This window comes from Pleuronectes platessa, chromosome 9 (assembly GCF_947347685.1).
Source record: "Pleuronectes platessa chromosome 9, fPlePla1.1, whole genome shotgun sequence".
Lineage (NCBI taxonomy): Eukaryota > Metazoa > Chordata > Actinopteri > Pleuronectiformes > Pleuronectidae > Pleuronectes > Pleuronectes platessa.
In genome coordinates, this window is record NC_070634.1 from 2,526,823 (window position 1) to 2,598,911 (window position 72,089).

A 72,089-nucleotide genomic window follows, 5' to 3' on the forward strand; every position below is an offset into this window, starting at 1 on the left:
CGGCTCCTCGGAGAGCTTTTCGTGCAGCTCTCATTTTTCTATCTACACGTCGAAATGGCGGAGAGCCCACGGATAGCACTTGGCTGTGATTGGTCCACTAAAAACATCATTTCCGCCCAACGTCATTTCCGGACCTCTAACTTCCTGTTTCATTCCCTAAATCACAATAAACCTAAATCACAACTACGACTCTATGATTAATGTGACAAGTGTGTTAAGCCAGCGGCGTTGTCCGGCTGACGGTGGCTGGTTAGAGCACTTACAGCATGTGTGTACGGTCACATATGGTTATAACGAACTTTGATAACGGGGATAGCGGGCTAGCCACCATGCTAACTGCGGTGGGAACAGCGCAAAAACCCGCTGACTTTAATCCCACGGCTCTCATGACACTGTTTCTCAAACACCGTCAGGTTAGAAGCAAACACTTGGTAGTAGTTAGTATCGGGTGTCCGTGCTGACTGTGTGTGGAAGCTGGGGGGGAGCTAGCTGCCTCCGTGTAGCTTCAAGCTGTTGCAGCTGTTGAATTAGCAACGCAGTTTGGAAACAAGACCGGGGAACCGCTGCGTTAAGACACGATAACATAAGCATTATGACTCGCTGGGTGTCACTTTATTTCAGCAAAACTGTCGCGTCATCAACATCCTTTTTCTGTTGTCATCGTTCACTGTGTGTGAGGAGCCGGGAGGACGTAAATAAACCAGCGTGGACTTCTTCTATATACCTCATGAGGTAGGCTTCTCTAAGCTCGACTTCCGTTGCGCCAACTACTGTTCTGGCGGTGAATTGTTTTCGGAACAAAAAGGCTCGTAGAACTATAAATCAAAAAGTGTCCGTCCGATCCGTCCGTCCTTCCGCAACGGACTCGGAGAAGCATACAGAGGCCTTAACTCACATCTGTTCTTAACTCCGTTCACCAACACATCATCCGCTCGCGGGCATTCAGGATGTACGTCAGGTCAATGTTAAAAAAAGGCACCTTCAAAATAAAAGAAATGTTGTTGTATTCTTTGCATGATGTTCACTTATTTATGTGTGATTCCTAATATTCCGTTGACCTCACGCGGGCCGGTCACAGACAGCCAAAGGGCCGGATGCGGCCCGGGGGCCGTACAATGCCCAGGTCTGGTCTAAGACTAAGGTTCACGCCAGCCACTGTGAGAGCTTAATCTTACTGAATTACACATGTACAATAATCATCATATCCAGGGAGTGTTCTAATTGTGCAACTGAGCTGAGAGCAGAGACGAATGAAGAGTTTCAGATCTCGTTGATTGTTCGTTCAGAGGGCCGGTACTCCTCCCCTCCTCGAGGAGAGGACAAGTAGAAGGATTGGGTCTTGCGTTTTAAGCGAGCCCTCTTGGTGGCAAGAGACTGTGCTTGCTGGAGGCAATTATGTCAGAGATAAACTTTTTGCAGTCCACACACACCTCCATGGTGGCCCAGTACTCTGTCAGCTCCGATGGAAGTTCAAGTTCTTTGTGAGACTTTAGAGAGCCGTGCTTTGAAAACCTGAAGGGAACAGAAACAGGGGAGAGAGAACACACTGTATTTATACATTTTGAATTCTCACCACCGTTTATTTTGCCTCAGTGTTCAAGTATTAAGCAAACAATAACAAATAACAATTAACTTACTCATGAACGAAATAAAAACGAGCATATTTTCACACTAAAATGTAGTGATCTGCAGAGGTACCACTACTGTACACTATATACCACTGTAGTGTGTTTGTTTTTGTGATTTTTCCATCTAAGTACAAAAGATGGAACTTCTTTTGTTGGACTCACTACATTGTGAAATGATAAAAAAATCAATATCAAATATCTGTCCTGAAAAAAATGTCCTTTTTACCCTGGACAAGCCACAGGCCTCAGCTTTCACTACTATCTCCAATTCATGCAGCTCTTTATTTAAATCAAATTCACTCCCATTATCTTGGGTGGTGGCATATTTCTCAACAAGACAAATATGTCAATACCTAAACAACTGATATCTAAAAGTGCTGGAGTGAGCCATTGATTTAATTAATATATCAGGATTATGACACTGCAAGAATTCCAGTATGGCAAGACATGACTTGAAAAGACAAATATGAGGTGGCACATAGGGAAAAAACAAAAAACTCTATATCAATATTAGGTCAAATGTGCTCCAAGAAAGGAGGGAGCTAAAGCAGTTATTCTGTTATTAGTAAAAACTGAATTATATTTAACCGGTTAACTCTTATTTTGCTCTAACATACAGAGTTACATAATTTTGTTCATACATTTACAACTTTCTTGTTGATATCATAATGAAATGACCACGGCTAAAATATCTGTGGGTGCTATCATATTCTTTATTGGTGAATAAAAGTGTAACTTTCTAGTCTGGTATTTTAACATTTCATCCACTAGATGTCAGTGACAATGTGCTGTAATCTGAGGGTACAAATTGGATGAGGAGACAGTGGACAGTTTGTACACAAAGTCCTGATTGAAAGCCCTAATCTCTTTAATATTCTTTGGTAGTTTCTGCTAATTTTTGTATATGAATTAAAAAGATTGTGAAGATTTTGAGTATTTTTCACTCTTGAGATTCATCTACAAACCTACTGTAGCAGTCAGAGTAATGAGAACAGCAACTTTTTATCCAGATCAGAATATGAATTCCTCTGTTGTGAGTCTGAGTGAGTAAATATCTGTGTTCATGGCTTTTACTTGGACATGGTCTTCTGGATGCTGTGGCGCTGGGGGCTATTGGAGGATCTCTCCGATTTTGCAGCAGCTGCTGCTCCGGCAGGTTTTGCAGCTCCTTTAGGTGATCCTATCGTGGTCGAGCCAATGGAGTAGATGGGCAAACTGGAATAAGGTTTGGATGGTAGCCGCATCTGTCAGAGGAGGAAGGCATGAATGTAACAAATGAGAAACAATACTGAGGAAAATCATCCTTTGTTATGAAACCTCATGTTCTCACGTTACAACTCAGAGAGAGTTATTCTGTAAGATTTACCTTTTTACAACACTGTGAGCAGACAGGCCTGAAAAAGAGAAAGAATAGGAAGTGGTGAATAAAATGATTTATCCTTTCTTAGATTACCTACATACAATTTTGAAAACAGTTGAGATAAAGATTTCAAATGTTTTACTTTTTGCAAAACTGGCAGATGTAAGACCAGGTGAAAAGGGAAAACCTTTTGGTTTGACAACAGAAGCAGAGCTATAAGAAAAAATATTAGAACAAAAATAAATAAATGCAGACATTCAATAATGTGAGTACATAAATTTGTTGACACTAGAAATCACATTCTTCGTATCTCAGAGGGAAAATATATTTGCTCTTTCACCTTTGGCTGAGTCCAATTCAATCAAATCAGTGTTACCATAAGTGAGTTAGCCATGTAGACTTGTTTTATACTTTAAAGTGTGTTGTACAAGTTACCTTTCCTTTCTTCATAGCGGTGTCGATTTCTGATGTGCATTACCTCCTCCACCGTTAGAGACAGACACTCCAAAGGGAAACAGAACTCCTGCTGCAACAACAGCACACGCACACACACACACACACACACACACACACACACACACACACACACAGGACTCGTGGTTATCATTCAGTCCACAAGCAGGGTTTCTGTACTGTTACTCTATGGAGCTAAATCTATGCCGTAACAAAACATGATTCACAAATTCCCCACCATTCACTTGCAAACAGAGTGTTATTTGCAAATACAAAACACCATTACAATTTTTTTCGATTGCATAAACACTAAAATCAAAATGTATTACACAATTAGAAGCTAACATTGTGCTTATGGTGGTGCAGATCTTGGCCCATGTTTTCCTCCTTGAGTGTCAGGTTTTGATAATTGTGTAATACTTTTGATTGTAGTGTTTATGCAATCGAAAGAATTGGTAAGTCATATGAAACGTATGGTATAACAACATACGGTTTTGATAAATGAGTGTATAGTTTTTACAAGAGTGTTTAATTTTTCAACGGATCTGAGGTGTTTTGCTAATTGGGTGTGTGGTTTGAAAAACCGGGCCCTGTTTTAAAAATCGTACTTAAGCAATCGCGAAAAACTGTAACAAAATAATGCATTTTGTTTTGTAAACACAAAAAACATCCGAAAAACAAATACACTACTTGTTTCTAATAAATTATGCTTCAGAAACAAATAGTATAAAGTACAAAAAAATAAATCCCATAAGCATAAGAAAAATGTGTCCTACATGTACAAAAATAAATCTTACATGCTCATGGAACATTGCACTTCAGAGGAGAGTGAAATACTGGATCTACTTTCATACAGAAGCAGAACTTCCAACGAATGACTATCGCTCTATTCCTGTTGGATGTTTAGATAAGCAACTGTCTGCTCATTTGCCAACATAACCTAATCGCTGAGTTATAGTAAGGGTTTTGTGTACAGCTTGTTCTACTGCCCTCAAGTGGTACAACAATAAAATGTATTCAATTAAAAGTTAATAAAGATTTTTTCTAATGAGGCTGCTCATAAAATGGAAAATCCACTGACTTTATGCCAGGGGCCGATTTAGGGGCGAGGCTAGTGGGGCCCCTGAAGTGCCCCCCAAACCTGTCAGTTGTCTTAAATATATTTAATGATGTGTGGCTTAACTAAAAAATGTTGTAAAAAAAAAAGAATGGTTTAAATGTGCTTCTTACTCAGTCAAGAATTGTGCATGGATGTTGGACAATTGTCCCCCTTTGTTTAAATTCTGGCCCATTTATGGCCCCTGATTCAGAACACTCCGAGATCTGCCAATGATTTTACACCTTACTGTTGTTTTAATAATCAGGTCAATCAATCAATCAAGTAATAATCAGCCTATGTGTGCTTTGTAAATCTGAGAATATAACTGTGATAATGTCATCATTATCGTATTAGTACACATCATGAGTTACTGATAGATGTACTTCGATCCCTAGAAGTGGATTCTCCCTACCCTGTCTAGTGCCCCTGAGCAAGGCACCTTACTCCCCCAACATCTGCTCCCTGTGCGCCGTACATGGCTGCTCACTGCTCTGTGTGTCCTTCACCAGATGGGTTAAAAGCAGAGATTAAATTTCCCTACCTGCATGAGTGTGCCTGTGTATGTCTGTGAATGTGTTTGGGACAAATAAATGTATCTTAATCTTTCACCTTCAACCACCAAAATCGAATTATTCCATCTCACTTTTGACCACCAATCCCCCCATCTGTAAGTTAAAATGAATGTTTGTACAAAATCAAGGTATTCTTGAGATATCATATGTTGTTTAAGTTGAGGAGGTGACTGAGCTGTAACAGGGAAGTATTTCCTCACTCACTTTTTATCCCCAGCACCGACTCCGGCGATGTATCATCCATCACAGATGTGGCCATACTGGAGCTGCTGGCTGATATGTGCCCAAAAATCTCGTCCTGAATATGTGGAATACACAAGCAGCTCACTCATTACCTACTCTGCACACACAGGATGCGATGTTTCCAAAAAATCCCCCACACACACAATCCAAGCACACAGACGCATAAACTCATAACACTGACATCAGAGTCTGAGTTGGTAAGCTCGGAGAGGCTGGGAGCATTCAGGAGCCTTTTCCTCTGAGGTGCAGAGTGACATCCGGAGGGCTCTGGTCTGGGGGAAGCTGTTCCATTGCTCAGAGACAGAGAGCTGGACGTCCTTCTGCCCATGTACGGACTAAACTCATCTGTTCAGGGCCACACAAGAGACAGTTATTTAGATATAGACAGAGAAAAACACTTGAGATGAATCTCAACTCTTCACACGATTCCTTGCATCTTTAGACGGTTTTTCTTAAAAATCAACAATGAATGTTGCGTCCTCCCACATCGATTTTTTTCAGTTAATGTATGATAAGATGCAATGAATCCTGTTGGAGAAGACTGATATCCATCCCAAGTGAAAAGAGGTCAGGAATGGTGAGTTAAGTTGGTCTGAGGGGAGGCAAAGGAGCAGGCTGATGTTACACACGGAGCATGGAGGCGTCTTTAATGAAATGTATTTTGGACTCTAAACTCCCTAAACAGGATTCTTCCTGCAGACAACCAAAGATAAACTCTTGAAATCAATTCACTAACAGGGTCACTGAGCCCTGAATCAATTCAAGGTAACGAACCACTAGCCTCCCAGTAGCCTTGCGCAGCAGTCCCAGCTGCAGTCAGTGCAGAGAGGAGACCCACGCTCCGCGTCCTCCAGACTGCAAATGAATCGCGCTGATCTGGCTTACAGAGCGGGATGTAAGTGTCAATGTATCTTCACTGTCACTGGAAAACATGAGTCATTGAGTTCAGTCTCTTCATCGATGCAGAGTCGTGATGCATCTAAGAATCGAGACATTTCCAGATGGAACGTGGTGAAACTGAACCCTTTCAGGACCCTGAAAAAAAACAAAAACTTATAGAGTTAGAGCTAGCAATGCCGCCCCACTTAACAGTGGATCGATTAAATTTGATATTCTAACATTTAACAATACAGGACATAATGGATTTATGAGAAGTGATGGTCTATTTCAATGGCAAGATAAAAAAAATAAAACAATAATCAACAGAAGAATACGGATATAACACAATAATATTTATCAGTTAGGCGTTTAACAAATAGTTTATAACGCTTTAGATGCAACAGGGACGTCCGAGTGCAAATTAACCAAGTTTGACAAAGCTAATAAATGTTAAATATTTCAAAAGCCATTTTCACAAAATCTGTTTAGTTTGATCTGAACATAAGACTGGGAATCCTCTTCACACAGAGTGAAGACAAACGCAACCCTCTGCCCACAGCGGCAGCACAACCCGGCAATGATCCAAGTGGATTTAAATAAGCTGAGCCTGTGGATAAGACATTAAACGAACCGATGATGAGACACCATCATGTGTTCCACCTCCTCCTGTCTCCTCCTCAAATGCTTTCCTAAATAACAAACTCTCTGTTCTGTAGAGCAGTGATTTTCAACCTTTTTTGAGCCACGGCACATTTTTTTTATTTGACTAAATCCCGGGGCAAACCACCAACCAAAATGACACAAAATGACACTCTATGGCCTAACACAGTACATATAATACATATAGTTAGTAATATAGTTTCTAAATGTATTGACACCCACTCAGTGTGAAACCTGGGCCAAAACTGATATCCTGGCAGGAACGGAAGAAAGACACACACAAAGCTCTTCCTCAACAGCTCTCAGTGTCTCACTGTTTTTAGTTTTTATCTGTAAAGTCTTGTCCTTTCCAGCAACTGATGCTGAGCTGTATGGGTCCCTAACCCAGTCATGGCATTCTGTGAAGGCTCAAGAGAAATAAAATGACAACTTCTCCTCAAGAGTTTTCAAATGTGTGCTTATCACCTCGCACATTAAAGCAGTGTTGACATCATGCCTTTTCTCAGTCAGTGGGAACATCTTAATGTTGCCACGCTGCACATGTTGTTGCCAGAGCTGCACCTTTAAACGGAATCCATTTATTTGATCAGTGCCTACAAGCAGGTTTTAATTTCGGCCTTGCATCCGTGTGTTCAGTTCACTCAGATGATGAAATATATCAGCCAGGTATGCCAGCTTTGCACACCGCTCATTAGTTGCAAGCAGCTTTGAGTAATCGGACCTCTCAATTGTCCGAAATATTTTCCACCCACTGGAATAGAAGAGTATTACATTATCTGCCACACTTTATTACAGCACAGACCAGGGGTGCCCAAACTTTATAGGCCTGTGAGCTACTGTGAGCTACCGCTGGTGGGACTGGCTCACCTGTGTGTGTGTGCATCGGGATGGAACTCCGCCGTGCGCGATACAGAAAGCGGAGGAGAAATCTAAACGCGCAACCATGTGGCGGGGGGGGGGGGGGTGGCGGCTGCAAAAAAAAAAAAAAGGGGCGTTCCATGTGGCAGAGCGTAACTGCGTCTTGTCAGGTCGTGCGATCGACCCACACTGGTCGTGAAGTCGTCTGATCAGTCCAACTCACGATCCGTCAACTCCCTCAAGCTTATGTGCGCACATCTCCTGCAGAGCACAGAGCGGAGCACATCCTGCGCCGCAGGAGATGTGCGCAGTAGGACATGTGCGCCGCAGGAGGTGCGCCGGCATTAAATCAAATTAATCAAAAAATTGCGCAGGCACATCCTGCGGCGCACATCCTGCGTCGCACAACCTGCGGTGCACATAAATAAAACATTTATTTACAAAAAAAAAAAAATTAAATCAAATTAATAAAAAAACTGTGCGTACACATCCTGCGGCACTTATCTCCTGTGGCGCACATCTCCTGCGGCGCAGATGTGCGCACATCCTGCGGCCCACATCTCCTGCGAAGCACATCCTGCATCGCACATACTGCGGCGCAGATAAATAAAAATTATATTTTAAATTCAAATAAATATTTAAATCAAATTAATGAAAAAACTGCGCTGCACACCTCCTGCTGCGCACATCCTGCGGGGCACATCTCCTGCGGCCCCCATCTTCTGCGGCACACATCCTGCATCACACATACTGCGGCGCACTTAAATAAAAAAAAAATTTAAAATAAAAAAAAAAAATTTAAATCAAATTAATAAAAAAACTGCGCGTGCACATCCTGCTGCGCGCATCTCCTGCTGCGCACATCTCCTGCGGCCCACACCCTGCGGTGCACATAAATAACACATTTATTTACAAAAACAATAATAATTAAATCAAATTAATAAAAAACTGTGCACACACATCCTGCGGCGCACACCTTCTGCGGCGCACAACTTTATACAACTTTACATACCATCAGATATCTTACATGGTGGAGCTTATCATCCAAACACACTCAACTCTAACGCTTTCCCCCGCAGGGTGGACCGGTTCATGTCGGTTCATGTCGGGTCAATTACTCCGTACGGTCCCGTTAGCATCTGCAGGCTAGCGGAGCTAAACTAACAAGCCATGTACAGGTACCTGCTCATCACTACTAACACATAAATACAATAGTAAACTTGACTTACCACGGAAACGGGAGCACAGACGTCTTTAGCTTCTCTGTCAGGAGAACAAACCGAAGATCAAACCGTGTAATTCATCCGATATGTGAGTGAAACCTCTCCACAGACTCAGGTCGTGTTAGCCTGTTAGCCTGTTAGCTCAGGTGGAGACGAGCAGGCAACAGGCTCGGAGCTGGAGTCGCGTTTCGCATCATTCGAGTCCAGTTGCTAGGCAGATTTCGTGGGGCACATCTGAAAGTGCCCCCCCACCCAATGTTAACTTCGGCCTGTGTGGTTCACGCTCATTGGTGTTTCCATGGCAACAGTCTTAAGCTTGGGCCGTTGCCCCAGAGCAGAGACGGACGGTAAGAGAGAAGCTCAGTTCACAGAGCAAGCACACAAATCAAATGACTCCAAAACAAGACTATAATGCTTGTGAGTCAAGTTTATTCACACACACATTCACGCTATTTTGCATATAAAATGAAATCAAATATATTTTGCCACAAAGTGCAGATGTATTGAGCTTTCTGCACAACAGCGCCATCTTGATCTGGTGGGGCAGTGCCCCACGTGCCCCTAATGTAGAAACGCCACTGATATTGAAGGATAACAGTGGTTAAACTGGGGATTCTTGTGCAAATTGGTTCTCTAAGATGAGGTCGTGTCTCTTCAGCAGCAGTCAAGTTTGTTAGCAGTAATTGTAACAAACAATAGTAATAGCAATTGTATTTGATTCCTGCGTTTACTGACAGAGATCCTGACACATTTTTTTCTATGCTTGATCTTGTTGCAGGTGAGGGGCCAGCTGGATCAGAGCGGACTTCGTTGCTCCAGTGCCTATTAACCGGTAAGGTACAATATTCTTCAGTATTGTCATGTTTATATTGCACTAACTAGATCTACTGGTCTTTGTTACATTAAGCCTATAACATAAACACTACACACCTGAGGGGTTATGTGTGACGTGTTACGGACCTATAAGAAATGGCTCGTGAGGCCCGGAACACATCAAATAAACGAATCAGAAACAACTGTTGCCACTAAATAATAACAAATGTTTATTGGTTGAAACAAACAAATATTTAGAAAGGCAACAAACCAAAAGGGTTGGAGGTTCCCGGCCAAAACAAACAAAAGAGAGGGGAACACTGAGCCAGCCATCGGCCGTCGAAGTCAGTGTTCACCCCCCGAACTAAGTCTGCCTAAATAACCCACTACCTAAATGAAAGAAAAAGGTTATCCGAAAACAGGACTACCGGGAACCCCCGAACCAACTACCAACATAACAAAAACTCAAAAGGACTTCTGGCATGGGGGAAACCGGAGCCTCGGTCTCCTCACCCGTTCACCGGCATGGAAGAATAGAGAGCGAGAAAGAAATTCACAGCCTCCTTAAGTCAGCTCCAGCTGACGAGGTGATGAGTCTCACCTGAGGACTGGCTGCGTGGAGAGAGAGAGAAAGGTGGAGAGAGGCACAAACACACATTCTCACACAGAGCCCCACCTCCTGGCCACACGTAACACCCCCACCCAGAGCTTGTGAATAGCCGGGGGCAAACGTGAAGACCAGGGAGGAAGGAAAAAAAAAACAACACATTCACAAGACCTAACACCGTGACAACGTGTCGGCCAGGACGTTGTCCCGCCCCTTTCTGCAAGCGTGCACGTTTTTCTGGATTAACTCTGTAGGCATGTTGTTTAATCGGAAACGAATCTCCTACTTCAACATCATGTTGCAGCACCTGGGTCTGAGAGGGCACATCAGAGAACAGTGACATATGTGAACCAATCAAACGGACCACATCCTCACCCTGAGACGGAGGCAGATGCGAAACACAACCATCAAGCTCCCGAGACTGCCCAGGATGAGAGCGTGAGAGAGATGAACTTGGAGCACTAGGAGACTGACTCAATGAGCTTTCGGTTTTTAACAAATTAACAGCTTTAGGAGGCTTGTCCCTTTTGTTCAAAGCAAAACAGTAATTAACTGTATGGCCACGCTTCTTGCAAAACGAACAAACCCTGTCACTCTCCTTACCCCCTCCACTCTCCTTCTGCGTCACAGGGGGCCTGGGCGCAGAGAAGCTGCGACCCAGGGAGGACTGTGGCTTATCATAACTGTCCCTATGAGTCAAAACGTATTCATCAGCAAGTACCGCAGCCCTAGAAATTTCTAGCACGTTACGGTCATTAATGTGTGTCACAATTCGTTCAGGCAAACAATTCTTAAAGTCTTCCAGCAACATCAACTCACGCAAGCCAGCGAAATCAGAAACCTTCATAGAGCGACACCAACGATCAAATAACACTCTCTTCTCATGACCAAACTCCACGTATGTCTTCTCATACGACTTCCTGAGACGACGGTACCTCTGGCGATATGCCTCGGGCACTAACTCGTAGGCCCTCAGCACCGCCTCTTTGACATGATCATAATTCAGGCTCATACCAGACTCCAAAGACGCGTAGGCATCCTGGGCCTTTCCCGTGAACACACATTGTAAAAGCAACGGCCAAAACTGCCTAGGCCACTCCAGGGTCTCAGCTACACGTTCAAACAGGGTGAAATATTTGTCAACATCTTTATCATTAAAAGACGGAACGAAACGGATGCATCTACCTATATCAAAACCACTGGCGGCAGGAGGGGGAGGAGAAGGAGGTGCATGCTGTAACTCCAGCTCCTTCAGACGCACCTGCCTCTTTGTCTCTTCCTCCAGCTTCCGCACCTCCAGTTCACCCAACAGCTCCTTCTCCCTCAGATCCAGACGGCGCAACTCAATCTGCAGCTCCAATCCCCTGAGACGAGCCGCTTCATCCACATCTGACCGTGACTCCACCCCCTTCATGACCGCTTCACTCAAAAGACCCTCTTTATACAACACAGACAGCAGCTCAGTTTTTATAGCCTGCTTCTTCATCTGCTTAGTCACCGTAACTTTAAGAAAACTGGCCAGAGAAATTAACTGCTCTTTAGTGCAAGAACAGAACTGCTCCATCGTCGGATGAGCAACAAACTCCTCAGCACTAAACGCCATGACGAGACTGGCCACACTGATCAGACCAGGGCGAGAGGAAAAAAAACAAAAAAAAACAGACCGCTCACCAACCTACTCCCTCAAAAATACCACCCAAGAGGGCAAAACACAGCAGCACCAAAAAGAAAACCATGGTGCACAAACGTGCCGGCTGAAAAAAAACACTGGCAACCACACTAGGAAGTCCAAGCCAACAAACTCTGTCAGTGACGACCAAGTCACACCACAAAATCAACTAGACACGGCCTATCACAATAGACACGGCACTCACAGTTGGAATCAACAGAAACACTGAAGACCCAACATGTGATCCCGGATGAGCCCCCAAATATGTTACGGACCTATAAGAAATGGCTCGTGAGGCCCGGAACACATCAAATAAATGAATCAGAAACAACTGTTGCCACTAAATAATAACAAATGTTTATTGGTTGAAACAAACAAATATTTAGAAAGGCAACAAACCAAAAGGGTTGGAGGTTCCCGGCCAAAACAAACAAAAGAGAGGGGAACACTGAGCCAGCCATCGGCCGTCGAAGTCAGTGTTCACCCCCCGAACTAAGTCTGCCTAAATAACCCACTACCTAAATGAAAGAAAAAGGTTATCCGAAAACAGGACTACCGGGAACCCCCGAACCAACTACCAACATAACAAAAACTCAAAAGGACTTCTGGCATGGGGGAAACCGGAGCCTCGGTCTCCTCACCCGTTCACCGGCATGGAAGAATAGAGAGCGAGAAAGAAATTCACAGCCTCCTTAAGTCAGCTCCAGCTGACGAGGTGATGAGTCTCACCTGAGGACTGGCTGCGTGGAGAGAGAGAGAAAGGTGGAGAGAGGCACAAACACACATTCTCACACAGAGCCCCACCTCCTGGCCACACGTAACAGACGTCCTGTCATTTTAGTTTGGTAATTTCTGTCTCCTTGTGTGTTCTGTTTCCTGTTTTATTTTGCAGTCTCGCCTTCCTTGTGCGTTGTTTCCAGCGTCTCGGGTGTGTCACTTCCTGTCTTGGTGATTGTCTTTCCCAGTCCTCATGTGTTGCACCTGTGGCTAGTTACTTCAGCCTTCCCTGTGTCTCTATTTAAGCCTATATGTGTTCCCCAAGCCCTTTGTCGGTTCGTTTGTTGTTCTACTCGCTTCTACACGTCGCGAGATATGGTTTGTCTTGTCCTGCTGTCTCAACCAGCTTTACCGTCCGGAGCTTCCTTGTTCTCCGTGCGCCTTGTCGCCAGTGTTACTTGTTAGTGTTCCTGTTTTGTTTTTGTCTTGTTTAACCCTGTAAGACCCAAACCCTAACCCTAACCCTAACCCTAACCCAAATAAAAAACGGTATTTAATATAAAAAGACTCTTTTTATATTAAATACCGTTTTTATTTGTAACATCTGTATCCTGGGTGCATCTCCTTCCTCAAACCGTGACATTATGTCCAATTTCCCGCAGAATAAGTTGCTGTGTCCCCTCCTGTTAGATGTTTGTTTGCTCTCTCTCTTTTCCTTTTTTTTCCCTCCAGGAAGCAGTATCTGGGGTGTTGGCAGTACAGACTAGGTATTCTTATTTTACTGAAGTGGGGTAAAATTAACTGATGCTCCTCGTTACTTCTGTTTTATATCCGAATAGCAGATATGTCCTTTTTTTTAAAGGAGGGGACGACCTCTGCCAAGCTTCCTATCATCCTGCTTCTGTCTGTCTCCTTTTCAGCTGCATTCCCACCCTCATAATAGTTTAATATTTGTAGTGCTTTTCAAGAGACTTGTCATAGGCAACATTTTTGAGCAAATAAAAGCAGCAAACAGCTGCTTATGTGCCTTAAGATTTCAGGGGTTTCATTTATAAAAAAGTGCGTGGGATTCGTACTAAAAGTGTACGTACTCCCACCTGAACGCAATGTTCACTTTATAAATCACAGTCCATCTGGAAACGTTCGTACGTGGATCTGCCTCCAAATCCGCCCTACACACGCCCACTTTCAACCATAAATGGTCAATGCAAAGTATGTCATGAATATTAAATTAGCCGCTGACAAATGGGTTTCCATCGTGAGTCCTGACGGCATAAGGCGATGAGAAGAGGAAGCAAAACTTTCTGACACCGACACCAAGTTGTTTGTTAGTGAGGTGGAGGTGAAGGGACTGCAGTGATGTCACTAATAAAGAAAACACTGATACTCTGTTGCTGCTGCGGTGGATAACATAATGTATGAGAGTGAAGACGATAGAAAGAATTGAGCCTGAAATAAAAAAAGATCCCATTCAAATGTGGGGGCATTAAAAAAAAACGCTCAGAATGTGTGAAATTGTTGTATTGTCTGTTCGTATTTTATTCATCCAAAGCTGCAGGATTATTAAATTCAGAGACAGCTGTGATGTCCCCAGTCTATAGAATTCAACAGAAATATTTGTATTGCTCGTGTTTGTACTGGGATGGTTCGGTTCCGTCGGTCGATCTGTGGGATACTGGACTAAGTTCAGCACAAAGATTTTGACCAAGAAATATGTTGGGAATGGAGACTGTATGACGAGTTTTGTAAAAGTGGCCTCAGCATTGACTGATACTTGTCAGGAAAATAAACAAAAACTGTAACAAGAGAGTGAGGGACTGTGGCATTGTGGGTCAGACTCAGTGTGGAGGCAGAGGATGGATGCACAGTCAACAAACTTACTCTGCTGCTCGGGGTCTGAGAGCTACACATTGTAATTGTCTTTGGTTTGTTTTGTATAATTTTTAATGTTAAAGAGAGTTTGCATGGACCATTTGATACTTACTCAGTGTTTTAATTTGATTTCACTTATCGGTGAGGCTTAAATTTGTGTTTTTCTTTTCTTTTGTTTACTAGTTTACTCTGTATAAGTGGGACCATTATTACATTCTACCTGTGTAGTTACAGTTGATATATTTCAAGTGACTATGGCGAGAATCAAGGCATGGCTTAGTGTTTCGTTTCATTAATGACATCTTATAATTGTCACTCTTGCATCACATGTCTACGATGCTGTTGTGCTATTAAAGCTAAACCTCATGCGGAGATGCTGTTGTTTAAATAACTTACCACTCAGTCTCCTTCGCTGTAGTTTGTGGCATCAACACAACCGAACAAGCAGTCCAGAGAATTCCCTGTTATTGTGACCACATCTGAACATGACAATCTCCTACGTCATGCTTCAGAAGTGAAAGGTAGACTCAGGAAAGTCAAAGATCATAAAACATTTGTAGCTATAGCCTTTCATGTCCAGTTCCAGCAAGGGCTATGATTAAAACTACCCACAGGATCTAAGAGTGGACATGTTTTTAAATGACATCATGCATGTCAATCTTTGCCAAGTGATTATATCCGGGCTGTGAAGTTTGACCATCTCAGTGTCAAAGTCATTAATAATTAAGCTCACAGTTGACTGCACAGGTTCACATACCAGCACCATTGACTTAGCTCTTCAACACAGAGTTGGAGGAACTCACAAACAGGAGAGACGCTGCAGGACCGAGTGTCTGAAAGAATACAACAACTTCTGCAAGACTGAAAACAACATGTCAGCTGCTCTTACCACAGGTCTGAACCTTCTTTAACTTAACTTTAACTTTGCTCATTGGCTCAGTAACCGACTGACCTTACAACGAGCTTTATTTCTAGCATGTGAAAAGCTGTTTTTTATGGACCGCTATCCAGACCTCGTGACACAGGAACAAAAGGAAAGAAGCAGATCATATTGTCATAACATTTAGTAGATTTGAAGTATCCAGTGTTAGGTAACTAATTTGGACTCACTAAAAAAGTCAAACTATCCTTTTACCTTCAGCCTGGGCAAAACAAAAGCTTTTGCTTTGAACACCCATTTGTCAAGGGGCGTAATAAGGAAAAGGAAACAGCAAAGGAAAAATTAAGTGACGTATCCTTGGTGCCTGTATGTAGTGGAAATAAAGTCAAGTTAAAAAAACGGAGAGGGAACAGTTGTGCTATCTAAAGCATGTGTACAGTACATCATTTTAATACAGGTCATGGTCCTGAGCTAATATGGACATAATCAAAAATGTTAATACAAATGTAAACAAAGAGCAGAATAAACATTACTGACAGCAACAGATCAGTGAAAACACACCAAGTATATATCAAGTAGCTTTTCTTCCCTCTGTCAACCACTACTGTGTACAGTCAAATCAACCCAGAGCCTTCTAATCCAATGCACCTCTCCTCTCTCTATACCAACAAGTGACAGTGAAGGGTTTCTCATCAGTTTAAATTATACAATATGTATTTTTAACTCCTAATTAACATTTGTTCAACAGCCTCAACTTTCTTACATATTTGGTTTTACATCATTTTTTATGCATGAACAGAGCTTATTCTAGGTCAACACCAAAAGCAACGTACATAATGTGAAAAAATGAGAGAAGCAATGGTCTCATTTCTATTATTTCAGAATGTTATTGTCCTTGATATTCTGCCATCCTCCACAGTCGTGTTGAGTTACAGTTGGCACCTGTACCAGTGTACTTTGAAATTCCGCTTACATTTCTTTATCGCACTTTGAAGAGTTTTGAAACTGTTGAGTTACACTTGGTTTGCAGGGAACAGCTCCACTGGATTCACCACTGCAGCACCGCCCAGTAAAGGCTTCAGTCTTGCTGCTGCTGACATCGCTGTGGTCGTCATCTATTTCATCTTTGTCATGGCCGTAGGAATCTGGGTAAGAAGGGACTCAGCCCACTTTATACATTATTTTCAATATTATTAAAGTATCTAATATCACGTTCAAGGTGCTATACTCGAACCAAATAGGCCTCAAAATGTTGCACTTTTACATGCAGTCTCTATGTAGCATGCAGTACAAGTTTTTTAAATCAATTCAAATTTTAAACAACTTAATTGTCTCCGGAGGGCAATTCTAAGGCATATAGAGCATGTCGAACCAAGAAAGAAAACAATGATATTAGTGCAATTTCCATGGACAGTTAAAAATCAGTGCAGAATGCAAAAATTATAAAGTAAGAGAAGTGTAGATGAATATAAAAGGACTGTGAACAGGGTAACGGCTGTGAGAACTGATTGTAAGAACATACAATCCTCCTTAGGGGGAGAGTGCAAAAACAGTGTGTGACTTCAGTTTGTGATTGGACAGTCCTTGGAACAAAGGTTGCCCTTCTCTTCTGAGTATAAATATATACAAATATTAAGTAGATGCTGAGTATTGTTTTTAATGGCTGGATCTGTTTCTGTCTCGTCTACAGTCATCAGTACGAGCCAATCGCAGCACTGTAGGGGGATACTTCTTGGCAGGCCGTTCAATGACCTGGTGGCCTGTAAGTACTGGTCATGCTGGTATGCATGTTTATCCGTCCGCTCCATGGTAATGTGCTATATGCTCCACTGCTCTACATTCATGTCAGAACAGTTATTCTGAGACAGTCTGTGGTCAGCATTGTTAAGTTTGATTATGGAAGTTAATCCCTGAGCTTTATGACCAATACAAATGACAAAATAGTTATTTTACAAATAGGTGATAAAATCAACAAAGCTATTATTTAGCTTTATATAGCAATCAATCTTCACACATTAAAAGTACAGAGATAAAAAACATGCAGACTTTGTCCAAGTGCTTCCAAAAACAAGATGTGTACCTTGTGTCACCCATGTACATGTTTTTGGGGGTCAGTTAATCAAAATATAAATGTATGCTTAAAAGTCCTCAGCAGAGCATGGAAGGTAGACATTGCTGTAGTCACAAACCTGTGGCTAACACTATTCCATCTTGAATCTTGAGCAAAACTCATTATATGCTACCCGAAGCTCATTCCTTTTTGCTTGATAATAACTGCACCATAAATGAGCTGTGTAAAATGGAGGACAGCGGACTTTAACCCATTTTTTTTTAATAATAATTTATGGCCACTTCAGGCAGTGATGAGGCACTTCCACCTTATTGTGGCCCGGACAAATTGGATGTGAGCCTAAACTGGCCTAGTGAAAAAAAGAGGCAAATGTGATCTGGCAAACAGGAGCCGAAAGCCTGAGTGCCACCATTCCCCATGGTGTGTGTGCCAGATGAGAGTGTGGCAGTGTGACAGTGTCGGCCAAATCAGGGCCAAAACTATTGTTATTGTCTGTACACATAGAAAATGTGCATTCCAACATGGCTTATGCGTACAGTACGGTTTAAAGCACTGCACATCGTCATCATCACATAACTCATCCCTAAACTACACTATGTGTGGCTCTTTGAGTTAGTAAAATGTGAAAATTATTATTATTATTCTAAACTCTAATGTTATTTGGATTGTAATTGTTCAAACATTTTCCCTCATCCTCAACCCTCCATCCACAAAGATGCCCCTAAAAACTCCATTACCTGCTTTACAAGAGAGACATTTCAAAGGAGTGGAATGAGGCTTTAAGAGACAGTTATATTGAGGCTGCTGGTGAAACCTGCTCAAAAACACACAGGTTCTCAATCTGCAGTCTGTGTTTGTCCAGCAGGAGGCAGTGGTGCTGCTGCACAGAGAAAAACAACTCACTTATTTCAGTTAGTTAATTTACTATCTATCCCTGTGGCTCTTAGTTATTATCCTCACTGTCGTCTTGTCCAGCATTTACATATTGATATGGTTTATATACTCAATAGGTATTTGGTGGTGTCCTGAACAATTTGAATAATAACACAGTCACTAATAGATTTATCACACAGTCTACCAATTCATTGTTCTGACATTTTTAACAAAAAAAACATTTGCTGTCATTGTGTATTGCCTGTGTGTGATTTCAGATTGGAGCCTCACTGATGTCCAGTAATGTCGGCAGCGGTTTGTTCATTGGTCTAGCTGGAACAGGAGCAGCTGGAGGCATCGCAGTTGGAGGGTTTGAATGGAATGTAAGAAACATGGTTGAGGACGGTATATGATGTGTGGCATTAAGCCATCAGACAAGTGGTTCTACCCAACAGACCAAAGGGCTGTGTTGCAGCTCACCTCAGAGTCTCCCTCTGATTTCACTGACTTCCCTGTTCTGCAGAGTCATTGTTCATTGTTGTGAATCCTCTCATGAATCCTCTCAAGATCATCATTGGACTTGTTCATTTCATCACATTGTGTTCTTGGTGTAGTTTTTATGTAACCATAATACAATCAATTTAAAAATGTTGATTACAAAAAGGGAATCACAATTCAGTCATTGATTTGACTTTCAGTGTGTAGTGTCAATCTTGTGTTATCCTTCGTGTACTGTATTCAGTGTCTCAGCTGTTCAACGGCTCATGATAGCTCAGAGTGTTTCTTGAAAACACTCTTTCACTCTTGAAATGTATGTGTTTGTGCAGGCAGCCTGGGTCCTGGTGGCTCTGGGTTGGATCTTTATCCCTGTCTACATCTCTGCTAGTGTGGTGACTATGCCTGAATATCTGGCCAAACGCTTTGGAGGCCAGAGGATACGCATCTACATGTCTGTCCTCTCACTCATCCTCTACATTTTCACCAAAATATCTGTAAGACATACACACATTTATGGATAGTCTTTTATTCAGTACCATACAAATGAGGTACAATCCAACACAGTAAAGCATATGTTTGTGCGATTGTGTGTGTGTGTGTGTGTGTGTGTGTGTTGTGTGTGTGTGTGTGTGTGTGTGTGTGTGTGTGTGTGTGTGTGTGTGTGTGTGTGTGTGTGTGTGTGTGTGTGTGTGTGTGTGTGTGTTTGTGTTTGTGTGTGTTACCCAGACAGATATATTTTCAGGTGCATTGTTCATCCAGGTGTCAATGGGCTGGGATCTCTATGTGTCCACAGTCATTCTGCTGCTGGTCACCGCTGCCTACACTATAGCAGGTAAGCACACACACACATATTTTCAGAAATTCAATATTTATGTACATTATGTATTTATGTTATGGGGACTAGCGTTTTGTCCATGAAAGAAAAGTTCTCATCTTGTGACTGTAACAGAAGTGTTGTGTCCGTAGGTGGTTTGGCAGCAGTGATCTACACAGATGCTCTCCAGACTGTGATCATGGTTGGGGGAGCATTTGCATTAATGTTCATTGGTAGGGTGCAGTCAAACACAGACACACAAACAAACACACACACACACGCACACACACACACACGCACACACACACACACACACACACACACACACACACACACACATACACACACACACACATACACACGTTTCCATGTTAAATATTTCACAACTACTTATTAATAATAAATAATAAGAATAGTGTTATCTCTATTTCTTCCAGCATTCGAAAAAGTCGGCTGGTACGAGGGCCTTGTGGACCTTTACATGACAGCTGTTCCCTCAGTGACAGTCGCCAACACCACCTGCCACCTGCCTCGTAGTGATGCCTTCCACATGTTCAGAAACCCTGTGACAGGGGACGTACCCTGGCCCGGTCTGGTGTTTGGGCTCACAGTGCTGTCTACATGGGTGTGGTGCACTGATCAGGTGACTTTTTGTACACTAATACATGTTGCTCCAGCTAACAAGGTACAGGTGTGGGGGGGGGGGGGATCTATGGTTGCCACTTAGGACACAGTCCTCAGGAGTGTTGTACTAGAAAGGGAGGTATGCAGTAGCCCTTTGTCGATTGCCTCTCCATGTGTGTCAGATTGCCTAAAGACCAAACACTTCACATGTGCAAATAAATTATGCACTGTTGTGTAATGTTGTTGTGCACTATATTTAAAAAGAATCCTGGTTGCAGTGCACATACAAATTTGCCATAGTTTTAATTTGCTTCTGCTAATTTCCTTATTTTCCAACGAATATAGATGCGTTCTCTCTAGAGATAATAGGATGACTTTGGATTTCTCACTTTTTTTATTTAATTCAGTTGACTTCATGAGTGCTGTTATTCAGCTATGCTGATTGAGCTAAACTGTTCATGTTGTTTGGGGTTAAGCCAATAAAAACAAAGTTAATGGAGGCTTGGTATTCTATTAAGTTTTGATGGTAATAGTTAGGATAAAGAATGTGTTGTCAGTCAAAGTCCTTGTAAGTACAAAGGGACCAATGTGTGTGGTGTGTGTGTGTGTGAGTGTGTGTGTGTGTGTGTGTGTGTATGTGTGTGTGTGTGTTCAGGTTATAGTCCAGAGATCTCTGTCGGCCAAGTCTTTGTCTCATGCCAAAGGAGGCAGTGTGTTGGGAGGCTACCTCAAACTTCTGCCCATGTTCTTCATCGTGATGCCAGGCATGATCAGCCGAGCATTGTTCCCAGGTCAGTCTGTCTGCCTCTTTGTATTGGACTGTAATCAATCAATCAATCAAATTTGATTTGTATAGCCCATATTCACAAACCACAATTTGTCTCATAGGGCTTTAACATGGTGTGACATCCTCTGTCCTTAACCCGCAACAAGAGTAAGGAAAAACTACAAAAAAAAACATTTAACAGGTTAAAAAGAATGTAGAAACCTCAGAGAGAGCCATATGTGAGGGATCCCTCTCCCAGGACAGACAGAAGTGCAGAAGATTCCAAGTGTAAAGGAGAACATCAGAAAGATAAGGGTATTAGCAGCATTGATAAGAATAAACATTTTGAAGCATATGTGAAGGTCAATGAATTGATGGATTATTATCTGTAATGGTTGAGTATCTGAGAAGAAATATTATATATCAGGCAGTCTTGTTTTAATCATAGTCCATGGTCAGCAACCAGCACGATCATGATCCACCATCAAGATCAGATGGTTTTGTAAGTCAAATGTTCTTTATGTTGAAGCACGTGCACCTCATCAAACCAGTCTTTCAAAGACCATCATTCCTACAGTTATCTGTGGAGAGGTTTTGAAGTAGTTTTAAGAAGTGTAGTCATATGCTTGCATTCCGTCAACCCTGGCTGAATCTTTGCCCTTCTCCTGCTTACTCCAATTTAATATGTTACCAAAGTACCTGTAAGCCATATCAATGAGATCATTACAACCTTAAACAGTGTTACTCCACTATTGTGTGTCAATGTTTAGCTTTCAGCAGGGTAGGTGGTGAATTACTAAATCAGGATTTTCCTGCTGAGATAATCCAGCACCTCAACCCTACATTCTCAACTCAGCCCAACTGCTGCTGAAACCAGCTCTGTTGGCAGCTCCACCCTCAACACTTCCTTTATACGGCAAACTCCATGACCCTTTTGGCCCCTTCCAGCTTTGTGGATTTATTCATGAATCAAGGTGGCTCCTACATAATGGTTAAAATTAATATAATGTCAGTCAGTGCTATGGTATGCTAGTTTTGGATTTGGATGTACACTTTATATTTTTTTCTCTTTGCTACTGTCATGATACAGCATACTGTACTTACAGCACTGTAAAAGTATACATGTAGCATCAGATCATGTTAACACAATTTAATTACTTCTGGATTTCATCATTTAGCAGCTTAATGCCCAATATTTTTCGAGCACACTTCCAGTCTATACTTATAATGAACTCATTGTACAGATAGTTTTTCTGAAAATACAACTGCAATAAGGCACAGGTCAGGGTATGGAACTATTTGTAAAGCTTTGAGAAGAGGTTGCATCTGATTGTGGTGGCAGTTGATCGAGGACTATTAATTTCAAGCGACTGCTTGTCATACAATTTGTCTACTCAGATACTCTACTGTTTATTCTAATCAATGTTGTGAATACTCTTATTTAACTGAAGTTCTCCATTAAACATCATCTATTGCACTTCTGTCCTACCTGGGAGAGGGATCCCTCACATGTGGCTCTCTCTGAGGTTTCTACAATTTCCCCCCGTAACGATTTTTTATAGTTTTTCCTTCCTCTTGTTGAGGGTTAAGGGCAGAGGATGTTACACCTTGTTACATTACATGTCATAAGCTCTTTGAGACCAATTTTGATTTGTGAATATGGGCTAGGCAAATCAAATTTGATTGATTGACAGTGGCCTTGATTATGAAATGGAGAAGGTTTGGAACCACAAGGACTCTTATAGTTTGACCAAACTGCATAAGTGACTTGAGAAAAAGGGGCCTTGATTTTCATAAATTATGAAAATAATATGTCACTTAATAATTTTATGTCGTTGAATGTAGATTTATGTGCAAAAAATATGACTATTAAATCAATTTAAGATGAAATCTACAACAAAATAAAAGCGGGAAGGGTTTTGAATGCTTTCTGAAGCCACCATAGCCAAGTAATGTTTCACATCTTCTCTTTGTGTTTGTAGATGAGATAGGTTGTGTGGATCCAGTGGTGTGTCAGAGCGTGTGTGGAGCTTCAGTCGGTTGCTCCAATATCGCCTACCCAAAACTTGTGGTAGAGCTAATGCCTGCGGGTGAGTCACACACACAGACAATGCAATATTTCTGTCACTCTTGCACTTATATGATGAAAGTGATGCTGGCAGACAGAACTCAAATCAACACATCTTATAGGATCAGAGCTAAAATCAAACCAAACAGATCCTATTTCCAGGTTCACTTAATAGCTTATTTTCAGAGCATCTTACCAGCTGATGGACTTTGTTTAGTAGCCACGGAAATGGCTCATCTGTCACCTGTTAGCTGGCCCTTTAAGTCAAGTCTGCCATGTGAATTTGTGTGTTGTACCTTACACTGTGAGTCAGAAAATCGGTTTCAGTTAAAGCTAAAGCTGTAGCAGGATTGTTGTCGAGGCAAAACTGGCAACCAATCAAAAAACACTGTGGTGCCACGACCGTGTCTCCTAACCTCTGTCTTTTCTTTGTTTCTGAAAACCTTTTTAAATCATGAAGAAGGGATGTAAGGAGAAGATGTGCTGCATCATTATTGTTAATAGATCTTGTATTTCACCATGAGTGAAACATCTGTTTGATTCTTCTCTCTGTATAGGTCTTCGCGGTCTGATGATAGCAGTGATGCTAGCAGCTCTGATGTCATCTTTGACCTCCATCTTCAACAGCAGCTCCACTCTGTTCACACTGGACCTCTACCACAGAGCAAGGCCGAAGGCTACAGAGATGGAACTCATGATTGTTGGAAGGTATTGATTTAAATATCAACCAGAAAAACTCACGCAAGCGTCATAGAGATTTACCTTTAAAACCCAAGAACCAAACATTCATACATTCCTGAAAAGAACCCTCAAATGACTGTAAGCGCAGATCCCTCCTGAGTGTTTTCTTTAGCTCTCCCCTCACTGCAAGCTCTGCGTGCCTCCAGCAACTCGTCTCTCTCTGCCATGCAGATATTCTCCACTGCTGAGGAAAAACAGTTCTGGCAAAACAACCAATTACCATTGCTTTCAACAATGGTAATTGGTATGTCCCTGATCTCTTGCTGAATGTTTATCACTGTAAATTGCCATATGGAGGAGTAAGTGAGGCCCTTTTGGGAGAATCCAGGAAGTGCATTTCCCCTTCACACACACACACACATATCCGCACCATACGCACACACATCACCTCTTCACCAAATCTTCATAAAAAAGCATGCATGCGAATGTTTCTTTGTCTTTCACATCTTTACATATCCGCATGCTGTCAAATCTGTTTGACCGTCTTTGACAAAGAATAAACGTGCACTTAAAATACTATTATACCCAGTTCTATTTATTTCAGAAGTCTCGACAAGTCAAATTTCCTCAGCAAACTTGGTGTGTGTGTGTTTGATCTGCAGCTGGTTTCCTGGTTTTCCCAGTCAAACACCTTCCATCAAACATTCACAACATTCCACCACTGAAATAACTACTATTTCCTCTGTGTTCACTGACATGTACAGTAAATCACATTTACAGGAGGCACCACACTCCTTGTTAATAGAGTGTGTGAGCTGGTTTGCAGTCTTAACAGTGAGGAGAAATAATTGAGACAGTATGAGGGTGTAATATTAGGACAATGGATACTTCATGTTTTTCAAGTAAGACTTTGACTGCTTTGGGATAAACATCCTGTTTGTTTTTCCATTGGTAATCTTTTGAATCATCTTGGATTGTGTGAGCCGTCCCATTTGCACTGATAACTTTAAATGTAAATTTAGCTACATATGTTACTGAGTTTCCTGAATTTCCAAAGGTAAAACTTGCTTACTGACACATCACAATTTACAAAATATTTTTGTCTTTGTTTACCTTTAGAAGCTTTGGGTCAAAAACATCTCATAATTATTACAGTCAATTGAACTCAGAGTTTTTTGAGGCAAGTTTCTCCACTTGTTAGCCATCCTGGCAATGTCAGACCAGGCTCCTCATAAATGAAGGGAAGAGAGCCATAACTGCACTTCAGTGAGGAACACTTTGTCATGATTTACCCATTTATCGCACAAATGGGAATATAGTTTTGCTTGGCGCTGATGGCTCCATTCTTCGGATGTTCCCTGGATTAGCAAAGCTGCATGCTAAGATAAAACAGGGAACATGTTCAGAACCCCTCGGTGGGTGTGGCAGGCAAAATACATTGGTTCAAGATAAATATCTTTGACCACAACCATGTTTGGTCTTAGTGCTAAAAGGTGGAGGCTGGGGTGGCGGAGGAAAGTTGCCGGCAGCAGGGCTTGAGTGGCAGTGTAGCTGAGCAGGCATCAATGAGGAGGAGGTCTTATTGAAAGGGACAGCATTGGTGAGAGAATGGATTGTGATTGGTGGGTGACTGAGGACCAGACATAAACCAGTAGCTGACAGCTCATGACAGCCGAACACATGACTCCGTGTCCTGCACGAACTAACGCGATGCTTAATTTCACAGAAAAACTGTATGTATAAAATCATAATACTTACACCTCTACTACTCATGTGTAAGGTTTCACAGCACTTTTGTTCTTTAAAGCTCAGTTACAGCTCTGTAACATGTCACCATCAGCTCTTCCCACCACACCCCTAAACTAAAGTTTATGTTTGAATTTATGTCTGATGTTTGGATATGTTTTTTTAGGGTGTTCATCCTGGTCTTGGTGTGTGTCAGTATTCTGTGGATTCCAGTCATCCAATCAGCCAACAGTGGGCTGCTGTTTGATTATATCCAGTCAGTGACCAGCTGTCTTGCTCCGCCCATTACAGCTGTATTCCTCATGGCTATCTTCTGGCCACGTGCCAATGAGCAAGTAAGTCTTTCTCTGTCTCTCTCTCTCTCACGCACACACATGCACACACCACTTGTGCTCTGCCTCTGTTCTCGACACACTATTCTCAAATACTCTTGTTTGTATGGTTGTTGGATGCATAAATATAATGTATTTAAATACAAAGGGCCCATAGGGTAAAGAAAACAACAATTCATTCAATTTAGATGAAAAACACTAGTAAAAAAACCACTAGGATTATTTTATTTTCAATTTCTGCCAATCCCTTTCACCTAAATCTCACATACTGGATCTTTAAAGAAGAAAAGTAAACAGTGAAAAGCATTGTGAAAAGAAAATCTGTATCTACCTACTTTTCTCGATCCATTCCAAAATTGTACGAGTTCCTTCCGGGTCATGCCCCACCTCTCCACACAATTTCATGCAATGACAAACAGTCATACAGATACCAATCAAACATTACCTCCCCAGCAGAGGCAATAATAATATTTCATCAAGATGTCATCATGATGTAATTTATACCATATGATGCCAAGTCCCTATGACGCTGCATTTAATGCTTAATTTAAAATGATTTGTACTTTGTGTGTCTCAGGGTGCCTTCTGGGGTCTGATGGGTGGACTGGTGGTGGGACTGATCCGCATGGTTCTGGAGTTCTCCTACAGGGCTCCCTCTTGTGGTCAGCCTGATCATCGGCCTGCTATCCTGGCCGATGTCCACTACCTGTACTTTGCTCTGATCCTGCTGGCTCTCACCTGCCTTGTGATTGCTGCTGTCAGCTTGGCCACTGCCCCAATACCTAAAGAACATGTAAGGAACACGCCTTGCATTCACCTCATTTATGTTGTCGTCCGTAAAATGAGAAACAGACAAGATAAATAAGTTGTGTGTCTGTTACAATGTTTGCAGAGGTAAAGGTTAGCTGATGGCTGTACACCACATTAAATATCCTGTAGTCTAACTTTACACGCAACTCATAACCTGGGGCTTGCCAGAACCTGCCCTTTAAGAATGCTTCCTTTCTTTGTGTTTCACATAAAGATCGTGATCCCTGCCCCTGCTGGGGCCAGCAAACCTTTTTATGCTGCTCTAATCAGTACTGCCATCAGTCCCTGAAAGTATGGACTATTACATCCGTCATAAAGGTGCTTTATTTCATGTCAATATCCAAGTAGCTGCAACAGGATCTCACCTCCTGAGCAGTGAGTTGACATAAACATGGGAAACCAAAACTTAACTGTTGACATGGTAACTTACTGCAGTAGAAAAGTGCTGGCATAGGGAACCTTGTATTATCTCCTCATCTGGTTAGGAGACGACAGCAGTTTTTGTGATTGAGTTAATTAAGCTTGAGAAGCGTTTTTTTTTTATTAACGCAGGAGAAAATACAACTTCTTCTCTTTCTCTCCCCCCCCAGCTGCACCGGCTGACCTGGTGGTCAAGATACAGCCAGGAGCCTCGGCTGGACCTCACAGGACCCCCGTTAACTCCAGACCGAGCGGACTCTGAATTCAGCGGCGAGCCTGAGCTTTCGCCAGATTCCTGGTGGCGGAGAGCTGCTTTGCGGCTCTGTGGTCTGACTGGTCCCAACACTGGCTCTGCATCGCCAGTGACTGAAACTAATGAGCTGAACTCCCTACAGGAGAATCCTTTCTGGAGAAGATTCTGCAACATTAATGCTCTATTGCTCCTGACTGTTAATGTTTTTCTCTGGGGATACATGGCTTAATGCACTCAGGAAATACTGAACACAATGTTTTCCATAAGGTTAGACTGGAGTATTGGCATTTGGTAATGCGTTTGAAATGAAAGCCTTGGTTCAGTGGATACTGGTCAAACTGGTCAGTTGCTGTGCTGAATCTGTATTCTATGGAACAACAGACATATATTATCTAATAACATGGTGCACCCTGACTTAACCACTGACAGGGCCTATAACTAACTTACTCTGGAATCACTTTTTAAACACTGCCCTGTCTGAGCGGCACTCAAACACCTATTCTTACTCACCTCTCAGAGGTGGGGGAGCCACAATAAATGGAGAATCATGGAGAAGATGAGAAGGGCTTTTTGCTGAACTCAATGTTGTGCTCATTGTCAACGTAATGGTCACTTTTAGCCCCGTCCACTAAAACTGTAATCCCTCATTATTATGTGATTATTTTAGCTCATCCATTGGCCTTATCTAAAGTTGTATTCAGGCGAAAAATAAATTGTAGGGGGGGATTGGATTCGGATCAGGAGGCAGATCCCAACCAAAACTAAAGGTGCAGCTTATTTTAAGTAAAGGGGACTGTTGGGTCTTGGCAGAAGTACACACTCTAGTTAGTACCACTCTAGTTATAATAATGGAAAACTGATGCATCTCAGCATCAAACCTTTGCCAAACAAATCTCACGAAACAACATAAAATTATAAAAAGACAAAAATAGGTTTGCAAAAAACAAATAACAGAAGCAGATATTATTTTAAGACAAACAAATTTAAGCTCTAGGCCCTAAATAATTCTATGTTGTAATTTGTCGATTCAAGTGGCTTCAATGACAGCAAGGTCAAAGCTTTTTAAGTGGATGGGTTATTGTTTGGAGCTCCTGATAGTGTCCCTAGCAAATGGCATTTATGTGTTATTCTGACTGGTCCTTGCACAAAAATTGTTGATCCTCCAATTTAAATAAAATTTGCAATGTTTGATAAAATCTCATATTCTGCTTAATCAATATTTCAGTTTTCCAAAATGAAAGCTTCTACTTGTATTGAAATCTCCCAGCATATCAAAAATATCATCGTTAAATTATTTACTTTTGTGGATTTGTTCTTGATTTAGTTTCTGTACCAATCATGAGCAATGACTTGAGAAACAAACACTGAACAGATACAGAAAAGTATTTATTATTTCACAAAATAGAAAAAGTGTCAACAATTTTTTTGCAGAGTTGCAAGAATTAAGTGGAATAAAGACACGTCTGAATGGTGGTTCATCAGTAACAGCAGGTTCATACAGCTGTGCCGTATGAAGTGCTCACTATAGAGTAGTTGGGGACAGGAAGTAGAATGGACAGGCAACACTGACACCATCATCTGGTATCCACCGGCTGGAGTAATGTCTCAAATTAAACGAGCTGAGTCTAGTCTGTGAAGCGCTTATGTCTCAGTGAGGCTGTTAGTCCTGTTTGGAGCGGGCGGCAGCGCAGGTCCTGGGCAGCGGATGCTGACTTGTGGAGCTTTAGTTGTTCTGGGAGGACTGCTGCATGATGACTGAACAGAGACTCAACATCTGCAGGTACTCATCTGCACCATCCGACAGGCACTTACTCACAACCTGCAGCAGAGAGGAAACAAACACAAACTGAGAAGTCCAGGAAGGAACGAATCATTCCATGAAAGAAACATTTTATTATACATGATGATGGTTTAAGGTCCCAATAAAAATAAATAACATGACTGTCTGTTGAAACTTTAGATCCTTCATCAGATGGTAAAACCTACTGCTGTGTTTGGACAAAAGGAGTGGCAGTGGCATCCTCGCCTGTTACTGCTATAAGAGGAGAAGGTAAGACTATATGTGGAAATGCAGCCAAAACCCAGGCAGGTCTTACAGAAATTAAATCAACCCTACTACATGGGTGTGTGCAGAAATGTCATGTAAAGTTTTTTAAATCACATTATATGGAATGATGAACCCTAATGTAGTTCTAAATATATTTAGTCTTGTTTCTAAATGGGTGTTTTGTTACATCAATCACCCATTTCCTATTGTGTGTTCAGTTGGTACTGATCAAGTTGTGACCAGCGTATCTGCATTTGCCTTCTCCCAATTAAATGTGATTTCCCATTTTTCGTTCTTCCGCCCTCCAGGATCATGTAGCCCAATCAGGGAGCGCTGCATCAGCTCACTTACCGCCATCTTCTCTGTGATTGCCGACTTCTGCTTGTCGTTCAGGTCCTGTTCTATGATCGACTCATGGAGCTGACTCAGAATCGTTGTGGCTGCATAGCCTTCATCCACCATGTCCTGAGAACACATTAAACGTGTGAGAATGTGTGGGGGGTGAGGCAAACGCATCGCCTCACATGTTCACTGCATTTCAACATCAGAGATAACATACAGTGATACAGTGGTGTGGTGTGATTCTTTAATGAGGAACATTACAGATGAAACAGGCTTTTTTGGTACTTTTAACTTAAGGCTTTGGACTACAATCTTCAGTGTGAAATATTATATTTCAAACAACAAACAAACACAACTAAAATATTTCCACACCGGGGGTTGCATTGTCTCGAATGAACTGAATTTCTTAAACAACCACAAAAGATCAGAGGCTGTCTGGCATTTTTCATTTTGACCAGAACACTGAGGGCAATCTACCTTAAAGGGGACATATTATGTCCAATTTACCACAGTTGATATGGTTTCTTGGGGTCTTAATGAAATGTCTGTAACATATTTTGGTCAAAATACCACAAGGATCATTTAAAACAGCACCCTTTTTTACCCTGTTTAAAACAGTTTATTCATATTTTGATCATAAATGTCTTATTCCGTAAAAAAGCACTATTCGTATTTGCTTGTTTAGGCCCAGTGTTCTAGTGCCCTCTGCTGTCACTGCAGTAAATAATGTATTAATTATCTTCAGGTGGTACTGACATTATAAACTTATAAACAATCTATAGTTTTTTTTCTGTAAATTGTTGTTTTTAAACAAACATTTTTTTACAAAAGTCTATCAAAAATAATCAAGACTTCAAGTAAGTACACAAAAAGGGACAAAACATGTCTTTAAACATACCCTGACGGCAATCTCTAGTTTCTCAAATGTTCCTTTGAAGCAAATCTGGAGCAAGTTGTCAATCATCTTTGGAGGAACAACCTATAAGAGAGCACAACAGTGACATGACAGGAATGTATGGTAAGATTTAACAAATGAAACAAATCGTACATCCTCAGTTGCTCCAGTCTCCTATAAAGTGTGTCTCACCCCGGCTATGTCAGTAATAGCCTTCTCTGTGATCTCTTTGTCGACGCCGAGGCGTGCAGCGCTCTGGAGGAAGGTGATGGCTTTCCGCAGGTCTCCCTCAGACACCCTCACCAATGCTGCTATACTCTAGATAAACAGAAACAATCATCATACTCCTTCTACACAAACTGGGTAAGTAAAGCAGAAGCACAAGTTTTCCGCATGCTAGACTTTTATACATGAAACATGGTGGTAGATAGCTGGTGGAGACACTTATATACTCAAATATATCCTGTCTCGACCTGGTGTAAGCTGTCGAAAAACAGTCCCAAGAACTGTATCAATAGACAAAAGGAGCATGCACTGAAAAACCCACAGTATGTACACAACTGTGCAAATGGAAACATTTTCCAGACAGCTAGTCTTTTATCACTTTATTCATTCTAAATAACTTGTGCTTCGGCACTCTCTTCAGGTTGAACATGCTGCCAGCTCATAGTGTCTCCAGAAGATCCTGAGAGATGGATAAATAAATGAATGAATCAATTAATTTATAATATCTAAGGATTATGTCAATTGAACAGATTTGGAATATGTATTAATATTGAAGGTAGCGTTTTGTAGCCACTCTTAACAGTTCCTAAGTGATAGTTTATAGCAGTAAAAAAAAAAATTCAGAATTTTCAAAAACACTAATTTATTCAGAGATCTTCATGCCTAATGATTGGTTTGCTTTTTTTCATATATGTCTAGGTCCTATGTCCATATGAATGTAGAAACCTATTTTTTTTATTCCTTTAATCAATTCTCCTGTGCATAATTGCGATTTGTATTGCATCTTCTAATGGAACTGATGGTGGATGTCTTCATTCACAAATCTATACTCTGACGTTGAATGAAAGCCATGATGAGGCTGCACCAGTATGAATTAATCAAAATCATGAATAGAACCAAAACATACTTTTTTTTCAGTACAAAGATTGAGTTTATAAGCTTAACCCCCTACTCCTTCCGATTAACTTCATGTATGTAACATTTCCATATTATCCAATCATTTTATCCATATGGACTTCATTTAATCCATATGGATCCATACCAGCCTCATTATGGTTTGCCAGTTTACATATTTTTTTCTTCCTGTTATTACTGCAACCCTTGGTAATTTATACCATTCAGTGATTGCTAAAGCCTAGTCACCACTATATGATCTTCAGCCCAATTTTCCAGTCACTTACCAAAGCCCCTGATAAGTGATTGACTGGCAGTCCTCATTCGCTATGTGTGACCTCTTCAATAAGGCTCGCAGACTTGTCCAAAGCAAGCAGACTCCAGATATATAACCTACTTTAAATCTAGTTGGAGTCAGAGTCAACTCCAACCTGTCAGAGTGCAGGATGATTTGAAGGTGGTGAAAGTACATATAGTGCTGAGGTGCCCCCGTATTTCTCCCACTGCACATGTCTGCAATTGGGGAAATTGAGCAAAGCCATGCATGTGAGGGACAGGGTAACACAAACTCTGTGCAGCTACATAAACGTTATCAGGCTTGGACGGGTTCAGACAAAAAAAAGGAAAGAAACTGAAGCCTCTATCCATTCTAGACAAATGTCTACTGAAGCATTTTTTCATCTGGTTTAATGTTTTATTCTAAAACAGAAATGCAGGAGGATCACTGACAAATGCGACAAATGTCATGCCTCATCCTGCAATTTAACCCATATGTTCTACTCTTGTCCGCTACTCTCTTGCTTTTGGCTGAATTATTTTGACACCATGTCAAAAATACTCTCAGTGACTATAAAAGTCTCCCCCCATGTTGCCATATTCGGGCTCCCAGAGAACCATAACCGGTTTACCTCTACACAATTAGACATTTTAGCTTTTACTTCCTTACTGGCAAGACGCCACCTTCTTTTCCACTGGAAGTCGACTAAAGCTCCCTCTAGTACTCAGTGGCTCAACGACACCATGTCTCTTCTAAAGCTGGAAAAGATCAGATATTCAGTAAAAGGCAGCTCTAACAAATTTTATAGTAAGTGGCTTCCCTTTCTTCCACTCTCTCCAGTCCCTGCCCCCTGATTGACGGAACCCCCCCCCTCTCTCTCTCTCTCTCTCTCTTTTCTCTCTCTTTCTTCTTCCTTTTTATTCATTCATTTATTTATTTATTTTATTTATATATATTTTTTTTTTTTATTTATGTATATTTTATTTTTTCTTTCCTTTTAATTTGTTTATACTGTGCAGCTTTAATACTTAATTGTTACTTAATATAATTTCCAGTTATCTATCTATCATTATTGTTGTTGTTTTCATTGAGTTGTGTAATGTGTTGTTTGCTGGACCACGTTCATGTGGTCCATAAAATAAGAAAAACTTCCTAGGAGGAAGACTACAGGACTGTCTCAGAAAATTAGAATATTGTGATAAAGTTCTTTATTTTCTGTAATGCAATTAAAAAAACAAAAATGTCATGCATTCTGGATTCATTACAAATCAACTGAAATATTGCAAGCCTTTTATTCTTTTAATATTGCTGATTATGGCTTACAGCTTAAGAAAACTCAAATATCCTATCTCTAAATATTAGAATATCATGAAAACGTATACTAGTAGTAGGGATGTCCCGATCCGATATTGATATCGGAAATCAGTCCGATATCAGCCAAAAAAGTGAATATCGGATTTTATCGGACTGAATCTAAAAACTCCGATATAAGCGCTCCGATATAAGCTGTCCATTTACCGCTCCAGGACTTCTATAATAGGTGACTCTGGTTTGATCACACTCCAACACAGTAGGTGGTAATGACCTTTAATTAACGTTGGTGCCGGCCGCGGAAGAAGAGCGTCTCTGATCCAGCATGCACAGCCCACGTGATCACAACAACGACAACGTGTGTGCCTGCAGCAAGGTGTAGTGATGTCGGCTGTGTGGAAGTATTTTACCGTAAACTCGGACAAAGACGTTGCAGCTAAATGCAACATTTGTCAGGCGCAAGTGTCCCGTGGAGGGACAGAACCGGGAAGGTTCAATACAAGCAACCTCATCGCACATTTGAAAAAACACCACAAAAAAGAACATGAGGATTTTCGCGAGAGCAGCAAGGTGAAGCAACAAGCCTCTGGCTCGCTTCAGCAACCCACGCTGGCCGAAAGCTTTGCAAGACGTGACAAACTACCACGGGACAGCAAAAAGGCAATGGCCATAACAGAAAAGATAGCCCAGTTTATTGTGCTTGATGACCAGCCCCTGTCGGTGGTGAGTAATGTCGGGTTTAAACGCTTAATGGAGCACCTCGAACCTCGCTACATTATTCCTAGCCGCCACTACATTGTAGACAAAACTATACCCCGGATGCACGAAGAGGTTAAAAAGTGTATTGCCGCACACGTGGAGAAGGCAAAATGCTATAAGCTTCACCACCGACATCTGGAGCTCAGACCATCGTCCGCTGTCTCTGTTGAGCCTGACTGCGCACTGGGTGGACACTGACTTCACACTGCAGAGAGCAGTGTTACATGCACGTGAATTCAGGGGATCGCACACAGCTGATGCAATCATGCACGCCATGGAGGAGATGCTGCATAACTGGAAGATTGAGAAAAATAAGGTCCATGTCGTTTTAAGAGACAATGCTGCTAACATGAAAAAGGCAATGAATCAGCTAGGTGTGTCAAGCTTAGGATGTTTTGCTCACACTCTTCAGCTTGTAGTCCATGAAGCTGTCTTGTCACAGCGAGCTGTAAGTGATGCACTAGCCAACGGGAGAAAAATAGTGGGCCACTTCAAACATTCCCCCAAGGCTTATTCAAGCCTTGAAGACCTGCAAATAGAGCTGAATGTCACACCAAAACGTCTCCAGCAGGATGTCCAGACACGATGGAGCAGTACGAAGTACATGATTGACAGCCTCATTCATCAAAAACGGCCACTGCATGCCTACTCATCTGAAGAAAACCACACCCTGCCAGCCATTCTAACAGCAAACCAGTGGGGGCTGTTAGAGAAGACCTCAAAGGTTCTGACCCCCTTTGAAGAGCTAACAACTCTAGTCAGTGCCGCCTCTGCTACCACAGCCGATGTCATCCCCTCTGTCCATGCACTGGTACGGTTTCTCAGTAAGGAGAGTGAAGATGATCATGGGATCCTAACTATGAAAGCCACCCTTCTGGATGCAGTCCACAGACGTTTCAGGCATGTGGAATCCGAGCCCCTCTACACCGTGGCAACACTGCTGGATCCACGTTATAAAGACAAGTAAGGGAATTTATGTTAAATTCTTACATTTATTTAGCCTAATCTGACGTATATGGGAAAAACTGTACTGTTTACAGTGAGTTGGTTGTAGTCTATGTGACTGTGTTGTGACTGCATAAAATAAGATTACAGGTTACAGATTAGAATCACTGTTTACATTATCATGACTGTGTTTCTTTCTGTGAGCACAAATGTGTGGGGACTGGGTTTGAAAAGCTCTAAAATATACATGTTACATTATTTTATATATTTTATATTTATGCCAGGTACTTCACAAACCCGGAAAACCTGGGACATGCAAAAGCAGCGTTAAAGGCAGCGGTATGTAAAGTAGAAGAAGAGCTGAAGACCACGCCTCCACCTGATGTGACTGAGCCAGTGAACAAGACTCCACGGATGGCGGGTGCAAGCAGCAGCCTTGGCAGCATCTTTGACGAAATACTGGAGGAGAGCAGCACAGCAGCAGGTCCGTCTGACCAGATCACCACAGGGGCAATCTGTGAAATGGAGAGCTACTTCTGTGAGGCTCCGATTGAACGGAAGAGCAACCCTTTACACTACTGGAGCCTAAACCAAGCTCGATTCCCCACCATGGCAGCAACAGCAGCTAAATTCCTCTGTGCTCCCTGCACGAGTGTGGAGAGTGAAAGGCTCTTCAGCACAGCGTCAATTATCATTGAGGAGCACAGGAGCAGGCTGACAGCACAGCATGCTGAAATGCTTATCTTCTTAAAAAAAAATCTCCACATTATGCTCGGACTGCAGAAAGTGGAGAAGGAGGAGGAGGAGTAGTAAGGGTAGTCAGCACTGACTGATTATTATTTGTTTTATGTTCTTGTTATTAGAGTGATACGTTTATTGTGTTTACACTCTATTCTTCAGTGAAGACTAAGAGTAATTACTACATTGTTTTGGGCACAGTCAGTCAGTGAAACTGGAGCTGTTTGAACTCTTAACTTAGAGCAGTTGGACAGTGGACAATATTGTGTTGTTTTTGTTGTTTTTGTCCCTGCCCACAGTTGTTTCCAACATATGCTGACAATAGAAAAAGAACTGAAGTGAACTTGAATTGTTTGCACTTTAAAATTTAATCTATTCAATTGTATAATGATGTTGGTAACCAGTGGTTATTTTGCACTTTAAATATAACATTTTGTTTTTATTGGATTTGTTGAGGTAATACTCTTATGTTGAAGGTTAAAATGTATGTAACCAATTGGTTAATAATAAATGGGTCAGTTTTTCCTATACCTACTGTTGCTGACTATTGTTTTCTGTTATATCACTACAACATCAGTAACAGTAACATCACTTTATCAAGCCTTTTCTAACATTCCACACAACAAAATAAGGAATAAATATATGTATGATTTGTGCCTATATCGTATCGTATTGATATCGGTATCGGCCAATACTCAAGGCTACAATATCGGTATCGTATCGGAAGTGAAAAAGTTGTATCGGGACATCCCTATTCTTCTCATGTGTGTTTGGAAAAAAAACATAGAAGTTAGGGCTGCTCGATTAATCGACATTTAATCGTGATTACGATTATGGGGTCAAACGATCTCTAAACTAATATAAAAATTGAGTTGAAACGATTATTTGGCATTGGTGCATTTTCGAAAGAGACGCGCATGCGCAGATCAGTCCTTCCCCCAAAGCATTCAGCGGCCCAGCTGACTGGCACTCACTCTCAAGCAGCAGTAAAGTGAAGGAGGCGAGTTGTGTGTGTGGTGACCGGTGGTGAAAAAAACAGCGCGAGTGGAAAAGCAGCAGCACACCATGTAGCGGCCGCGCCGCGCACCGCTATTCTCAAGCGCGCTCCCGCCTGGCTGTTCAGACCGGTCAGACCGGACCCGCATTTCTCCGCGCCGGTCAGCCGGTCACAGTGTGTTAGGGTTGCCATCACCGATATCCTGGTTTCACGGAGGAATAAGACAGGCAGCCGTCATCTGTGTTTACCGGAACCGGGAGTGATTAAAAAATAAAGCGTAGACTTCAGAATAAGGGCACATAGTAATAATCGTTCAAATAATCGTGATTTTGATATTTTCCATAATCGAGCAGCCCTAATAGAAGTGTATTACCCCCAATCGCTAGTCAGTAGTGTAGTCTGAACTCATTCCAAGACACGTAGTGGGAACTTGGTTTAAGAAAATTCTCTCACTCCGACAGCTGTGACTGCAGTAACTGTTGCTCCCCTTGAAAGCCCAGTCTCTAAAAGCTGCTCCACACTTGATACATCTGATTCGCCTCTTCCAAAAATTGCGACTAGAGGCCAGTCGGTGCTGATTATCATTCCAGATAATCCTGAAGTCTGAGGGGTTTACCAAATAATCCTGATAATAACGAATAAATTTGAGGCCCCATGATCTCAAATCCACAATCATCTCCAACAGAAACATGAAAAAGCCAATGAGAGTGAGCTTACCAGGAAGCGTCACCAACCGGATGTAGCGGACTGCCACTAATAAAACCACAATAAAGCTCACCTTCAGCTCACGATGGAAAATGTAGAAGCCAATTCCACCTTCTAAGCCATGACTACATCCATAGTTTTTTTTTCTTTTTTGCTACAAAGCAGACCACATGACATCGGTTTTCCTCCATGTTTTGTTTCTCTTCGGAAATCTCGTCCAATCACACGAGTGTACCAGTTCAGAGGGTGGTGGGAATGCACCTAAAAGTTATTTGCCAACCGCGATAAAAACCTGAAGAATCTTGGTAGTTTCTGAGCAATTTCAATCACCACTGATAGATTGTTTCCTACAAATGGCAAGTATGAGGTCTTATGTTCTGGCCAAGTGAGCCAGTTTGTGCGTTCTGGCGATTATAATAATAATAAATCTGTCATTGTCCGTGCACTCCTAGGTTTTTTAAATCGGTTTAGAGTTGAAAATCCTGTGTGCAGCAGCCATGGGCTGCTCGATTATGGAAAAACTCATAATCACGATTATTTTGGACAATATCAAAATCACGATTATTCAAACGATTATTAATATGGGCCCTTATTCTGAAGTCTATGCTTTATTTTTTTAATCACTTCCGGTTCCGGTAAACACCGAGGACGGCTGCGTGTCTTATTCCTCCGTGAAACCAGGATATCGGTGCTTGGTTATTCAAACCCTTAATGATGGCAACCCTAACACTCTATGACCGACTGACCGGCGCGGAGAAAGGCGGGTCCGGTCTGACCGGTCTGACCAGCCAGGCGGGAGCGGGCTTGAGAATAGCGGTGCAGGGCGCGGCCGCTACATGGTCTGCTGCTGCCCTCCCTGCTTTTCCACTCGCGCTGTTTTTTTCACCACCGGTCACCACTCAAACAACTCGCCTCCTTCACTTTACAGCTGCTTGAGAGTGAGTGCCAGTCAGCTGGGCCGTTGACTGCTTTGGGGGAAGGACTGAATTGCGCATGCGAGTCTCTTTCGAAAAAAATGCCAAATAATCGTTTCAACTCGATTATAGTAGTTTGGAGATCTTTTGACCCCATAATCGTAATCACGATTAAATTTCGATTAATCGAGCAGCCCTAAAGCAGCCTTAAGTCAAACATCTTGAAAGAGACATTATTTAGCATCAATTTCATGATGAGCTCCTTATTGCCATCGCAGATAATTTGTATTACTCTGTAATATTCTTTCTTTTTACCTGTTTAGTGTACTTGAGGTTCTCCTTGTCACAGATAGCTAGCAGGCGTTCTTCTTGTATCTGATTGGCTAAAGGTTTGAAGCGAAACTTGGAACATCTGGATGTCAAAGGCTCAATAATCCTAGAGAAGACAGACACACCGCAAGGTCAGAATCAGTCATGCAGAGTATGTTTGTGTACTGATGATCTATCGGTCAGCTGACCTGCTGATGTAGTTACAGATGAGACAGAAGCGGGTGGTGCGCGATTGCTTCTCCATGGTTCGTCTGAGAGCGGCCTGAGCTGGTGCTGTCATGGAGTCTGCTTCGTCCAGGATGATTATTTTAAAAGGAGGACATGGCTTCCCGCTACAAAAACACAGCGAAACAGCTTTAGCAGTTCAGCATTCACTGACTAAGAGATACATCTAGCACAGTCCAATAAAAATTATATATGAACTATAAATATTTTTTATAGCTCATAGGGTCATTACAGAGATATATGGAAAATTGCTCTATATTTGAGTATGCATGTGATGATCTGTGTTGACTTACTCTTGGCGAGTCCCAGCCACAGTGAGCTGAGCGAAGTTCTTAACCTTTTCTCTGACAACCTGGATGCCTCGCTCATCTGAGGCATTGAGCTCCAACACCCTCTGTCTGTATAGCACAGGACTGGAGGAGAGACAGTAGAGAAGAGACAGTGGAGGAGACCCAAGATTCATCCATGAAAAAGAATAATGATCAACTCAAGGGTAAAAAAGCTAACAAGCTGATATTTGAGGAAATGTATAGAGCAGACACTTTTCAAATCATTAACAGTTCACTCACCCATATAGTTCCCTGGCAGCAGCTAAGATGGTGGAGGTCTTTCCTGTTCCAGGAGGACCATAGAACAGTAAGTTGGGAAGCTGCAATAAAAACACAATGAGACGCAGTGAGACATTCCCTTCATGTCTGTGTAGGAAAGCAAAGACGCTATATACTTTGCTTGTGTTTGTACCTTTTTAAGCACTTATTTAATCTCTTTATATCTGCATATATATTGTTGTAATAGGACTGATTCATTGCAATATTATTATTTAATTTAAATGTGTCTAGCAGAAGTACAGAATGGAGGAAAAAATGCATAAAACAATATAAGTGCTTATGCATCAGATAAACAAAATTATTAAGGGTCAAAAATGTGACAAAGATGAAAACTTAAAGACATCACAGTTTCTATTTGTGTAAATAATGTCCATGGACAGAGTGTGATACTTACATCAGCTCCTTCCAGAGATTTCTTAAGCACTGCCACCACCTCGTCCTGATAGGCCACCTCATCAACAGACTTAGGCCTGCTGTGGTTTGCAAAAAGAAAGACTGTTGGTACTTATAATATAAAAATCAGATTATAAGATATGTACCATACTGGCAACACTTATTCATTAAGCATATTTATAAAACCTTAAGCACAGATTTAATACACCCAGTCCTCAGTTTTTTGGGCTACAAATCTATGGAATCTATTACAGCTCTGCCATTATGCCAGTGTCTGTTAATAAGTCAATGAGGTCACATTTTTGGAAATGTGTAAATCCTTGTAATGTGTTTCCTGAGGTCATAGTTAAAGTTGTTGTAATGGACTACATTATACAGAGAACTATTTTTTAACCTTCCAATTTCTAAATATGAGGGAGTCTGAATTATTTTTCTCACAATAAACAGTCCTGGAGAATTCTACCATTATTAAATCAATGATAAAACAAGACTGTATTAAGCCCTCTAGAACACCTTATACTAAAGCCAAACACAATGGGAATTGCAACTGATTAGTTTATGAAGACACAGTACAGTGCAGATGTATCTAATCGAATCAAATGGACACTCAGTGTATACCATTGACCTTTGGTACTAGAGAGTACACGCAGGGCTGGGTGATGTATCAACATACATAAAGGTAAATGGACAGCGTGTAAAATATATACACTGTGAAAGATGTATAATCATGTGATGCAAAAATCCAGCTGCATTAGGTGTTTTCTAATCAAGGCAGTTCCATTAACTTTTATGCAAATAGTTACATAAAAGTTTTCAGAATTTGAAATGTGTGCAGGAAGAAAAAACCTATGATTATCGCAAGAATCATAATTCTTCATTTACAGAGGACAGATGTTTGGGGTTTGAACCAAAATATGATTCTCCTATTTCTTTTTTAAATGTAGTTAAGCATTTTTAATCAGGAGTAAATTTTGAATGAAATCACAAGAAAAACCATGAACCACCCTAATTAGTTTCCCAACCTTTTTCAGGGGTTGAAATGAATATTGTACAGTATTGTCTTGGCTAAATCACACCAGGTTAAGGATAGCTGTAAAATATTATCCTGTGCCCAGTGCTTCTGATTCTGGTAGATTCGCATAGTTACACGGACACAGCATACAACACACCTTCGGGCTTCATACTTACTATTTTTCTACCCAAGGAATAGCCTTGGCTTTCTTCTCTGTACTGAGCCCCGCTGCCTTGTCTTTCTGGGGTCTGGTAGTTTGAACAGTGGCTCCTTTCAAAAAGGCCTGCATTTCTGCTGATGTCTGGTTTTGGCAAAAGCAACAAACCAAACCAACATTAAGATTTAGAGACAGACAAACAAATTGATATATGTGAGACAAGGGAGCAGCTGAAGCACATGGCTTCCACTTATAAAGAAGAAGAAGACAAACTAACATCTGTAAGAGCAGAGAGTACACACTAAAAGCCTTGCAGACATTCAGTCAAATCACTAAGACCGAAGCTGGGACTACAGTGGAAATGCTAATTAACATGACCAGCTCCGATATCTGCGTTATCCAGTTTTTGAAAAGCTAAGTTAGAGAAGAATCACGTGTCCACAAAATCTGCATTTTAACTCTCTTAAAGCAATATTCAATCTGTTTGTGCACTACATTGGTTCATACGCAATCCATTCACTATTCACGTTGTCCTTGTTTTTACACTGACAGTATATATCAGTTTTTAATTAAATTTATATTTTTCTATATTGTGTACATTTACCAGCACTTAAGTATTGCTTAATATTACTTACTGATGACTGTTTCTGACTCTCGCTCCGGTAATATTGCAAATTTCCCCATAGTGGGACTAATAAAGGATTATTTTTATCTTATCTTAGAAAATAGTTTGCTGCATTAAAATCTAAATTTGATTTGTTCGACATTACAGCAGGAAATACAAAACCAACACCAGGTTGACGTAGCTCGCCTGTAAGAGGATATTCAATACGTTTGGTTATACAGTAGATAGCTACCTGTGGCACAGGTCATTATCTAGACATTAAGGTTAGCACAACAGAGCTAAAGTAGTCCGCCTATGAGGTTGTACACATGTTAGAAACGAGAAGAATGACAATAACATTTATAGTTTTAAATGAAGTCTCGCAGAGCACCTCTCTGGACCATCACCGCCGTTGTGATAACGTATTATAAACTGTTAATCTCACGTTGTTTAGCGTCATACGGCTACTGATCCGCTAACAGAGGTGTTTACTAATGGTTAGCTAACGGTATTAGCCAGTTGTTCGCTATTGTGCACAGTACACATGGAGCTCACCTTATATATCAACCGCTGTGAAGACCAACTCGGACCCAAGTGTCCCACAGTCGGAGTCAGTGCGTGTCACGGGCTGAACCAGAGCTATGATGTCAGGTCCTCGAGGAGCCGCTTGTTGACATGTGGAGCAGCGGCAAGATCTTCCCGCTCTGGTGGCGAAGACAACTTCCGCCGACGTCATGTTGTGGCTTCCAATCAGATGCTGCGGATGCTGGAGTCGGCCCCGCCTTTCCTGTGCTCTTGCAAATAGAGGAACTGTCCTTTTGTCAAGCCTTCTACTTTATTACCTGTTCTGCTGACAGCCACAGGGGGCGGCCGGGATGTTTTGTCACCTCGTCCATCTTCGACGCGACCTCAAGACGCTGGTTTACAAAAGCAGGCAAACAAAAGTCGTATGTATTTAATAATCAGAAATAAGAACTGACCTGCAGATGATCATAGAATAAATCAAAACATGAAATAATTATGAACAATGTGACTATTACGCACAGAGTCTGGGCTTCCCGTCTGTATGAGAACAAACACCAGCTACAGGAGTATAAGGTTAGTAAATTGTATATAATGAGGTTAGAACAGTCGAATACACAGCCACACCCACATTAATGTGCTTTGTTCGTGCACAGTATCTCATCTCACTTTAAGTTTGCACTGGACTGTAAACACGTGCATTTCTCCGGTTATTTATTTTCCAATTTAGCCTGAAACATGCACATAATCCACCAGGAGCCGAATAAAATGCTGTAATGAATGAACAGAAAAAACTTCATACATGGTCTGTCTGCAGCTGCTGTGCCAATGATGCTGCATGTTTCTATTGTTTGAAAGCCTCTTGCCTGTAATTGGCTGGCAGAGGGAGCACAGTAAGTGGCTGTGCACAGATGTCTCAGGCTAATGGGTGTCTGGCTCCCAGTCCCTGGAGCCTCTTGTGATGAGATGCTAACGCCCTGGCAGGCTTTGCCTCAGGGATTAGCACTGCTATATGGTGGTATTGAAGGTACCCAGGCAGCCAAAGCAGTGGTGAGGAATGGTGTTTAATTTGTGCTCCCATGATATAATGATGGTGAAATCTGAGATGCTGCACAATAGTACTCTCCATTATTTGTGTTTTCCTTTCCAAATCTAATAAACTGGGAGTGTGTTTCTGCAGCTCCGTTCCCTGTACAGTCCAGCTCAAGGGTTTCCCTCCTGGACTTAGTAACCCTCTCCCCATCCATCAATCCATCCCTCCCCCCACTCTCCCTATGTGTTTCTCCCTCCGCCCTGCAGGTATAGCAGCCCTCTGATTCGTTACCATCCCCCTCCTCTTCGTGACTCATCTTCTTTATTATAACAAACACAGCATCATCAGAGGAGCATCAGCAGTGTTTCCTACCAAGAGCCTGAGGAGTGTCTCTGTCAGGGGAGGGGACTTACATGGGACATTCATTGGAGCAACTTTTCCTTTTTTGTGTGACACATGTCTTGGACGTGAGGATTATTGTGACCTGGAGAATATTGGCAGCATCATGAAAAGGTTTGAAGAAGTGCCTCAGTAACTGATGTTTTGCTGAGCTTTTTAAAATCGAATTACTGGATGGTTATTTTGTTGTGTGATTTACAAATTTATTAACGACCTGGCTCTTTTTGAAAATTATTTCCTGACTGTTTAATTCAGCAATTTCCTAGTTTGCTGGTTGGCATGGTGACATACTGCCTCTTTTCACAAAAGAGGCAGTATGTTTATTTGCTGGTCAACTGGCTGATAAATGAAGATGATGACTCAACAGTGATCAATTGTTTATCATATTCTCTGACTAGCTGATGTTTATTTCACCAGTACCTGATTTACAAGCTATTTTTTTATTCCCAGGCTCCCTGTTTTGATGAATGTCTGTGATAGGCATCATCATAACTATCCTCAGGATTTGTGACCATGTGGATTGGAGGAGCTGGGATGATGGAGGGAAGAGGTCTGATGGAAGATAAATAAAAAAAAAGAGACAACTACGAACAACAAGTAGCAAAGCTGAGGATAAAACTTGACTGGATTAGGAAAAAAAACGTTGGAGAGAGTTGAGGAAGGAAGGGGGACAAGAGGAGGCGTGGCAGCGGTGAGAGAGGAAAGGAGAGTGGATGCAACACACACCCTGAGATGCTGTGCTGGCTCAGAGAAGACGAGATGTCGGTACAGGAGCTGCTACAGAGGGTGCAGAGTGTCATCACTCATGTCGGTAAGTCATTTCCCCTCATCTTCCTCTGTGTATTGCACATGTTCAGATGTGTAAAAGTCAAAGACCTTTGGTGTTTCTCCTCTGGGTAAAATGCTAAAATGTACAGGAGAGCCCTCTCCACTTGAACCATCCCCTGTTGTGTGTGAGGAAAAATGTGCTGTAATATGCGGTTGTGTCGAATGAAGATCTTTGAATTGGTTGAAAATGAGGAGAGGCAGAGCAGATGATAGTGGGGGATGCAATCGCCATCCTCTCATCAGGACCGCTGAGTGAGGAGGGATGCAGAGGGATGCTCTGCACATGGGCAGAGGGGGATGAATGTCATCAGGATACTACAGGGCAGCCGTTGAGTTTGACCACTGTTGTTTTGTCTTTTTATCTGATCATCAACATTTCACTGCATGTATTTATCAGGTGGTTCTCTATTTGACAGCATGTATACGTTATTGATTAGCTTTGAGTGGATGTTTTCTGACTGCAGTATTTGATTCTCTGTGTTTGACGGCACTGATCCTGTACACGCGGTTGCTTTAGTGTAATCAAGGCTCGTTAAGAAATTATGAAATAAGAGTTATTCTGCAGGATGACTGGAGAGCCAGTCAGATCCAGATTGCATTACTTTTTCACCAACAACATTTACAAGGTCAGGGCTAATTGGAGAAGTATATTCACTATACTTCAATTCTATCCTTCATCCTGTCCTGTCTCTCTACCCTTTTTTGTCCTCTTCAGCCATCTTTTCCCTTTTCCCTCCTTTCTATACACCTTGCATCGCCACCATTCCTCATTCCCTGCCATCCATCCTTTTCCACCCCGTCTGCCCTCTCTCTCTGCCTCACAATCATCTCTCTTTCCTTCCCTCTCTTCTACTCATTTTCCCCTCCTTCCGCCATCTTTTCTCTTCTTCCTCCTCCTCGTACTGCTCGTCTTCCTCCTCCGGTTCTGTGTCCGGGTTATTTCCCGGCTTGTGGGGAAGTAGGTTAATGTGCCACGCTGGAGAGTGTCGCACAGCATCCTCCATCACTGCACTTCCTGTATTGCATTGCAGCTATCTGGTGGTGGGTGGTGGGGGTTGGGGTTCGTCTCCATGGAAACTGTGCTAGCTTTTGCTAAGCACGAGAGCCTGAATTGATTTATTGGTTTCCTACATTTTAAACACATATGCTGTCGCAGTTTCATTTTCTTTGAACATTTTAGGAGTCAGGCTCAGAAGAGTATGTAATATGATCAGGAAAAGCTTGGCTTAAAACTGTTTCATACTGTGAGCAATATAAGGAGTGAAACATATTGTTTGGAGGAACAATGGAACTATTGATGTGCAAGCATACACTTTATGGACTTTAGATCCATGTTAGATATAAACATACAAAACATACCACACCGTCCAGTAGCTGTTCTTCTTTTTATTTTTAAATTGTTCTGGTTAGGGAGAGGTGGTGGACTAGTGGCAGAAAAATTTGACTATGGGCAGAAAGTTACTGACATCAGACTGGAAGGTCTCTGGTTCGAATCCTCGCAGTGACAATAAAACATACCTGGATGGACAACACCTGGATCTGTTCGAAAGTCCAAAGAGGACTCTCCCTACCCCCACTGTCTAAGTGCTCCTGAGCAAGGCCTCTTACTCCCCGAGTGCCGTGCATGGCTGCTCACTGCTCTGTGTGTCCTGCTATGTTCACCAGATGGGTCAAAAGCAGAGGACAAATATCCCTCATCTGCATGTAGTGTGACTGTGCATGTGTTTGGGATTAATAAGTGTATCGTTGTTCAAATGTTCCAGATGCCAAAGTGCTGATTAGTTTCATCCACATCACTCCTACTACTGTTTTCTTATTCATTGTTCACATATATATAATTATTTTAAGTTTGGAATAAATTCATTTTACACAGACTGTCGATGTAATAGGTTTTGTGATGACATATACATTAAATTAAATATTCACACCTGAGAATCAATAACTTTTTGCCTGCAAGATATTTGTTTCGCGTTGGAAGCTATCATTTAAGATAAAGTTCTCTGGATCAGTGCAGAGTTGCATGAATTAGAGAGGTGAGGTTACCAGGTTTTTAACCACTGCGGTTCTATGTAAATGACTTGGGAAGATCAGTGCTGTTCATTGACCAGCAGAGAGCTCACTCTCTCCTGTTGAATCACACAGCTGTTTGTAGGACATCAGCACAGCTTCTTGCAGTGGCAATATTGTCATATTAGAAGACTACATATATGCAAGCCTTATATTAAAGGTAACCATATACTTGCTTATTTACAGAAGAGTAGTTATAATAGAATTCCAATTCAGCTTGTCATCTCATCTCTATTTTCTCTGTCTAGTCCTTTTGTAGACGACCTGTTGTTTGATTTTTATGTTGGTTTTCCATTAGTGTTACGTAGATTAGACAGAGCCTCCTTGCTGTCTGTTAGATGACTGTGTTGAATGACTGTCACATGACAACAGTAGTTGTTCATTTAAATCATGGTTAGAATATATCGATTTTTATCAGTTGGAAAGGTGTCCAGTCGCTTTCTTTCTGAGCTGAAGTGAGATCATGGTTTGTATTTAATATGCTCACTTGTAATTTTTTTTCTTTTTTTCTTATTGCCTTCATGTTTGTGGTAGGTCAAAAGAGAGGGAGCGGTAACAGTTTTATTCGTCAGCTTCAGAGGCACTACTAGACAATAATTTAAACCAGGTTAGATGCTTCCTACTGCTGTCAGTGCTTCTACTAAGCTAGGCTAACTTTGATTTCATACTTAAAACGACATTCTTGGAAAGAAAGTGCATTTCCCAGCACTATAACAATTAAGTGCTGTGAAATGTGAAAAAGTCTTAAATCTGAAATAAAGTAAATTCACTATAATCCATAATTTTTGGACCATATTCCAACTTTAGTATGTAGTTTATATACTTCACTATTATGTGTCCACATAATATATATAGTAGAATAGTAGTAAGTACATGACATGTAGTAAGTACATAGGCTGCTCATAGACTTAATAACATGACTCACAGCATAATCTTCTATTGGTGGCCAATGATGTCACAACAACACCAGGATGTGCAATTTCCCATCAGGCCTGTGTTCCCTTCATGCATAATTCATGGTTGTGTCTGCTGCTTTATGTGTTCCCGATCTAAAATGGCTACTCATGTACCACTGGAGCAGGCAGTTAGGGTGAGTAATACTGAGGCCTGCAGATAGGAGCTGGCTTCTCAGACACAATTTCAAGGTCTCTGTCTTGAACTGAATCCCCTGCCCCCGCTCTGTGAGCTGCTCCTAAAGTGGTAGTTTATTAGAGGAGGGTGTGTCAATGGGACCTGTGAGTTACATTTCTCGTGGAAAGGTCAGTCTGGACGGAAGGATGATGCTCAATATTTTTGCTCTGAGCAAATTAGGGTAAAGGAAGTTAATATCTCTAAATGAATCAGTAGAAAGCGTTATATTGCACAGCAGACTAGTGATTTATATTGACATCATATCTGTCTCTCTCAGAACCAGATTTCTGGGCTATAGACATTATACCCATTTTTGACCATGTCCAAGAACAGTTGGATTCAAATGATAATTTTTCTTTGATACAGTTTGGTTCCAATGGTTATGATTTCATCATTGGTTATAATAACATTGCAGTCAACAACAGTCAAGAAAAAAAAACTTTGCTCATTCATTATTAGATCTAATATATACATATACATGTATGAATCTAAAAAATATATAAAATTATAAAGATCTGAACAATCTATATACCTACATAGGTTGTTTTTATGTAAAAAAACATATATCATGTAAGAACTTTTTCCACCTTTAGGTGACCTATAACCTGCAGAATTACACTGAAATAAGACATAATCTCAATACAATTTTTAATCCGTTTCAAATTTACCATATAGCTCAAACCAACCACAAGGTTCAACACCAATAGAAAAAATGCTGTCCATTTGATGCATTAATTCGTTGATGACATTTATGCTATTTTGCAAGTTTTACTGGGCGGCTGTGGCTGAGGGGTAGAGTGGTCGTCCTCCAACCTGAAGGTCGGCAGTTCGATCCCCAGTCTGACCCATCTGCATGCCGAAGTGTCCTTGGGCAAGATGCTGAACCCCGAATGGCCCCCCATAGAATAACAAAGTGCTGCGAATAGATGCACTGTATGAATGTGTTTGTGAGTGGGTGAATGTAGAACTGTACTGTAAAGTGCTTTGAGTGGTCATCAAGACTAGAAAAGCGCTATATACTAAATACAAATCCATTTACCATTACATTCTCATTAAAATATTTAAAGTCAAACTAACTTAAAGGATATTTCTGTCATAGTATGAGAAAATAAAATATGAAGATATAAATTGTAAGGAGTCTTGAAGAGCAATTGCCTCATATGTATGTGGAGTAACACAGGGGAGAGAGACATTAGAGGAACACACTTGGTGAGAGACCCTGAGAGATTGAGCTGAAGTAGCTGGCAAATTTAGTTTTGAGTTTATGGTTGTTACTGATTAAGTGAGAATAAAGAATGCTGAGGGCGAATTGTTTATCTCTGGCTGTTGTGGGGAGACCCCGGTGGCCTCTGCAATAACCAAAAAGTATAGATCCAGAACAGCAGCTGTGCAGTGTTTCCGTCATCTGTTGGTAAAGGAAGAAAGAGCATGACAGCCACAAGTAAGTGTGGATGTCATCACCAGAGCAGAATCTTGCAGGGGACAATCTGTCTTTCACCAGAATAGTTGAGTACTTTGCTTTGTAATTAACTGCAGGAAAAATTCATGGAAGAAGATAATTTAACATCTGTGCGAAAGAGAGAGAGGAGGATATAAAGGGGAAGGATGATAAAAGAGCCTGAAGGCACGTAAACATTTGGGTAATTGCTACAATATGTTCCCTCTAAACACAACAAGTACTTAACATGTTTTTCAAATGTGTGTGGACGTCTTTGTTGGCAGGACAGAACCGCAGTGTTGTCCTGTCTTAATAATGGCCGATGACTTCTTGACATCTTTGGTGTTACAGAGAATCACAGACAAGGTGCAGCTGGTTCATGGTACCCAATATATTTATCTTGGTCTGTGATTTATATGTAGTGAAGTTGTACCTGCCTAGTACAACCCATTTTATATCCATGAGGAATCTGTCCAATTTCTCACAAAATTCTCTTTTTACATTTTAAACTTATAGGAATAGCTGTTACATAGTAGTATGTGTTATTTCTGTTATTTTTAGTGTTCATAAAGCAGTGTCTCTTTGGCCAATTACTTTAAAATGTTAGTTTTTTAACAGTTTATTTTATTTAAAATGAAATTGTGTTTTTTGTTGTTACATCATAATTTAATCAAAATTACCATTGGAGTGCTAATTTAATTTTACTTACTATATCTTCTCATTACACTTTAAAGCTCCTACAAGGGACTTCTCATTTTTGTTGATTTTGGCACCTGGAAGAATTCGGAAGAGTTTCCACCGTCATCTGTTGTAAAAACCTCAGTCCAGACAGCATGCACATTTGTTTTAGCAGGAGTTAAAAAAAAGACCCACATGTAGTGAGTTCAGGCAACACACCAAGAAAACGCTGTGACACAGCAGCTCTCTTTAGATTTTATTTACTGTAATTATACAACATGAAACTGGACTGCATCAGTTTACATCCTCTTGTCAGACCAACTGTCTCTCTCTGCTCCAAATCCAAACTGATTCCTGGGTGAATGTACATGAGCATGACACAGGGAAGGGGACCCATTTCAAAGTAACAATATTACAAATGATTTAACATAACCTTTGAGTATTAAATACATTTATACGAGAAAGCCATACGGACCTCTGCAGTGATGGTTGAAATGAAACTCTCCAGAGGAGTGATGCATACCCTGCACTGCACTAGTGGGAATCAGACCCTATTACTGTTGGCTCTGACCTTTGACCAATCAGCTCAGAAATTTCAACAACTCGATATAACCTCCCAAGTAATTAACCAGGTTTGCTGAAAATCATTCAATGTCTTGTTGTGCTATATTGGACGCATGTACACAAACTAAAAGACACTGAAGTGATAAACGTGACATCACTCAGGAGAGAAGATGTCATGGCCTGGAACAAAGGAAGGTGAATAACTTCCCTGAACACAGAAGTGGGAAGGTCAGAGGTTGCAGCTGGGACAGATGGTTTCGTATTATTCAAAAGGTTTCTATTTCATGCTTCTCCAGTGACGTCATGTTGAACAGCACCAGCTAGTGGATTATTAATTTCAGAGAATACATTTGATGAGCCATACTTATTTTTTGTGCCTTTTATAGCAGAGCGTAAATATGCTCGGGGCTTTTCCAAGAGACTTTTACATCGACTACACACACACACACACACACACACACACACACACACACACACACACACACTTCTATCTTACAGTTTTTCACAATTGTTAACACACGTTTTTCAAAACAATAACGGCTTTCTCAAAACTGCACACAGACAACTGAAAACCTCACACACAAAATGCAAAACCTGACACTCCCTTTGCAAGATGACTTTTTGCCATCAAATCTCTTAACTGTTCACAAAATGGAACTCCTGTTTTCATTTGGTACACACAGCAATATTTTCAAATGACACACACATACCATTCATTGAGTACACACAACTAAGCATTTGCTTGCACACTACCAAGCATTTACAACACACTGAAGTGCAAAATTGAAAACACAATCATCAAAATGGAACACATCATATGAAAGACAATGACTCTGGAGAATGATCCATTTCTCCTTTTGTAAAATATCTCAGTGTAGGCCTACTTTTTTCATAGTCAAACATAAAACAGCACACAAATATGCAGCATAAAAAGGTTTATTTCAGTACACACAGAGAACAGTAAACCGGCCTGCTCTACCCCCCCCCCCCCCCCCCCCCCTTCACAAAAATTACAGTTTTTCACAATTGTTAACACACGTTTTTCAAAACAATAACGGCTTTCTCAAAACTGCACACAGAAAACTAAAAACCTCACACACAAAATGCTGACAGGCCTCGACACTCACGTCGCCACAGGCCTCCTCCATGGCCTGGAGCAGTGGGACCCGGTCCTGTGGGTTCCGTTCGTACACCTTCCACCTCCAAGCTGAAAATAATTCCTCAATGGGATTCAGGAAAGGAGAATAAGGTGGAAGGTATAGAACGGAAAAATGTGGGTGGTCCTGGAACCACTCACGCACTTGAGCAGCCCGGTGGAAGCTCACATTGTCCCAGATGACAACGTGATCGATCCGCTGTGGGTCATCTATCTGGCTAGGTGGTACCAGCAGGTCATGCAGGCCATCCAGGAAGACGAGGAGACGGGCAGAGTTATAGGCCCCTAGGTGGGCATGACGGTGCAAGACCCCATGGTGATTCATTGCAGCACACATTGTTATGTTCCCACCATGCTGGCCAATGAGGTTCTGCCCCGTCGCCTCCTCTTCACCAGGTTGAATCCTACCTCATCAATAAAGATGTACTGGTACATCATATGAGCTGTGTCATGTTCCTGGATCCGCTGACACAGACAGCATGAGAATGCAAGTTACAGTATGGACACAGAGAGGTCAACACAGTGGGCTACAGTGAGACACTGTAGAAAAGGAACAATATTGGATTACAGGTACAATACATGCATGTGTCAGTGCTGAATGTTGGTACTTACAAGCACAAACTCTCGCAATAACTCCTTGATGCCTGTGTTCCGTTCGAATGGGACCCTGAACACTTGTTTCATCCGCATGGCATTCCTATGAAGAATACGTTCCAATGTAGAGACGCTGACGGTCTGGACGTTTCTAAATGTAGCATGGTCAGCCAGGATCCTAGTTTTTATTTGTCTGATAGTGTGATAGACTTGTTCTCACGAACCATATCTACAATTTCAGTCTCCTGTTCGGCTGTGTAAATGCGGTGAAATTGCTCAACAGACCTGAATGTTTAGAGATTTGAGTATTTGTGTGTTGTAGGTTGATGCTTTGAGATTTTACTCGAGAAGTGTGTGCAACAACTGAACATTGTGTGTAGTGTTTTGACAACAAGGTGATGTGTAATTGACATCAGAGTGTAAAGAATGAAAGTCAGAGTCTAATGCAGATAAGGGAGTGTGAAGTAGTGCCAAATTGGGTCGAGTGATTGGTACATGAAGTGAAGGTTGTGCAAATTGTGCCGAATTTTCGCTTTTTGTGTGTTAACAACTGAGAAAAACTGTAGTAATGACACTCTTTGATATAATGCATTCTCTAGCCCCTAACCCTAACCATCAAAACTAAATGTCTAACCCTAACTCTGACCCTAACCCTAACCCAGTGATTCTCAAACTGTGTGGTGCGCCCCACTGGTGGGGCGTGGAGGCATAACACGTGGGGCGCGCGACCGGGAGGGGGAAATGTGAGGCGGAACTTATATTATAGCCGAACCAATGTTTAAACGTCCGTATAACTTTACCGCCGGAGCAGTAAACAAATTGTTCTTTCGCCGTAGCCAGGGCTCTGATAGCGCGGGCGGCTCTAAAGCCCCTCTGGAGTGGCTCCCATATACAGTCTATGTCCCTGTACAGCGCACACTCTCAGGCCCCGGGGCTCCGCCCCCCAGCCCACTCACTCGCTCACTCGCTCAGAGACACACACAGGAGATCAGAGCTCGTTCACGTGCAGCAGCCCGTCAGGGACAAACAAGAGACGGTGGTCAAAAACCAAGTTGAAAAGAAAGTACGAAGAAGCCTGTCTTGCTCTTGGTTTCACAGTCAATGGGGTAGGACAGGGGTCGGAGACCTGCAGCTCTTCAGCCCCTCTGCAATGGCTCCCTGTACAGTGCTGTGAATGTTGCGCATATTTTTCGCGAACGGTGAACTTAACGAATCAGTTTTCATATGATGAACGTGAGTTCATTTTTTAAAATCATCATCCTATTAGGCCGTCATGGAATAACAGGAGCGGGGTGTGTGTGTGCGTGTGTGACATTGTCATCTGGGACAATGTGAGCTTCCACCCGGCTGCTCAAGACTGATGGAGGAATGTAGTGATAAATGTCCCCAAAAGAACTTCAATTAAGTTGAATTTAAGTAAAGTTATTGCACTATTCTTTGAAAAAAGCGACAAACGTCACAAAAAGTTGTTGTTTTTATTTGAACATCAAAATTCCTGAAAGTAATGTGGATTTAATGTTCATGTGTATGTAATGTAAATACACATGTTAAACTGGGCCCATTTGGTTGTGGGGTGGGGAATGAAAAATATTCTAGACCCAAAGTGGGGTATGACAAAAAAAGTTTGAGAACCACTGCCCTAACCTAACTCCACCCTCAAACAGCTTATTAAAAGTGCGTCAGAATGTGAGGACCAGCCAAAATGTCCTCACTCTGTAGGTTGTAGGCTGAATGACTGTATAGTTGGGATGGACAAGGGGAGGAAAAAATAGAAAGGAGGATCTTTAAAAGATTTTCTCACCATTAACAATTACTGCAATTCCAAGCACTACCCTCTGATAGCTGCTCTGGGTTTGTTGTATTACCCGGAGACCCCACCCACCATCCCCCAACCTTTGTTGTCATGACGTCAGTACTGCATTCTCTCTGCTTCCTTTTCCTGTCTCAGATATCCTTTGTCTTTCTTTCTGTCAGCTGACCAGCCATGTTCACAACAACACTGTTGAACAGCAGAATTGATCCAGTCGGCCACAAGAGCAGTTTGACAGTTTTGAGTTTTCAACGAAGTTCTCAACGAATTCAGACACAACCTGTTTATTTCCATTTAACCAAAAACCCCATCTTTATATAACATTAACCAGAGTGCTTCTGATGCCTTAACCACAGATAGTGAACCCTGGTCTCATGCGCTTTGAATTCCTGCAACATACCCCGACCACCAGGATTAAATTCAATACTTGTTGGCCTTGTGGTGTTGGGTGTGGATCACAACATATATCGTGCCATCATGATTTTTTGAGGTAGTTGTGGTTTAATTGTGGAAATGTAAGAGTGTTTGACTTTGCAAAGGGTCTGAGGTGTTCTGCTGATTGGGTAAGTGGTTGTGCTGATTGTGTGTAGTGTTTTGAATTACTGGGCCCTGTTTTGAAAATCGTGCTTAGGCAATCGAGAAAAACTGTAAGAACCGTCATGGTCAGTCACTGGGGAATAACCTCTCTCTCTCTCTCTCTCTCTCTCTCTCTCTCTCTCTCTCTCTCTCTCTCTCTCTCTCTCTCTCTCTCTCTCTCTCTCTCTCTCTCTCTCTCTCTCTCTCTCTCTCTCTCTCTCTCTGCTGATTGTGTGTAGTGTTTTGAAACACCGGGCCCTGTTTTGAAAATCGTGCTTACGCAATCGAGAAAAACTGTAAAGCTCACTATTTTTTAATTGACAAAACAAAACTATTAATGCAGAAATGTGTAATGCTGTTTGAATTATTGAGGGCTCAAATGCATATTATTATTATGATTTCATAACTTAAAAAACAAAAGGCATATTACTGACTTTCAACATAGCAATGTTATGTGTTGAGTAATGAAACATCAGCCGTGTATCTGCAAGAGGTGTCCAGGATGCTGGTCAATTCTCTGTCTTCCACATCCTCTGCTCCTCTACGAGCGACTCTGCTGCTATGGACAATCAGTTTTAATTAGAGTCAAGACAGGCAGCAATGAGGAGATGTAACATGATAAAATGAGTGGACAGTGCAGTGACTCAAAACTCAGTATGCACAAGGACTGAACAAGCGCTGTGTCTAGACTTATTGATTGCGCAACCAAAACCACAGTTTTGCTTTTGACTCTGTACTTATAGTCGGCAGTGGGCTATTTTCTGTGTAGACAGGAATTTTGTTGTATTTAGCAGGGCTGAACATATTTCCTCTCAACTGCCTCTACATGTACGACCGTAAGAGGATTAACCAGAGAGAGCAACTTCGGGAGGATCTAATAAAGAACATATTATTATCTGTGTAAGTGTAAGTGTGTTTGCCCTGCAAGGCTGCATCCTTTACACTTTGGTTACACATTTACACTAAATTCACAACAGCTCTAAAACAACAAGCCACGGTGGATGCTGATTTATTGAAAGTTCTAATTTTAAACGAGCAGACCTCTGACGTACGTGTGCTTGAGGAGCGTTGAGCCATTCAGAGAGGCTTTGGAGGAGGACGAGGAAGAGGTTGAAGGAAAGGAAAGAGGCGGGGGTTAGTTTATGTGTGTTGTTGCTGGGAGACAGGAGATGCTAGATGCTTACATCAACCTCAAGGAAGAAAGCTGTGCCATGTAGCTTGGGATCTGTGGTTTCAGATGTCTTTGGCTGACATTTACCTGATTGGTTAATAAAATGCAGATGAAAATGGGGATTTGATCATTCAAACCACCTGATGATGTGGAGAAACACACTAAGCAGTAGAACAGATAACAAATAGATCTTCAAGGAAATGTGTGTTTTGAAGCAACTGACATACGAAACAAATCGTTCTACTCTCTGCCAAAAGAAAATCTTTATGGCTGTAATGAAGAAAACTTAGTGTACGTTTAACTTTCCTTAGGAATATGCAGGTTAACAGGACAGGAATGCTCATGAACACAGCATCACACTGTTTGGCAAATTTGATGTATATGGGCTTCAAGACAAACCATACACCTAGTGAGCAACTTTCGTATCAGGGTGCCGTGTGCAGTCCTTAACAAATCTGGAAAACTATCAGAAAAATAAGTCGGAACTATGACATCATAAATTTTTGTTTCACCTATTACTTTAAGGAAAGAATATATCTCCAGTGTTGTTTTTCTTTATAAATCGAAAGTGAGCATGAAAACAGGTGCTGCTGCAGTGTTTATTTTATTTTATTTTAATAAGTATAGCTGATTGCTTTACAGGCTATGTCACAGCTTTACTCATCAACCAGCATCTCAAAACTTATTTGCCGTATTTACTTCTGATTTATAGCTAAAAAGAATGTGTATTCTACTCTAAGCACTGCCATTACATCTTAATTGCACAGCAACCCTGTAAGCGGATGCATACTGTGTACACACTGACTTCAGCTGCTGCTGTTGTGCTGCTTCCACAGCATGACCAGTGTGGACAAAGTGTAACGGGACACATGAAAAAATAGAGGGGAAGGATGCAGAGGGGAAGGGAGGGCCCCGCTGCCTAAAGAGAGTATTGTTGAGAATAATTGTCTAAAACCCTGGTAAGAACTGAGCCGCTCAGCTGGTCACAAGGCTGCCAGGAGAGGCTCAGACCCCTGCTCTAACAAAAACACACACTCACACCCGCACTCTCACACGTTCACATGCCCCTGTCTCTCCAGATCCCTCTCTGTCTCTCCTGCTCTCGCACACACTAAAGAGAAAGAGAGAAGTATTGGGGAGAGCTGACAGCCCTCAGGACTGGGCTGTGGTATCACTGGACCTGTGTGTGTGTGAGTGAGTGTGCGTCTGTGTGTTATTTGTTATGCTGCTGTTGATGTCCGACTGGATGCTGATTTAGCTGTACGGCTCGGCCCCTTCCGTCTGTCTGGATTTGCTTCAGAGCAAGGACAGCAGCAACATGGGATCGGTGATGTGTAAGTGATGAACATTTGATTTCAGTTATTTACAGTGTTACTGGTGTGTGGGGCTTGTGAATAGGGTACACGCTCTGTACCTAGTGAGTCTAATAGAGGATATGAACTGGAACAAGTTGAGACAGTATATGGAATGCCCGCTTGTTCGTAACATCTTGCTATTGATGGGAACCATTCAACAACCTGCCGCCATGAGAGTGTGTGTTAGGATCTGTTTTTAAGTAAGGTGGACTCAGAGTCCTAAGGTGTGACTTCAGTATAACTTTTAGTATGCCAGTGGAGCTCAGTGATAATCAGGGGCCCTCCGGAGGACCATTGGTCCAAAGGAAAAGTTGATGAATTATTGCCTGTGATCCAGAGTTTGTGCACTTCAGCTGTGTTGACAATAATATTGTGGTACAGGCTACCACCACTACAATTTGTGTAATATATGTTATGTGATTTATAAAAAAGTAAACACATCAGTCCCAACATTTTGACAAGTAACTGGGTTTTAATTGTTTTTACGATTGGGACTGATCGGTTTATTGAAACAGAGACAATGTACCGTGGATGCTTCTGCATTCATGCAAGCACACGCACACGCGCATGCACACAGGTCACAGGGACAGGTGCATGCAAATGTTCTGTAATAGGCTTTACTTCCTAATGCAGAGATTATGACAGACACACAGACAGAGAGAAGCAGCGGAGAGGCACCTTGGAGGCTCTATCGGACACACATGCAAGAAGAGCTGCAGTAGGATTGCTTTAGAGCAAAGAAACTGTGCTTGTGTGTGTGTCTGTGTAAGCGTGTGTAAGGGACAGAAAAAGCATCCAGGGAATATTGTCTCTGCTGCAGAGTTAGTGGCCAGGCTTCATTGATAGATGCAGTAGAGAGGAACACGCACACTGAGTGGTGGATGTATAACTGGAGATGGATACTTTAGACAGGCTGCGATACCAGACCCTCCCGTCTATGTGTCCACACTGTGGTAAATACGGCCGAGCCTATTCCACCATGCGGATCTCTCTGGAAGAGATGGAGTCTTACTATCACTTCCTGGGAGTGTGTAAGGAGACAGAGTCAGCTATACTACAAAGTACGTCTGTCTGTTCCTGCCTCATGTCTATTTGTGTATTGTTGTTAGTCACCAGAGTAAATTTAGTTTAGTTTAGTTCTAGTTAGCATTTAGCTTAAGGTCTTTGAACAGTGTCGCAGTCTTGTTTTTGGTCAAAAGAACGTGACACGTTTGGCAGGTTGGCATAATTATGTCTTTTACTGGGCCCTTTATTGTAGTAGGTCCCCGTGTCTGAAGAGTAATTTACCTTATATGGTGCAACGATTAATGGTTGAAAATAATTATCAGATTTGATAAATGTTTTAGTTGTCACACTGTGGTTGAGTAGCAGTGTATATGTTGACTTCTCTCTTTAGTCAGCAATAATAACAACAAAACAGTAGTCAAATGTTTTATAGATGAAGCCATATTTAGGTACATTTGTTGGGTAACGGCTGACTACTGAAACAGTAGCAGCCAAGTTAGCACCCATCTTTAGCTAATCAACAATGGCCCTCCAAACTTCTGTCTTTTGTTTCTGCGTGTGAACGCCACCTTAAGTTGTGAGTCACAAAGTGAGAGTTAACATGGACTTGAAGGAACTTGGTGTCAGCCATTTTAGCCAAATTAGACGTTAGTATTAAGAAGAAGAAAAATAAATAAACAAAACAGACTCTGTAACAGGGATTTTCTTGCATAGAGAATTGTGAGGCGCCTGGCTCTGTCTGATTTTGTGCCGCTACCATACAGGAGAAACTGCTCATAGTGATAATGTTTGTCCCGAACCAAAATTATTTTTACAAACAGATGACTCACTCACACACACACACACACGCACGCACGCACGCACGCACGCACGCACGCACGCATTTGACACTGTGTTCTGACTCTGTGTGCTCGGGCTTGGGTAATGGAGCTGTGCATGGCTCCCTGGGTGTCTGCCCCAGGCTTGGTGGAGCTGTGGCCTAGCTGTGCACCCTCCGGCTCAGGCAGTGGAGCTGTCCGGGTCCCTGGGTGTCTGGCCTGAGCCTGTTTTGGTCCTGAGCTTGTTAGCTTTTGTTATTCTGCCTCAGTATTGTTATGAAACTCACCGAGCAACTCAGTACCTCTCAAACGTAAAGTACAACAGGTTGTGCAGACTTACTTAATTAATGGACAAATTCACCAGGTTCACTACAAACAATACGGCACCAGTTTTGTATTCTGTTGAAGTTAATAGCACAAGGCCTTTCAAATCCGCAGACTCCACATTGTACAACTAGTAGTAAGTGTGTTGTGATCCTTTCGTGTGTCTGGTAGTGCACCCACCTAAATAATATATCATTATCCCCTGAAAAGGAATGTGAATACGGTGGCCCATTTTTTTTAACTTTTGTACACTAGTGTGTTACACATCAGGACAATACACAGATGAGCTTTAAAGGAACTATCTGCTCAGCATTATGTTATTTGTGTATAAGCAATCCCAAAAATCTGTTATTTCATATTTTTTTGCTCCAAATCTAAACATACCTCCACTTTGAACCACTGTTTATCTGTGTTCTACTGTGTTAGGTTCGTTAAACTTCATTAGCTTAGTTAAAGTTCACTCCAAGTTTGGCTGAAATTGAAACCCAATGAGTGGAAAGCACCTCACCACATCTTTACAACAGAAATGCACAACAGATTTCCTGTTAAATTAAAAACAGGAAATCATCCTTACAGCTTCTATTAAGGTGTATTTGAAGTATTAGGTGTTACTTCAAATACTTTGACATTAACATGTCAAATACCTTAAGGATCATGAATAGTTTTTAATCGCAGTCTGCATTGCAGCAAAACAAAAGAGCATTAGCGTCGAGCCATTTCAATCAAGATCTTAAATTTGCTCTTGTAAACTCTTGATGCCCGACACAGCTCCACACTGTTTTAGGACAGAAAAAAAGAGGGTATTAGGAGGAGCAGCAGGCAATCTGTTCTGTACTTAAACGGAGTGGTACACCAACACTCCAGAGCAGCTGGTAGGAGCTGGGGGGGGGGAATTGATTATTTGAATACATTTGACAATTGGATTAAAGCCCTATCACTGTCTCTGCCTTGTCTCTGTAGCTAATATAACAAAGAGCTAAATTGTTGTACAAATATTAAAAACACATCATGCTCCTTCATCACCATGAACACACACATGTAGATCATTTTGACTTTATCTTGTATATGACACTGTCTGTCCCGCTGCTGGAAATACCTACCATAGCACCAAATATAGTTTCATCCTAAGAATAGCAAATGCTGTCTTATCTTGTGTCTGAGTCGCATTTGCTGAAAATGTCATGTTTTAGGTGTTTGTGTTGTCATAACTCAACGTGTGTGTTGACTAATGGGAAAAACCTCCTGGATCAAGCTTTTAAATGCTTTGATGTATGGTGACGGCAACAAAAAAGAAGACACGCTCTTGAGTCAACACGTTCTTACATCACTGAGGGATAATGATATCTCTATGTCTGGAGTGAGACAATCTTTATTTTGTTTTCAAGCCCACGTTTGTCAGGAGGATTTATTTCATGAGGGGATAATGATATACATTGGAATAATGTGTGATTGTGTGAATGTGTGTATGTGTGTGTGAGACCTGTTATCAGCAGACCCTGTCATTAGACATCCTCTGATTGTCTTCTTGCGCTGACGCCTTCTTCCTGAGAACCAATAGGAAACCCCCCTCCAACAGGACCTTGAGGAACTCTCACCCAAAAATAACATAAGCTCTGTATGGAGTGTGTCTGTGTGTGGGAACATACAGTTTCTGTCGATGCATTTTCTTATTCTATATGGCAAGACAAACATAGATCTTTTGGGCTGATGCTGATACCGATATTGGGGAGTATAACTTTTCCAAAACCAATATATCAGCCAATATGTTTATGCAATTTGTATATATATACATATTCTTAATATTTTATTATTAAATCTAGTTCATTAAACTATTTATAAATAATAATAGAACTTGAATTGAGAAAATAAATATACATTTTACTTATAATAAATGCACATCAAATTTCACACACCTTTCAGATATGATAGCTGGAAGATGTCTGCAGAATTAGTTCTGGACTTTATGCAGAGTTTGTCTTTCACACATAGACAACGCAACAAAAGATTCTCTGCTCAGACGTGTTCACTACAAAGAAATCTCCGGAGTCCTCAGGTGAGGGGCAGAGCAGCAGGCTGAGGGAGGAAGTAACGTAGTATTCCGCTGGGGAGATCACTTGAGATGATACCGGGTCAGCCATTATCAAGTCTTTTCAACATGTGATATTAGTTATCTTTTTTTAGGAAGAGAGGATGTAATGTATTATTTATGCCCTGGAGATCACATGTTTTAGCTTACAGCACATCGACAGCTCTCCTGACGTCTTCGTCTGTGTCTTGTGCTCTCTAATCCTGAGATATTTCTTTTCTTTTCAAACCTACTGCAGACTTTTTTTACCAGGGGGCTGGCAAAAGAAACTCCACAGAAAGTCTAAAGCCTCTCACTCAGACAATAGCGTTCACACCTACATTGTGCACATACTGGTGTGGAGCAAATGATGAAAAATGCCCTAATGTCACAAGAAATTGAAATTCCTTGGATTTTTCTAGTCCTAATCTTCTCTCTTCTCTGACCAATACTGCCTCCTTACACCAAGTTATGTGGAAGGCAGTTTTTTTGCAATCTTGCTTAGAACCAACCAACCAACAAATGATAAGGGCTGAAAACATAACCTTCTTGTCAGAGGTAAATACCTCAGTCAGTAGTTGAAATCCACTGGCTCAAGACAAAGGATGAGCCTCAGCTGGAGAGGGAGGAATATGTGAGACAGAGAGAGAGAGAGAGAGAGAGAGAGAGAGAGAGAGAGAGAGAGAGAGAGAGAGAGAGAGAGAGAGAGAGAGAGAGAGAGAGAGAGAGAGAGAGAGAGAGAGAGCTCTATAGTGAGTCATGATCTGAATCTCACAGAGGTTTAGAGTTTTTATGTAAAGTAGGCCGAGCATTTTCTGCTCTGTTGCCTTCCTTGTGGGGGTAAGAGCTATGAACACGTGAGAGTCAGTCAGCAGAAACAGCTCTTACTGGTCAACAGATTATCTCAGTTCACACAACAAAGCCTCATTTATAATACTCAGATAAATGCAGTTTCAGACCTAGGAATTCAATATACGCAAATCCAAATGAGTATTAAGTGATTGATCTGATTTTACGACTAAAATGCAAAATACGCAACTACATGTTCGACATACATACAACTCGTTTTTAAAGTATAGTGTTTAAAAAAAGTTTAAAAAAGATAAACATTTTGCACACATTTGAGAATTGTGTCTGACAGAACATGGAGTATCCTTGCATTTGTGATTTAAGTGATATCATTGTGATGACCTGTGGTTGATACAAATGTGTGTCTTAGTGTCATAAGAAACAATCTATCGGACTGATAAAGAACAGGATAAGTAAACTGATAAAGTGGAGTATACAATCATCATTTTGTCCTGTTTTCTTCTTAACGGAATAAAGCAGTAAGCAGTGTGTATGTGTGTGTGTGTGTTTGTGTGTGAGTGTGTGTGTGTGTGTGTGTGTGTGTGTGTGTGTGTGTATGTGTCATAATGACAAAATATATACACTATACTAGTTATAACAAGTACGAGTAATGAGTACTGATGGGAAGGAATGTCAACATGAGGACAGGTACTGTATCTGCTGTCATCCCATCACAACCTGGTCTGAACAATTTCATTGTATTATATAATGAAGACTCAAACTTAATGATTGAGAAAACTTGAGTTGTATTTCTCTAATACATTTATTGCACTTGCTGTGGCACAGACTGAGCTCCTGGCCTCTCTGCATGAAGGTCATGAGATGTCCAGGTCCTGCTGGCTCTGGGTGCACTGGTCACATGTCCACTCTAACAATAAACTGTAAGTTAGCTGAAGAATGACAAGAGGCCTTTATAACTCTCACACTTACAGTCGTCCTTATTAAATATTATGTCCTAATCCTACCTATAGTCCATGTGTGGCCCTCATGGTATCAGGGTAACACCACCACTCCTGGCTGAGCTTCCAGGTCTCTTACAGTCAAATCGAGGATTATACCTTTCTGGCCAGGAGACATTCACCTGAGAGTTGTTTTTGTGGATCTCATTGACTTTTAAAATCCCCCCTCACCTGCATTTCCAAATGAAGACATGATAATTAAGATGATGACACACTGATATCTATTTATAGCCTTTCAACCATTCCAGGAATGAAGAGCACCAGTTATGTGTGCCAGGCTCTGTCTCCTCTGCTGAAGCACATCATCTGTCTGTGCCTCTCTCACACAATGGACCTAAGTTGCCTGCTGTGCTGTCCACTGTGGAGCGTCTCTTGACCTCTGTGACTTCTCTTTCTATTCATGGATTTCAGATTAGGTTTGAGAAGTGAACGTCTCATCGCTGCTGTGAACTGTGAACATCTCAGATCAAAGACAGAGGTATTGGATGGCGTACAATTAAATAACAGAATAATTTGATCATCACTTACTTCAACTATTTGACATTTTTAATATGTTTCGCGTTATCAGAATAATCCATACATACCAAGATGTAGAGCACAGTATGGATGCTGTACAACACAGTATGTCTTTGTCCAGATGCTGAGACATTACAAAGGTGCCTCTGTCACGGAGCCTTTTCAACATTTCAGTATGTTCCAGCATAAATCACTTTTAATGCAACTGAATAACCCCTTTCTGAGATCACAATACAGCAGCAACGCATTTCATCTTCAATTTAATCAATCCAATCACATAACTGACAAACCATATGTTTTTCAGCAACACAACTATCATGCTGCAACTACACAGCAGAGACATTTTCCTCCTGGAAATATCCTCCTGGACTTTCACATCATCTTTTGGGCCTAACTCAGTTTTGTTTGGTCTCTGTTTTGTCTTATTCGAAAACTCTCACTAGGTTATTTTCTTTAAACTGATTAAAACATACTTACACATATAAAAAAACGTTGTTGCTAGAAAACTCAAAGAAAATAGAGAGTCTCATTTGCTTTACCAAGCCTAATTATTGGAGGGTCCACATGGGTACTTAAGAGATTTCTTATGTAAGACACAGGATGTATGGGCAAAGTAAACACGGCAGTGGAGTGATCAGTTTTCAGGAGGGCAAAGTCCTGGACCAGACACTGCTGGTGTGTGCAGCTTTTAATGCTAGTGATTTGGAAACACGGCATTTCGCTGAGGCACCATTGTCAATCACATGTTGTTTCGGTCGTTGGCCAGGGCAATAGCAACATGGGGGGGGGGGGGGGGGGGGGGGCTGGTTTGTTTGGCCATGTGAATAGAGACTGTTACAGTGCATGCTTTTGTGCGAGTTTTTATGCCCTGCGTACTGAAGTCATACTGAGATAGTACATATGGATGTGGGGGCCACCTTACACTGAGGTACAGTGTCTTGCATAAGTATTCACCCCCCTTGGACTTTTTCCCATTATGTACTGTTACTAACTGGAATTCAAATAGACTTAAATAAACGTTTTCCCGTTTGATCAACAAAACATGCATAGTACTTTGGAGGTGCAAAATAAATTTTATTGTGACACAAACAATAATGAGAACAAAAAAGTTGACATCTGTTGGGTGCATAAGTCTTCACCCCCCTGTGTCAATACTTGGTAGAACCCCCTTTCGCTGCAATTACAGCTGCAAGTCTTTTGGGGTATGTCTCTACCAGCTTTGCACATCTAGAGATGGAAAGGTTTGTCCATTCTTCTTGGCAAAAAAGATGAAGCTCAGTCAGATTGGCTGGAGACCGTCTGTGAACCGCAATCTTCAAGTCTTGCCAATGATTCTCTATTGGATTGAGGTCTGGGCTTTGACTGGGCCATTTTAAGACATTAACATTCTTTAATCCAAACCATTCCTTTGTAGCTCTGGCTGTATGTTTAGGGTCATTGTCCTGCTGGAAGATGAACCTCCGCCCCAGTCTCAAGTCTTTTGCAGACTGCATCAGATTTTCTTCAAGGATTTCCCTGTATTTGGCTCCATCCATCTTTCCCTCTATTCTGACCAGTTTCCCTGTACCTGCTGAAGAGAAGCATCCCCACAGCATGATGCTACCACCACCATGTTTCACTGTTGGGATGGTGTGCTCAGGGTGATGGGCAGTGTTGGGTTTTCGCCACACATAGCGTTTTGCATTGAGGCCAAAAAGTTCAATTTTGGTCTCATCTGACCAGAGCACCTTCTTCCACATGTTTGCTGTGTCTCCCACATGGCTTCTGGCAAACTCCAAACGGGATTTTTTTATGGATCCCTTTCAACAATGGCTTTCTTCTTGCCACTCTTCCATAAAGGCCAGATTTGTGGAGTAGACGACTAATAGTTGTCCTGTGGAGAGATTCTCCCACCTCAGCTGTGGATCTCAGTAACCATGGGCCTCCTGGTTGCTTCTCTGATTAATTTTCTCCTTGTCCGACTCTTCAGTTTGGGTGGACGGCCTCCTCTTGGTAGGTTTGCGGTTGTGCCATATTCTTTCCATTTTCTTATGATGGATTTTATGGTGCTCAGAGAGATGTTCAAAGCTCTGGATATTTTTTTATAACCTAACCCTGCTTCATATTTCTCCACAACTTTATCCCTGACCTGTTTGGTGAGCTCCTTGGTCTTCATGATGCTATTTGTTCAGTAATGATCTCCAACAAACTCTGAGTCCGTCACAGAACAGGTGTATTTATACTGAGATTAAATTGCAGACAGGTGGACCCTATTTACTAATTATGTGACTTGCAAATGTGACTTGTGAATGCAATTGGTCGCACCAGATCTTTGTTAGGGGTTTCACAGTAAAGGGGGTGAATACATATGCACTCAACACTTTTCAGATTTTTATTTGTAAATAATTGTGAAATCCATGTAATATTTCCCCCCACTTCCAAATGATGCACTATTTTGTGTTGGTCCATTACATAAACTCACGATGAAATAAATTTTAATCTGTGGTTATACCATGACAAAATGTAGAAAAGTCCAAAGGGGGTGAATACTTATGCAAGGCACTGTATATAGCTACACCTTTTTCTTTCCACTTTTTCTTTCATGATGTGACAACACACTCATGAAATTTGAGTTGAGACACAAAGGGGACTAAGACAATGGTTTGTGTTAAAGGGATAACTTTTGGGGTTAGTGGAGATTTGTCATCATTCTCACAGTATACTCACTATAAGGTGAAGGAACAATGTTAGTTGGAGGACGGCCTCACAGCTGCTGGTGTTAAGTTTGAAGAGCCAACGTTTGGCCACATAAAGTCTGAGGACATTTGATTTCCTTCAGTTTGCCCCCATTTTTTAATGGCAATCAATACTCAATAAAAGCATTGATGTGAAGTTGTAGCATTCATTATGGAATTGTTGAAATCATTCATTTGCATTTTATGAGGCTGCTGCACCTTTTGCATATGATACAGCTACATCTTTTATTTATCAGTATGACCCAGACAATATGTACATGCAGAGAGTGTATTTGTAATTTAGCTTATAGTTGTGCTTTGTAATTTATTGCAACTAACTTTTTCATTTTTGAAATGCATTGTCAATGATGATGTATTTTATTAGATGTGCAAATATGTTTTTCCCATAGACATGCTTTATAGGCTGTTTTAGACCCCAGCCTCACAATACCTTTTTTTCAATTTTGTGGATTTGTTACTTCTCAGTTTCATATCAGAATGCAGTTGGACTGAAGTGGAATGGTGCTTTTGCGTGAAATTACGTGCAAGATATTGGAAAGAAAGTCGATGAACTGGGTTTTAGGCCCTTAAGTGTATATTATTGTGTAACTTCTCCTGACAACTCAAAACAGGTCAGGGGAATTAAAAGTTGTTTTGGTTTAATATAAATAAAGTAAAGGTTGACTTTCACATCTTTTAATCTAATCCAACAGCTTTCAAATGAACATTTACAAATTTACACCAGCCATCCACTCTGACCCCTTCCTACAAGGCAGTGTTCCTTGATTGGAAAAAGAAAATGTATTCAGTTAACATAAAGTAATTCACTGTGAACAGATTTTTAAAAGCTAATCTGTTATCCCCAGAGTTTCCTGTAGTTGAATAAAGGAATTTATAGACACAAAATGTGATGTTATTATTCGAACACACATTCTCTTTTTTCCCTTCCTTTTCTCAAAGTTGTTGATTTTGAAAACTTTTGTGCTGGGCTGAGGAATGAACACACATACAATACAGTACACAGTAATTTTGTGTGAAAATACAGTCGTGTTTATGCCCTTGTGGGAAGTAGTTCTCAAACACATGTGATGAATGGATAGCCATTGTACTGCAAACAATGTGTGTGGTTGTCTGTGTGTCAGTATGTAAAGTGCACGTGTTTCCATGTTTGTGTTTGTGCTCAGCAGGTCTGTGTGTGTGTGTGTGTGGCTTGCCAGATCTGTTTGTCTGTTTGTATGTGTGTGTTTGCTGATACATAAAACTTTAAGTGTGAGACATAACATATCACTGCATGAAGTCTTTTTGTAAAAAATAAGAATACATAAATACAGACAAACTCTACACAATACATAAAAAAAAGGAGTTCAGATGAGTTCACAGAAGCTGTACATGTGGGATATCATGAATCTTGTTCCTAGTCTTGTGTAGGTGGTCCATGTCCCTGAACACCTGACCTGTAAACAAGCAGTTTGGTTCTGAATTGTGTGTTTGGGTTTTACAATATGTTGATGTTTTTCTTCGTTTCCAAGGCAGAGCTAGTCATCCACATTCATGAGACTGTTGTCAATGTTGAGAAACAGTGGTAGCTGATTGGTTCGTGTCTTCCTGATATGTAGGGTCATAGGCTGTAGGCCTGTGGTTGAGCAAAGGTATGAAGGTTTCACTGTAATCTTCAATGATGGCAAAGAACGTGGACTTTAAAACATATAAAAATGCAGAAGGTTTTGATTCTGATTATTTCTCAGTAAAACGCAGAATAAAGTTTCATGTTGAAAATCAGTGTTTCTCTGTGGACTCAGAATGTCTTTGGGAGGCTGAGAGCTGCCATTGTTTGCTAAGTGTTTATTCCCTTATAACTTAAGATCCAGATGTTTAACAACTAAAATCATTCATCCGGTTAAAATATGAAGTTTAAAACCACCAAGTTCTAAAAAGATAAAAGATAGAAGCATCACTCAAAACAGGCTAAATGCCGTTCATTTATGTTTCTGGCAGACACAAGCTGCTCTCAGACATCTACCGTGAAAGTTTCTCTGGCCAGCCCCCCAGTAAAAACTCTGGAGAAGGTCAGAATGAGAACACAGCATGGGATCTTCTGAGGTTTCACCTGGAACAAGTGGGGGTGTTACTGACGTTTCAAACAAACACCAGATGCAAAAAAAAACAAAAACATAGAAGGCGCCTGCTACACCACCCCTCACATGAACGCTCCAGATATTTGTGTGTTGTTGTGAACACGTCAGAGCGGAGAATAGTTGTTCACGTGTTAAAGGTAAGGTCCGGAGAAAGTCCAGACCCAATTATGTGAACATACTGCGGGTTTCATGTCTGAAAACAGCTATACAATATTCACTGAAAGGATATGACGCCATTGACAGATTGAAATGGATGATTACCTTGATTAAAGTGACGGATTTGTTTAGGTTTGAAATTGCTTGTGACATTAAGGATAAATTAAGTACAAAACTCCTTAACATGTATTGTTGTTCTTAAATGATTAATTAACAAAAAGTATTGTAGCTTTAAGTTGCTCTTCAGGGAACCATAGGGTTGATGCTCTTCAGTTCATTCTGGTCTATAAAGTTACTTCAGCAGACTGTTCACATTTGGCAGTTCAACAAGGACCTCATAAAAACAATACAACACATAGACATAACAGACACTATGACACACACACACACACACACACACACACACACACACACACACACACACACACACACACACACACACACACACACACACACACACGTACACACACTGTACACACAAACATACACAGACCGGCTCTGTAGTTCTCTCTCTCCCTCCCTCCCCTCCGTCCCTTTCTTCACATGCATGCACACCCTGCCCTTCCTCATAGGCTGTTTTCTGGACTGTGTCACTGCAGCTGGAGCTGGAAAAACTGACCACAGATCCATGTAACAACTATAACACACAGAGCGGGGCTCTGCTTCAGCTGTTTGGGTCCTCTCGTGTGTGAAATGCAAGTAAAGATATACAGAAAAAACAAACAACAAAGAAACCAAAGCTTCAGAAACCTCCTGACTTGATAAGGAGAGTGTTGATGGGGATGAAGAAGTACTGCGTTGCCCTGGCTGGATTCGTAGACCATGAGATTACTGTCATTTAACTGGATTACTGCTTTTTCCGGAGGGATTTACATTGACGCCTGAATGTGTGTTCAAGCCAAAGAGGTCTTAGGATGAAGCGTGCCAAACACGTTATAGGTAAAGTTCTCTCACATTTGAAAGCTTCACAGACAAGTGAAAATTATTGGTTCCCTTTGTCACGTACTAACTTTGTTCATTTGCTGTCTCAACTGTAACACTCCCATAAAACAAGTTGAGAAGTTATAGCTGCAGATTTACAGTTTAATCAATCATTTTCGCTATACACATACACACTGTGTATGAGCTGCATGTGCACACACACGCACACACACACACACACACACACATCTGTTGCCAGCCACTCTTTTCTCCGTCTGCCTGGTGCCGTTTTTCCATTTCAACAGACCTTTCTGTCACAGCCTGCTGGTTAAGGGATTCAGTTTACCTAAGATTTTATATATTACTTTAAGTGGCTACTTTAGTCGGCTCACTGTTATGTGGAGCCTTTGCCCAGAGACAGTTGTTCCTTCAAATGGATTTTGGGGGGTTTGTGTAAATTCATCCTTAAAGTGTTTAAGATTCAAGATTCAAAATGCAATACTTTATTGCCATAACAACATAAGTAGTTTATATTTGTTTTGGAGTGCTCACCTAAACAAATAGAAAAAGATAGATAAATAAGTAAATCCTGTAACTCTGATATTAAGCTGAGGAGTTAGCATGTTATCTTTCAGTGTGTTGAGCTCATAGTGTCACATTAAGACTGTACCGAGTTGTCAAATGTGGTCTTGTCTTAACTCATTGTGACTTCTTCATGAAACCACTTATCATATGAAATCATTTGATTTGGCCTCATTTTCTGATAAATGTAAGCTTTAGATTGTCTCGCTGTAGATATCTCTATAGATATATTGATTATATATTTGTTGACCTTGACTTTGGATCTTCGACCTATTTGGATCCAATAGTTCATCACCTATAGATAATTTCTCTTTTTATCGGTAGACTGTTTATGCTGAATGAAATCATTACAGTTTCTCTGTGATATGTTAAGCTTAAAGGCCTTCTCCTTCTCTGACTGTGTATGCTCCTCAGCTGATCCCTTATGAAACCCATTGTGGCTTTTTACACCATGATACCTACTTTTACCACATTAACCTTAATGTCAGATGCAGGCGGAAGTGTGTATTGTGTGGCTGAGAGAGCGCCCACTGGGAGGATACAATACAGATTTATTTTTGCAGTAAATTTTATTTCGTATAGGCCTATATTTATTCATCAAAATGCTTTAAAAGTGAAAACCAAGTAATTTGCCTATGGTGTAAACGACACAACCGATACAGTTGGTGAGAACTGTCACCAAATGTAACATTAGATGATTTTAGACTCTGCTGTAAATGCTGCAGTGTTTCTGATGAGGTCAATTCCCAAATGTTAAGAGTGTATGAACATCAGCAGAGACAGCGTGTGAGAGCCTGCTGCTAATGCCACCTAAAGTTAGAGCTGATGGAGAGAGAGAGGTGTCAGCCAAGGTGTGTGTGTTGTATTTTAAGTGTATGTGTGTGTAGAAAGGGAGTGAGATTTTGTTGACACCATCACGCCGCTGCCATGGAGTTTAGACCCCCTGACAACTTGACAGAGAATCAGCTCAGTCAGTTTATCAGATTCTGTGATCTGGCATTTCAGGGGTACTGCTGCTTCTTTTGCAACATGCACGCACATCCCTTGTGCTTGTGTTATTAACAGACTTTTAAGAGACACGCACACACCCTCTTACATGAAGATGAGGTTGTAGTTTGCCTCATTGGTCTGAACCAATTATTTAGAATCGGCGCACAGCATACCATCTCTCTGTCAAGCTTTTTTTCCCCACATTACAACTCTAAGACTACTTGTGCATAAGTACAACAGATTGTACTGGCCAGCTATTGTGTTGCTTTATCGTTTGACTCAGACTGACCCCCCAAATCCAATCCAGACGCAGCCTCTCACTAGACCCCTGTCTCACTGTAGTAAACAGAGGTTAAATTAATTGACATGAACAATTATGTGTTATTGCATTTCACAGCTTCCACAGTAAAGTAGCTGCTGTCTCAAGACTGTATAACAGAGGGAAGACACTAACAAGTGTCTGTTGCAACTACATTTATATGTCATGTAGTGGTTATTTTCTGCTACTCTGTATGTATTGCATTAAATTGTATACGTTTTACACAGGTAAGTAGCTGTAGAGAGAAGTGAGGAGATTTAATTTCACACTGCAGCAGAAAAGAGACATTTTATTTGTAGTGACTTTCATCCTTTATTTATCTGTTCTGATTTTAATTCTAGTTTGGAATAACTGAATAATTTTAAGGAAATTAACTTTAATTCAACCATGGTGTTTCATATTCTGTATAAAATATTTGACTAAATGAAGTATAAACATCAGCTGACACACTGTGGTGATGGAGCTTCCAGGTTTAAAATCATACAGGGTTCTCACACTTGGTCATTGCATGAAAAAGAGGTATTCTGTTAAGATCCTTCTTTTAAGC

At 41.3% G+C, this 72,089-nt stretch overlaps 3 protein-coding genes and 1 long non-coding RNA gene across 7 annotated transcripts in view; 2 read left to right on the plus strand and 2 right to left on the minus strand.

Annotated features, from left to right (window-relative positions):
• Positions 1-5,315: 5,315 nt before the first annotated feature.
• LOC128447684 (uncharacterized) lies at positions 5,316-15,291 on the minus strand. The gene is made up of 3 exons (XR_008339651.1): positions 15,050-15,291; positions 5,537-5,700; positions 5,316-5,410 (listed from the first exon to the last, which is right to left on the minus strand). It is a non-coding gene; the product is annotated as an uncharacterized LOC128447684 (long non-coding RNA).
• Positions 15,292-15,307: 16 nt separating this feature from the next.
• Positions 15,308-28,690, plus strand: slc5a9 (solute carrier family 5 member 9). Its single transcript, XM_053429953.1, has 14 exons — positions 15,308-15,547; positions 16,564-16,682; positions 17,224-17,295; positions 18,756-18,860; positions 19,305-19,469; positions 19,702-19,807; positions 19,942-20,022; positions 20,227-20,432; positions 21,069-21,204; positions 23,162-23,269; positions 23,805-23,955; positions 25,841-26,009; positions 26,584-26,799; positions 27,407-28,690. The coding sequence occupies exons 1-14, from the start codon at positions 15,526-15,528 to the stop codon at positions 27,716-27,718; spliced, it is 1,968 nt and encodes a 655-aa protein (XP_053285928.1). The 5' UTR covers positions 15,308-15,525; the 3' UTR covers positions 27,719-28,690.
• A 172-nt stretch (positions 28,691-28,862) lies between these two features.
• rfc4 (replication factor C (activator 1) 4) lies at positions 28,863-42,587 on the minus strand. The gene is made up of 11 exons (XM_053429954.1): positions 42,423-42,587; positions 41,283-41,407; positions 40,096-40,174; positions 39,663-39,742; positions 39,387-39,506; positions 39,057-39,200; positions 38,854-38,974; positions 30,966-31,091; positions 30,777-30,857; positions 29,888-30,001; positions 28,863-29,308 (listed from the first exon to the last, which is right to left on the minus strand). Exons 2-11 carry the CDS (start codon positions 41,393-41,395, stop codon positions 29,213-29,215), a joined length of 1,074 nt encoding a protein of 357 aa, XP_053285929.1. The 5' UTR covers positions 41,396-41,407; positions 42,423-42,587; the 3' UTR covers positions 28,863-29,212.
• Positions 42,588-44,537: 1,950 nt separating this feature from the next.
• Positions 44,538-72,089, plus strand: part of mcf2l2 (MCF.2 cell line derived transforming sequence-like 2) — a 133,441-nt gene continuing 105,889 nt past the window's right edge. Inside the window, exon 1 of one of the 4 annotated variants that reach the window (XM_053429955.1) lies at positions 44,538-44,632. In XM_053429955.1, the coding sequence (XP_053285930.1) occupies positions 44,554-44,632 (79 nt within the window). In that variant the 5' untranslated portion in view covers positions 44,538-44,553. Of the gene's footprint in view, positions 44,633-56,803; positions 57,169-69,355; positions 69,670-72,089 lie in introns of those variants that run through there. The other 3 variants (XM_053429958.1, XM_053429957.1, XM_053429956.1) reach the window with 3 other exon arrangements.

What these genes read in the sequence shown, in the direction of transcription:
- rfc4 (XM_053429954.1), bottom strand. Translation starts at nt 41,395, where the DNA reads ATGCAGGCCTTTTTGAAAGGAGCCACTGTTCAAACTACCAGACCCCAG. An exon ending in ATTCCTTGGGTAGAAAAATA is followed by an intron (nt 40,175 to 41,282) that starts GTAAGTATGAAG and finishes TGCAAACCACAG; the next exon opens with CAGGCCTAAGTCTGTTGATG. An exon ending in GCTGCCAGGGAACTATATGG is followed by an intron (nt 39,507 to 39,662) that starts GTGAGTGAACTG and finishes TCTCTCCTCCAG; the next exon opens with TCCTGTGCTATACAGACAGA.
- slc5a9 (XM_053429953.1), top strand. Translation starts at nt 15,526, where the DNA reads ATGTCAGCTGCTCTTACCACAG. An exon ending in GTTCAATGACCTGGTGGCCT is followed by an intron (nt 17,296 to 18,755) that starts GTAAGTACTGGT and finishes GTGTGATTTCAG; the next exon opens with ATTGGAGCCTCACTGATGTC. An exon ending in TTGGAGGGTTTGAATGGAAT is followed by an intron (nt 18,861 to 19,304) that starts GTAAGAAACATG and finishes GTGTTTGTGCAG; the next exon opens with GCAGCCTGGGTCCTGGTGGC.